This window comes from Aythya ferina (genome assembly GCF_964211825.1).
Source record: "Aythya ferina genome assembly, chromosome: W".
NCBI lineage: Eukaryota > Metazoa > Chordata > Aves > Anseriformes > Anatidae > Aythya > Aythya ferina.
This window is the reverse complement of record NC_140313.1, coordinates 8,724,382-8,796,470: the sequence shown is the minus strand read 5'-3', so window position 1 is coordinate 8,796,470 and position 72,089 is coordinate 8,724,382. Positions and strand designations below refer to the sequence as shown.

Sequence of the window (72,089 nt, the reverse complement as noted above, 5' to 3'; positions counted from 1 at the left end):
CACTATCCGCCCCTGTTAAGTTTGCTATAAAAGTCAGGCTGTGATAAATTAGTAGGGGTTTGTTCATTGTCCTTGAGAAATTTAAAGAATCTACTAAGGAGATAAGGTTTCACAACTCACGGCATTGTGACATGGGGACAAATGGGGAAGGGGGGTTGGGTAAACATCCTTGTTACATCCTGTTTTGCCGCTTCACTTCCCCCACCTGAACACAAGCACAACGCGTGATCACCGGAGGAAGAATAACGACCCCCAACAACAGACTGCGCAGCCTCAGAACAAGTCAACAAGTCGCCAAGTCTCGACAAGTCGACAAGTCTCGACAAGCCAGAACTTGAATGCTATAAAACAGCGACACTGGAAAGGGAAGTTGCGTGTCGTGGTGGAGCGGAGACTCCCCAGCCGCCCAGCGCTGTTTTGCTTGTGCCTGCTTACTTAATTGATTAATTAATAAAACACTTTTGATAGACCAGAAAATTTGCGTGGTCTCACTTATAACAAGGCTATTCGGGTAATAAGAGGGAGCATGATCTGACCATACTAGTGTCTGTCGTGCTTTCGGCCGTTCTTCCTGCAACATACGGTGCCCGAACAGGCTGAGACCCGAACAGGCTGAGACCCAGACACGCTGAGAGACGCTGAGAGACGCTGAGAGACTTCAGAGACCCGGAGAGCCCTGTGAGACGCATAGAGACACAGAGACTTCAGAGACACGGAGAGCCCTGAGAGACGCTTTAGAGACACGGACAGCCCTGAGAGATATGGAGAGACCTGACAGAAGCCGAAACACCCGAGAGACGCTGAGAAACTCCAAGCACCGACCCGGACATAGATGATCGCGGTGAGACGCGGGAACAAAGGAATCGCGGTAAGACGCGGAGATTGATTGATAGAGATCGCGGTGAGACGCGGAAATTAATTGATTGATAAAGATCGCGGTGAGACGATGAGATTAATTGATTGATAAAGAGATCGCCGTGAGACGCAGGAACAAAGGAATCGCGGTGGGACGTGGAAAAGTGACGTAATCGCGGTGAAACGCGGGACATCCGGGATCGAGTTGCTACGGGAGACCACAGGCGTCAGTGAACAACGGCAGACGACCACCACCGTGTGGCGAGTTGGCATATAGCAGAGGGGTGGAGATCACGACCCTGCAGCCCATCTGACATAACCATGGAGGAAGCGGCTGTGCAGCTTCTCTCTAGCATTCTCTCTAAGAGAGGCGTATCTTGCAGTGCAAAAAAGATCAAATCCTTGGTACACTGGGCCCAGAAGGAGGGTTTTCTAAAGGAAATCCTTCTAATTTTTAGCCCAGATGAGTGGTGGCTCGTAGGAGATCATTTACGGGATACAACCATCACAAGTGGAAAGTTCGATAAAGATTTATGTACAACCTGGCTTGCAGTGCTTAATGCGCTGTGTGGTATAAAAACCGAATGGCAGCCAGCTATGGCAGCGGCGCAAGCTTTCTCAGTACTGTCTGGTACTGACAGACCGTCGAGTATGAAACCTGAGACCTCAGGAATGTGGCTGACATGATCTTTATCATCGGTTCCTGCACCCACCCCAGTTCAGGGTATGACCTCTCCAATAAATCAATCAGCGGCAGAAATAACTGAGGGACTATCGGAGCAGAGTGCTGATGGGGAGTGGGGGCTGCCCTCCCCACCCCCCACGCCAGAAAATCTTGATAAAGCTGTGCTGCCAGCATCTGTGCCACTGCCAGGCAGCAATAAATCCACTCGGGATGCTTTGCCAATGAGAGGTGCAGCAGCAGCTTGCGAAAATCAACCTTCACTGAAGGAGCTGATGGGTACACTGCAAAGAAAACAAGACCTGATTAACAGACTGGAGACTCGGCTAGCAAAACAGAAACAGCTGAGGACTGAGGAACTCAAAATTGTTCAAGAGGAAGCTGCCAAGATCAAAGAGTGGGTAACGTTTAAGCTGAGAGAGCTTGAACTAGAAAACTACCACCTGAAAAACTGTAATCAGAGACTGACGGAGCTCCAGGATACATTGCAAGGTATGACCAGCATTTCTCCCTTTAAATCTCTTTGGAGCTGTAATTCTCTGAAGTCCACAGCAACACAGACTTCTTTACCTGAGAAGATAGAACAGAAATCTATACTTCTTGCATCTGGTTTCAGGCAGCTATGTCAAACAAGACCTACTAAACATGTCTTCTCTACAACAAGCATCATCCTTGCCAATGACACCTTCACTGAGGATGGAGAGGACAAATCTCTGCTTTCTCAGAACACACTGAAGCTCATGTCTGACCCATCAAGCTGGAATCTCTCTGCAGAAAAAGATATTTTCAACCATAAGCTCTGAACACAGGTTAGGGTGCTCTGATCCTGTGTCTCTGGACCCTCCAGCTGAGCCCACAAAAATCCTTGAGGCTTTGACTTTCCGGTCTTCACTAGAGGGAAACCATTGCACTGTGAGAACCTTGCAACAAGTGTCTTTGGACGGAGCCGGCTCCTCTGAGGATCTGAGTGCCAGGTTCCGTTCCCACCACCTGGATTCCACTTCCTCAGGAAAAATAATGAGCATGCTTGAGGGCACCCTCCAGACTGCTGGGCCACCCCTGGCCGTGTCATCGTCGGCTGTTACAGCAGGTTCCATCTCTCCAAGGAGGGACAGGTGCTCCAACGTCATGCGTGATGCTTTCATAGAAGGGCATAGGCATGCTACATCCTTGGCCTGCCCTATTATTATCGACCCTGTGCAAGGCACCGGGTTGTGGCAGCCACATGACTGCAAGCTTCTACAACAAGATCAAAAAATCATTTTGGACTATGGATTACAATCCCAGGCAGCTCGACAGATAATTCAATGGATTTTTCAGGCAAAACCAATGTGTCCACTTGACTGTCGAAACTTGGCGTGCTTATTGTTAACTCCTTCCCCATTGTTATTGTTTGAAAGGGAATGGTTGCAGTTACCACAGGGGGAAGCGGGTCAACTGCGTCAACCGGGGGACGCTCTGTATAGGATTACTGCAGAGATGTTAATGGGAACGGGTCCTTCTCTCAATACCCAGATTCAGTTGCAGTTTCCTGCAATTATTCACCAAACAGCTGCACAGCTCACACTGAGGGCTCTTCTTAGTCTCCCAGGGGAAAAGAAAGCACCTCCATTCACATCTGATGAACAGGCCCCTGGGGAACCATATGCTAAATTTATCGGTCAGTCCAGGCAACCAGATGTGGTGGTGCAGGACTGTCAGAGAATTGCTTTTACGATACCCTCCATTAACAAACAGGCCCCGGCAAGGCACTATGAATGGCTAGTGCTTCTACAGGGGATGAGGAATTCCCCTACATTATGTCAACTGTATGTGGCCTGGGCACTACAACCAATTCGGACAGCGTGGTGTGATGTAATTATTTACCATTATATGGATAACATTCGGTTTGGAAGGCCAGAATGCTTCCAGGATTCAGATTTAAAGTTTATTTGGGATACTTTGGAAGCAAAAGGGTTGAAGATAGCCCCAGAGAAGGTTCAACAGAAACAGCCATGGCTATACTTGGGATGGAAAATATCAGACTCTACTATTTGTCCCCAGATAGGTGATATAACTATGCTGTTACATAATTTGATAAATGTACAAATGTTCCTGGATAATATTCAGTGGGGTTGCCACATTGTACGGATTACTAATGACGACTTAGCTATATTACTACCTTTATTGCGGTGCAGGAGTGCAGAGCTGCAGATTACACTACCAAATGACCACCGGCAGGCTCTTTCACAAATAGCTTCTAAGGTTGCAGCCGGCACTGCTTGCAGACGTATAGCAGACGTTGCACTCTCTTTCCTAATTAGCAATCATGTGTCTCATCCATTTGCGGTGATTGGTCAGTGGCAAAAAGAAAAGGGGGAGAGTAAGGGGCAACAAAGACAGAAACAGTATCAGGAGGATGCCACTGACACTAACAGCACGGGTAATAGGAATAGTATAAGTGACACATTGATGGCAAGGGTGGAATGCTAGGGCAGCATTTTCGAGTTCTGGAATGGATTTTCCTACTGATTCAGCCAAAAACAAGTGTTCCATATGTAATTAATGGCTTAGTCTTCAAAATAGGACTATAATCAAAGTTTACAATTTATTAAAGGAATAGAGGTAAGCAAACAGCGCTGGGTGCGTCAGGAGTCTCTGCTCCACCAAGACGCACACCAGTTACATCAGGCAGCTGATTTTTATGCTCCTAGGCTGATACATATTCATTACTACTTCTAAAAAAAACAGGGTTATTATAATTAGTTTCCAGAATCCAAACCCTCCTACTGGAGCATGCGTATCAGTCTCCAGTGGTCCCTCTGGGGGTCTCTGGTGCTGAAGGCTCATAGTCTTCCTCCCTCTTGTCCTTCTCCTTTGTCCAACTTGGCTGTATGTCAGAGACTTGTGCAACATCCCCTGCAAGCTTTGTCTTTTAGTTGTTCTTCAGCTCTCCCCATCTCCTTAATCTCCTGGCCAGATATCAGAGACTTGCATAGTGTCCCATGCAATAGTCATAATAGTTAGCAGTTATTCTGAAACCCCCAGATATCAGAGACTTCAAGGAAAAACCTACAATGACATTTCCCTTCAAGCTCTCTATTGACACGAATTGCTAAAACATTCCTTTGCAAGATACAAGAACTATATACATTAACCACTCTGTTTTTCTTAGACTTGTGGTTATACAAGGGTATGTAAGACAGAAGGTCACATTCATCATACCATGTGGCCCTAGCATTGTTCCATACTGACACGAATCAGATGAACATATCTCACAATCCCCCATCTCCTTTTTCATGGCATTGATTCGTGTTTTCCTTTCTAATCAAGTTAATACTTGCCGAATTAATACTGCCGTTAAAGATAACAAAAAACGTTTCTATAAATACATCAACACAAAAAGGAGGACTAAGGAGAATCTCCATCCTTTACTGGATGCGGGGGGAAACTTAGTTACAAGAGATGAGGAAAAGGCGGAGGTGCTCAATGCCTTCTTTGCCTCAGTCTTTAGCGGCAATACCGGATGTTCTCTGGATACCCAGTACCCTGAGCTGGTGGAAGGGGATGGGGAGCAGGATGTGGCCCTCATTATCCATGAAGAACTGGTTGGTGACCTACTACGGCACTTAGATGTGCACAAGTCGATGGGGCCAGATGGGATCCACCCAAGGGTACTGAGGGAACTGGCAGAGGAGCTGGCCAAGCCGCTGTCCATCATTTATCAACAGTCCTGGCTATCGGGGGAGGTCCCAATCGACTGGCGGCTAGCAAACGTGACGCCCATCTACAAGAAGGGCCGGAGGGCAGACCCAGGAAACTACAGGCCTGTCAGTTTGACCTCAGTGCCAGGAAAGCTCATGGAGCAGATCCTCCTGAGAGTCATCATGCAGCACTTGAAGGGGAAGCAGGCGATCAGGCCCAGTCAGCATGGCTTTATGAAAGGCAGGTCATGCCTGACGAACCTGATCTCCTTCTATGACAGAGTGACGCGCTGGGTGGATGAGGGAAAGGCTGTGGATGTGGTCTACCTTGACTTCAGCAAGGCTTTTGACACCGTCTCCCACAGCATTCTCCTCAAAAAACTGGCTGCTCTTGGCTTGGACTGGCGCACGCTTCGTTGGGTTAGAAACTGGCTGGATAGCCGGGCCCAAAGAGTCGTGGTGAATGGAGCCAAGTCCAGTTGGAGGCCAGTCACTAGTGGCGTCCCCCAGGGCTCGGTGCTGGGGCCGGTCCTCTTTAATATCTTCATCGATGATCTGGACGAGGGCATCGAGTGCACCCTCAGTAAGTTCGCAGATGACACCAAGTTAGGTGCGTGTGTCGATCTGCTTGAGGGTAGGAAAGCTCTGCAGGAGGATCTGGATAGGCTGCACCGATGGGCTGAGGTCAACTGCATGAAGTTTAACAAGGCCAAGTGCCGGGTCCTGCACCTGGGGCGCAATAACCCCAAGCAGAGCTACAGGCTGGGAGAGGAATGGTTGGAAAGCTGCCAGGCAGAGAAGGACCTGGGAGTGATGGTGGACAGTCGGCTGAATATGAGCCAGCAGTGTGCTCAGGTGGCCAAGAAGGCCAACGGCATCCTGGCTTGTATTAGGAACAGCGTGACCAGCAGGGCTAGGGAGGTGATCGTCCCCCTGTACTCAGCTCTGGTGAGGCCGCACCTCGAGTACTGTGTTCAGTTTTGGGCCCCTCGCTACAAGAAGGACATCGAGGTGCTTGAGCGGGTGCAGAGAAGGGCGACGAAGCTGGTGAGGGGCCTGGAGAACAAGTCCTACGAGGAGCGGCTGAGGGAGCTGGGCTTGTTCAGCCTGGAGAAGAGGAGGCTCAGGGGTGACCTTATTGCTCTTTACAGATACCTTAAAGGAGGCTGTAGAGAGGTGGGGGTTGGCCTGTTCTCCCACGTGCCTGGTGACAGGACGAGGGGGAATGGGCTTAAGTTGAGCCAGGGGAGTTTTAGGCTAGATGTTAGGAAGAACTTCTTTACAGAAAGGGTTGTGAGGCATTGGAACAGGCTGCCCAGGGAAGTGGTGGAGTCACCATCCCTGGAAGTCTTCAAAAGACGCTTAGATGTAGAGCTTAGGGATATGGTTTAGTGGAGGGCTGTTAGCGTTAGGTTGGAGGTTGGACTCGATGACCTTGAGGTCTCTTCCAACCTAGAAAATTCTGTGATTCTGTGATTCTGTGATTCTGTGATTCTGTGAATTGATGCCAACTGATACCAATTCTGGATCTTTACTTGTCTTTATTATCATCAGAGAATGGGTTTTCTCTTTCCCTGGTTCTGGGTCAACAGGTATCGCAGATATTTGCATTCCTTGTATAACCGAGTGTATTAGTCTGGTAATATTAAACATGGAATTATTAACAATCCTACACATATCCCCAGTACAACCATCCTTATTTTAGCAAACCAATCACCACCCATAAAGCCCCCTTCCATAATCCTCTTAGATCGATTCCATTCCAAATTTGAACTGGGACATGTGCAATTTTCTTCATTTCCTTTACAAGTTCATTTACAGCTTTTCTTTCTGTTGTGGTTTAACCCAGCAGGCAGCTAAACAACACACGGCTGCTCGCTCACCTCCCCCCCTCCTTCTCTGGGATGGGAGAGAGAAATGGGAAAGTGAAGCCTGTGAGTTGAGATAAAAACAAGAAAATAATAACAATAATAATAATAACAATAATGATGATAATAGTACTAAGAATAATAATGTGTACGAAACAAGTGATGCACAATGCAATTGCTCACCACCCGCTGTCCGATGCCCAGCCTAACCCCGAGCAGTCCGGCCCTCCTCCCAGCCTGCCTGCTGGCAGGACAGTGAGAAGCTGAAACATCCTTGGCTTGGTGTAAGCACTGCTCTGTAACAATTAAAACATCAGCATGTTATTAGCATTCTTCTCATCCTAAACCAGAACATAACATTCTATCAGCTACTAGGAAGAAACACCCTTTTTATCAATCTTTAAACAGCAATTACTAAAGTTAAATTTTCCACAGACTTCTCCTTCTTGTAAATACAAGAAGTCCACAGACTTCTCCTTCTTTGTAAATAATCCAAAGCTAAGCGATTTTGATACAAAGCAGTCCTCATCTTAGTATTTTGCTTTGCAATTAATCCAAGTGCATCTCCGGTTTTATTTACAACTATTTCTATTACAGCTTGTAACCTAATTATTCTATTAAGCATATATATTGGGGTTCTATAGCCCCAGGATCCGTCTTCTGCCCACGTAGCTGGATCATAATAGGCAAACGCCTTCAGTCAAGGGGTTGGGCCCGCTTTCAGGGTGGATTCAGGCTTGTGTTACCGTTCAGCCTGTCAGGGTGATCCAGCTCCTGAAAACTAATCATAATTTTATATAGGTTTAAAAAAAAAAAAGAAGTTCTTATGTTATTTTCTTGGGACAACCTGACCTTAGTGTGGGAGAAGTCCGGTCGAGGCCCTCTCACTCGGCAGTCAATACCCGTAGGGGTTGCCTCCCTCAGTAGACCATACACACCGCAGTGGAGAGTCCTGCCCCGGTCTTGCCTTCTCCCTTTCTTCCCTTCAGGTTTGTCCCCTTCTTCTGGCATCCTTAATTTATGCAGAGCCTTATTGCCAGAACATTAGTTCTTTTTTAGCTTTAATTTCAGTTCCCCAGGAGTGGACTCAACCCTCCAAGTTTTGGTATTTATTGGTCCTTTTACCCTGGATGCATGGGTCCAACCCCTTTCTGCTGTTCTCACAGCTGTTTCAGTAGTAAGTAAAACAAGGTACGGTCCCTCCCATCGGGGGTTCAATGATTCTTCCCTCCAGGTTTTTATTAAGACCTTGTCTCCTGGTTCTATCTTATGAATAGCAAATCCTAAAGGTGGTGTTTGAGCCATCACTCCAATTTCTCTTAGCTCTTGTAATCTCCTTCCAATAGTAATTATATATTTCTGGATGCTACGACCCTCAACTACATTGTTGCCTAGAGGCATCCCTTGAGAATAAAGGGACAACTACTGAATGAATGGGGCGACTACTTAGAGGATCAGGGGCGCAGGTTGTGTTTGCCTCTGTCCTTCCGATAGGGGGGATCGAAGCTGAAAGGCGTGCTGTTCACATAAACTCGTGGCTTCGAGACTGGTGTGACCGGCAGAATTTTGGGTTCTTTGATCACGGGAAGGTCTATGCTACACCGGGCCTGATGGCACCGGATGGGATGCGCCTCTCTCGGAGAGGGGTAAGGATCTTTGGTCAGGAGTTGGCAGGGCTGATAGATAGGGCTTTAAACTAGAGTCGAAGGGGGAAGGGGCTAAAACCAGGCACGCCGGTGAAGACCTAAGGGATGGTACGCTAGAATCAGAGGGGCTGTGTGCCAGTGAGGTCTTTCGGTCAGATCCACAAGGTGCTGAGTGTAAGGAGATGCACCTGAAGTGCTTCTACATGAACGCACGCAGTATGAGGAATAAAATGGATGAGCTAGAAGTCCTGGCCCAGTCCCGCAACTACGACATCATCGGCATAAGCGAAACCTGGTGGGATGAGTCCTGTGACTGGGGTGTTGCGATAGATGGTTACAGGCTCTTCAGGAGGGACAGGCAGGGTAGGCGAGGTGGTGGGGTGGCGATGTATGTGAAGCAGGGGCTGGACTGTGTGGAACTTCAGGTCGGCAATGGCAAAGTTGAGAACCTCTGGGTAAGGATCAAGGGACGAACAAATAAAGGGGATGTCGTTGTGGGAGTCTATTACAGACCGCCTGGCCAGGACGATAGCGCCGATAAATTATTCTTTACAGAACTAAGAGAGGCCTCGAGATTAACTCCCCTTGTCCTTATGGGGGACTTCAACTTGCCAGACGTTAACTGGGAGTGCCACACGGCTGACACGAGCAAGTCCAGGAGGTTCATGAAGCACCTAGATGATAACTTCTTGGTGCAGGTGCTAACGGAGCCAACTAGGAAAGGTGCCCTCCTAGACCTGTTGCTAGAAAACAGAGAGGGTCTGGTGGGAGATGTGGTGATTGGTGGCCGCCTCGGTCATAGCGACCATGAAGTGGTTGAGTTCAAAATTTACGGTGACAGAAGGAAAAGTGCCACCAAAACCTCATCCCTAGATATGGGGAAAGCGGACTTCAGGCTGCTCAGGGAACTAGTCAGCAAGGTCCCCTGGGAAACTGCTCTTGAAGGCCTCGATGTCCACCAGTGCTGGTCATTCTTTAAGCGATGCCTCCTAGAAGCACAAGATCAGGCAATTCCTAAATATCGCAAGTCAGGCAGGCGGGGCAGGAGGCCGGCGTGGCTGACCAGGAACATTCTAATGGAGATTAGGCGGAAACAGAGAGTGTTTCGCTACTGGAAGGAGGGCCAGGTGTCATGGAAAGAATACAGGGATGCTGTTCGTGTTTGTAGGAAGAAAGTTCGTGTGGCCAAAGCACACCTAGAGTTGAAGCTGGCTGTGTCTGTGAGAGAAAATAAAAAGGTTTTTTTTAGATATGTGAATGGAAAAAGGAGAACTAAAGAATACATAGGGCCGCTCCTTGATAGGGAAGGTCTCCTCACAGACAATGACATAGGCAAAGCAGAGACGCTTAACGCCTTCTTTGCCTCTGTCTTCAATGCCCATGATGGGCTTCGGGACCCAGGGTGCCCTGAGCTGGAGGACCGGGACGGTGGGGATGACAAACTCCCAACCGACCCTGAACGTGTGCGGGATTTGCTACTCCACCTGGATCCCTACAAGTCCATGGGTCCGGATGGGATTCATCCCCGGGTGCTGAAAGAGCTGGCGGACGTCATCGCGGAACCTCTCTCAATTATTTTTCAACGATCCTGGGAATTTGGAGAGGTCCCGGTAGACTGGAAGCTGGCAAATGTTGTGCCGATTTTCAAGAAGGGTCAGAAAGAAGACCCTAGCAATTACAGGCCTGTCAGTCTCACGTCAGTGCCTGGTAAAATCATGGAGAAGATGGTTCTCGAAATTATTGAGGCGCACCTGGGGGACAAAGCAGTCATTGGTCCCAGCCAGCATGGGTTTGTGAAGGGTAGGTCTAACTAACTGATTTCCTAACTGCCTAACTAACCTGATTTCCTTTTATGATAAGATCACCCGTATGGTGGACCAAGGGAAACCAGCTGATGTGATTTTTTTGGACTTCAGCAAGGCTTTTGACACGGTTTCCCATAGGATCCTACTGGACAAAATGTCCACCATACAGCTAAATAAAAACATCATACGATGGGTGAGCAATTGGCTAACGGGCAGGGCCCAAAGGGTTATGGTAAATGGGGCTGCGTCAGGCTGGCGGGCGGTCACCAGTGGGGTCCCTCAAGGCTCCATTTTAGGGCCGGTACTTTTCAATATTTTTATAAACGATCTGGATGTAGGAATAGAAGGTATTTTGAGCAAGTTTGCTGATGACACCAAACTTGGAGGAGTTGTGGACTCAAATGAGGGTGGAAAGGCCTTGCAGAGGGATCTGGATAGGTTGGAGAGCTGGGCGATCACCAACCGCATGAAGTTCAATAAGAGCAAGTGCCGGGTCCTGCACCTGGGACAGGGAAACCCTGGCTGCACGTACAGACTGGGCGATGAGACGCTGGAGAGCAGCCTAGAAGAGAGGGATCTGGGGGTCGTGGTAGACAGCAAGTTGAATATGAGCCAGCAGTGTGCCCTGGCAGCCAGGAGGGCCAACCGTGTCCTGGGGTGCATCAAGCACGGCATCGCTAGTAGGTCAAGGGAGGTGATTGTCCCGCTCTACTCTGCGCTGGTGCGGCCTCACCTCGAGTACTGTGTGCAGTTCTGGGCACCACAGTATAAAAAGGACATGAAACTGTTGGAGAGTGTCCAGAGGAGGGCTACGAAGATGGTGAAAGGCCTGGAGGGGAAGACGTACGAAGAACGGCTGAGGTCACTGGGCCTGTTCAGCCTAGAGAAGAGGAGGCTGAGGGGAGACCTCATCACAGTCTACAACTTCCTCGTAAGGGGGTGTCGAGAGGCAGGAGACCTTTTCTCCATTAACACCAGTGACAGGACCCGTGGGAACAGGGTTAAGCTGAGGCAGGGGAAATTTAGGCTTGACGTCAGGAGGGGGTTCTTCACAGAGAGGGTGATTGCACACTGGAACAGGCTCCCCAGGGAAGTGGTCACTGCACCGAGCCTGTCTGAATTTAAGAAGAGATTGGACTGTGCACTTAGTCACATGGTCTGAACTTTTGGGTAGACCTGTGCGGTGTCAAGAGTTGGACTTGATGATCCTTAAGGGTCCCTTCCAACTCAGGATATTCTATGATTCTATGATTCTATGATTCTAATAAGGCATACCATATAACATTTCATATGGCGATAATCCAGTCTCGCTGTGTGGTTTAGTTCTTATGTTTAGAAGTGCCAATGGTAAGCATTTCGTTCAGGGCATTTGTGTCTCGATCATTAATTGAGCCAATTGTTGTTTTATTGTTTGATTCAATCTTTCTACTTTCCCTGAGCTTTGTGGGTGCCACGGAGTATGGTATTCCCACTGAATACCCAATGATTGACAGAATACTTTTATTATTTTAGAAGTAAGGTGTGTGTCCTGAGCAGAGTCAATATACTGGATTATCCCATATCTAGGTATCAGGTGTTCTAATAGAATTTTTACCACCATTTGTGCCGTAGCTCGTGCTATGGGATAAGCTTCTACCCATTGTGTTAAATGATCTACTTTTACCAATAGATATTTTATCCTCTCTACTTTGGGCAATTCAGTGAAACCAACTTGTACTTTCTCAAAAGGCCTATAAGCTGTTTTGTTTTTCCCTCCCATGGCTGCTTGTCGAAACACTTTCTTATTTATCTTCTGACAAGTTAAGCAACTGTTATGTAATTTGCTTTGCTATTTCAAAAAAAAAAAAAAGGCAACCAAACTGTTGTAGTAAATGATCACTTAACACCTTTGTACCCCAATGTGTTTGTGCATGCAAACGTCCCAATATTTGCTTTGCATAAGCTTTTGGCCATATCTCTCGCCTGTCTGGCAGTGTCCATTTTCCTTGTTCTAATTTAGCCCCTATTTTCTCCAGTTTCGTTTGTTTGTTTTGTTTTGTTTTCCATTGCATTTCATAGTCGGTCTCTTAGAAATGGCTCAGTATTCAAATTAGGATTAAATAAAAAAATAGGATTTATTAAAAGAATAGAGGTAAGCGAACAGCGCTGGGTGCACCGGGAGTCTCTGCTCCACCAGGATGCACACCAGTTACATCAAGCAGCTGATTTTTATTCTCCTAGACTAATACATATTAATTACTACTTCTAAAAAAAACAGGTTATTATAATTAGCTTCCAGGGTCCAGTCCCTCCTACTGGAGCATGCGCATCAGTCTCCTCTGGGGGTCTCTAGGGGTCTTTCATGCTGAAGGCTCGGAGTCTTCCTCTCCAAGTTTTTTTCTCGTCCTTCCCCTTTGTACTCCTTTGGCACCGTACCAAGTTTATAGAACATCTCCTGCAGGTCTTGTCTCCCAGTTGTCCTTCAGCTTCTTTTTTCTTCTTCTTAATCTCTTGGCCACCTGGCCAGATACCAGAGGCCTGCATAGTATCCCATAACAGTCACTAGTTGTTATCAGTTGTTCTGAAACCCCCAGACATCAAAGACTTCATACAAACACAAATAGCTTTCTTATTGACACTTCACCAGTAATTAAAACATTCTTCACCAGCCATTCACAGGGACAGTCACACCTATAGCAGTGTTAAATTAATCTCGGAGAAGACAAAAAAAAAGGCTGTAACTGTTAGAAATAGAAGTCTGGAATAACAAAAGCAAACAGGTTCATAAATTTGAGGAGTATTTTCTGAAGACTTGATAAATTGACTAGAATGAGGGGGAGACTGGGACACACTGCATCTGTGGTTCAAGAATTAAATTGCCAGTGCAGGGCCCAGAGGCAGACTGGACTGTTCTTTATGGACACGAATTGTTAAAATATTCCTAACAGGTCCAAAAACTCCATAAGGGTTTCTTTTGGATTTTGTTGGAACAGATTCTCCATTCCCAATTTAACCAGATTTTGGTATTTACCGTTCATTATTTCCGGGGTGGCTATAGTCTCAGTGGGGGGTCGGTCAGGGGAATGAAATCGTTAACAGTTCCCTGAGCGGTCCCATCAGCAATCTGAGCTCACTCATAAACTCAGGTTGTTTTAAGAGTTAGCTGCTCTTCTTTTCCATGACAACTCTCTCGGACCCATCATGGTCCCTCTGCCCCAAAGGGCTCACACCCATGATTTTGAAATCTCAGGCTGGGGTTGAGGCAGAACTATTAACATTCCTACATCCTCTTTCCCTGCTCATTCAACTTCAAACAGCTCTGTTAAATACTACATGCCACACCTTTAACACCGTCCACAACTCTTTTAACACTTCCTTTTATCTTTCTCCAGCCTGTACTTTTCTCATGCCAACACCAAAGGCTCAGTCAAGGGCCAATTAATTCCACTCCTTTTCTCTCTAAGATGCTGAAACAACGTATCAGTATACTACACTTCATCCTATTTTCCTTCTCTCCTCAAAAACATTAGTTGCAAGATAGTGTTACAGTCGACTGATCCATAAAGTGGCCATTTAGCTTATGTAGTGGCCACCACTGATTGCAATACTTAGTGGAAGTCCTCTTCCTTTCTGCGCTCCAAGTTCTAACAATATCCTTCGAATGTGCCAATATGCACCCAAGGAGGCTTTCTTTAAAACGTCTTTGTTTTGGATATTACTCATTTCTTTGATTTTCCATTCCCTTTTATTTATTTATTACTATTCCTTATTAGTTACCGCCCTTTGTTTCAATTTCCACGCAAACCTTTTTACTGAGGGTTTTTACTATCTTTTCCTAATTTTCTTCCCAAATGTCCCAGTTCTCTGGGATTAAACGCTTCTTCCCGCATACAAACTTTACTATTTCAAATTATTAACGAGCCCTGTTTCAATCATAAATCCACGGAACTTCAGGAAAACAGCTGAAGCACTCAGCCTTCAGTCTTCTAGACGAACATGACCACCTTTTCCACAAAAATTTACATTTCAACAGGACCGAATTTCAAGCCGAATGCCGATTTTTCTCATGCACTTTGTTAGTAAGCCCATACAAAACAAGGAATCACTCCTGTGTATCCGTCAATATGGGGGCTTTAAAAAGGTATTGAGGCCTAAATAAATTCGCTCTCCCCCTTCTTACCAAATTCCCAGGGCTCAAGCTCAAACCACCACAGAAATGACTCTCTCCGTTCTACCACTTTGATAATCAGTCAGCCCCCTCCACCTCTCCAATAATTGGGAAACTGACCAAACACCACAGCAAATACACCAACACTTCTGAACTGTTAGTTACTTAGATGATGCTCCCGCCTTTTTCTTGTCACACTCAAAGCATTTAAGAGAAAAAAAAAAATAGGATCACAACATACACTGCCAGGCCCATATATTAGGCACCACCAATCAAAACTTGAATAAAGCAGCACTTCTTTTCGGTCTGTCACGCACTTCGTTCGTCTCCGGACGCTCCCCTCGCGGAGAACACGGAACCGCGGATCGGAACTCCGCATTCGCTTCGCAGCGACGCTGCGTCTCACTCACACAGCACAATCGCGCAATCACACAGAGAGGCCTCTAGCACATCTCATTCATACCACAAGAATATAATTTAGAATGATAACCAACCAAACAAGTATCGTCTCTGACTGTGTTCTTCATGGTGTGACTCCACTTTGTTTCAAACCCTTACACTTACACAAATGCTTTCAACACAAAATACCTGGACATTTAAGAATAAGACATACAATTATTAACACTCCAGTTAGCATCCCTCCAGCAGCTGAAAACATACCGTTTGTCCGCAGCTTCAGGAGATATTTGTCTGCTCCTGCGGTGAGCAGCTGAGTCCCCTCTGAGCAAAACACTCAGGGTGCACCTAGGGGCGTCCGCTCCGCAGCCGATTCTGCAGCCGAGCAGAGTGTCTCCTGCCTGGCTCACCAAAATGACTCACAGAAAGCTGACTCCACAGTCAGGAAGATTGTAAAGTAGGTATGTTTACTCAGCGCTGGGTGGCACCACTCAGCGGTGGGGGGGGTAGTCCCACCAAAGTCGTGGCAACTTCCTTTGGTTATATCTAGTAAAGAGTTACATATACATGAAGTTTCCCAACACTCCTATACATATGCATAACCTGTCCCTTTGTGAACAGTCCTCCTTATCTCAGACCTGTTATAAACGAAGTCTCAACTCTGAATTTAGTAACATAAAAGAATATTTATAAAAGGCAAGTAAACAGCGCTGGGCACGCGGGGAGTCTATGCTCTACCGACACGCACACGCAACTGTCGAACTTTCCAAATATATATAGGACATTGCTGTTACATATTTACAAGAAAACCCGAGTACGCCTATACATATGTATATCCTATCCCCGCTTCATATTATAATTCTCTTTGTAGTGGTCGTTGTGGGTGAAAGGCTCACGGTTTCCCCATCACCATTAGCAACCTTTTGTTCCAGACTGCAGGAGCGGCTTTGACTGTTTTGCTTCTTCTGCGCATACTCTGCCCACCACAAGGTTCCCGAAAGCAACAAAACGTGATTGCTTTTCCCGTGTTTCGTTAACACTTGAAACCACACTAAACAATAAATGTTAACAGTTCTAACCAGCAACCCCCCTCCCGCAACTTCCGTGCCTTAACAGAGGGGAAAACAAGCAATCCCAGATGGCAGGGCGTCGCCTCAATCACCCTACTTTATTTCCTCTAAACTCTTTACATTCCTGATGACTTCATCTTTAAGAGTTTGATGTTATCACCAACCACGAGGCTTTCCGACCCCCATTGCCACATTACCAAATCTCCCCCTTCTTTATTAATATCAACCATTTTTCTGACACGAATTACCACTCCATATATAACAATCCCTCCTCTTCTTCTGAATGTCATTAATTCGTGTCTTGCCTTCGAATTTGTCCAAGGCCAATTGAACCATAAAAGAATGCTTTCACAATATTCTCTGTAAGTTTTATAAACAAGTTTTTAGCAATGGTTGGAATCCCATATTTAGCTCGTGTTTCAATTTCATGATTCCGCAAGGTGTATAATAATTGTACTTTTCCCAATCAACCCTCCTTCATTATTAACTCTTACCTCTATCCACCATTGATAGGGGACCTCTTTTGGCTCATAACTGGTTATCTTATTGTTTTCATTACATCGAGCATACTCTGGTTTCCATAGCATAGGTTTAATAGGCATAGTAGTGTTTGTTCCTGAATTCTTCCCCTCCAGGTGTTAACAATACATTCACTACAATTCTGAGACCAATAGCATGTAATTAGGAGAGGTCCGGTAAAGGCCATGTTACCCAGCAGTTATTACCCTAAGGGGTTGCAGCCCTTGGTAAACCTTCTTGAGCCACAGTACTGGTCCCTTCTGCAGTCTTGCCCTCTCCCTGATGCTTCTTAGGAAATGGTTCAGACTTACACACCCGATGGTTCTTCTATTTGCGTTCAACTTTTCCACAAGTTAGTGGGGGCTCGATTCAAAGCAGATAACCAATCATCTAGGTAAATTTTCCCACCTATTATTAAATTTTCAGGTAATTCAAGATGTTGCAGGTATCTCTACTGGAGGTGGCACTCTCCCTATGGGATTTTGGGGTCCCCAAATCCTTCTATTAGGGCCTTTATATGAGTTTCCAATGACTGCTAATATTCTAATCAATACAAGATTTAATATACATACAATTAGCATCCAAAGGGTAGGTATGCCCTGATATACTTCAAGTTCTTTTAAGCTTAACTTTCAGATCTCCAGGAGTAGACTCAACCTTCCAGGTTCCTGTTACGGGTCCCTTTACTCGTGATGCATGTGTCCACCCCTTTTCCACCGTTCTTATAGCCGTCTCTGTAGTAAGCAAGACAAGATAAGGACCTTCCCAATGTGGAGACAACGATTCTTCTTTCCAAGTTTTTATCAACACTTTATCTCCAGGCTGTATTTTATGAATTGTGAACCCCAAGGGCACATTTTGAGCCAACACCCCCTTCTCCCGAAGTTCGTTCAATTGTTTTCCCAGAGTTATCACATATTTCTGGGTCTCATAGTCTTCTATCAGAGAATGATCTAAGGGCATTCCTTGGGAATATGGCATACCGTAAAGCATCTCATAAGGTGATACTCCAGTCTCCCCATGTGGCATGGTTCTTATGTTTAGCAATGCCAATGGTAAGCATTTTACCCATGATAATTGAGTCTCAATCATCAATTTGGCCAATTGGTGTTTAATTGTCTGATTAATTCTCTCGACTCGTCCAGAACTTTGAGGATGCCATGGCATATGATATTCCCATTTAATGCCCAGGGCCACAGTCCTTTAAAACCTTTGAAGTAAAGTGTGTCCCCTGATCGGAATCAATGCTCCCGATTAAACCAAAGCAAGGAATAACATTCTCCAACAGGTTTTTAGCTACCACTGCAGTGGTGGCTTGTGCTGCAGGATAAGCCTCTACCCAATGTGTTAGTTGATCCACGATTACCAACAGATATTTATATCGTCCTACCTTTGGTAGTTCAGTAAAGTCCACCTGTATTCTCTCAAATGGTTGATATGCAATTCTTCTTCCTCCAGCAGGTGCTTGCCTAATCACCTTCTTATTTACTTTTTGACACGTTAAGCATCCTTGGACGGTTTGTTTGGCTATCTCATATATTCCTACACACCCATAAAATTTTAGAAATTGATCACTCAGTGCTTTTGTTCCCCAGTGGGTTTGTAGGTGTAGCCATAAAAGTAGATGCCTAGTTTGTTCCTTTGGCAGTATTGCTCTTCCATCAGGCAGAATCCATTTTCCTTCTTTCAGTTCTGCTCCTATGGTCTTTATAATTCTTATTTCTGCTTCTGTATACTTTTTCTCTTGTGTCCCTTTTCCGTTATCTGTTTCTTGTAGGGTTAGGACTATACATCATGCTTCCTAAGAGCTGCTTCCCTAGCTTCTCTATCAGCTAGGTTATTCCTTCTTATGTGGAAGCCAGTTCCCTTTTGATGTCCTCTGACATGTACCACAGCAATCTCCCTAGGTCCTCTCAATGCCTGCAATATTTGAGTAACTAAAGTTTGGTGAATCAGCCCTTTTCCCTGGGTGCCTATGAGTCCCCTTTCTTCCCAAATTTTCCCAAATGTGTGGACTATTCCATAAGCATATTTAGAGTCTGTATAAATAGTGCCACTTTTTCCTTTCAATAGTTCTAGGGCTCGTAATAATGCATAAAGTTCACATGCTTGAGCGGACCAGGCAGCACTGAGTGGTCCCGATTCTATTAGGACCATATCCCCATTTACAATGGCATATCCTCATCTTCTTTTTCCATCTACTACTTTGGATGACCCATCAATAAATAATTTTTCCCCTGTTTCTAATTCTGTCTCCTCGAGATCGGGTCGGATTTTGGTTTGTAATTCAATCATTTCCACGCAGTTATGTTGTCTTTCTGTTAGGGGTTCCCCATATAGAAATTGTACAGGACTCTGTGCAGCAGTTACTTTTAGTTCTAAATCAGGGGAGTCGATCAGGATGGCCTCATACTTCAGCATCCTACTATCAGTTAACCATTTTTCAGCCTTTTGCTGGAGTACTCCCCTAACATTATGTGGAATATATATCTTCAGAGGTGCCCTAAAAGTGACTTTTCTAGCTTCCTCAATCAGTAAGGCAGTAGCCACAATTGCCTGTAAGCACACTGGCCACCCCCTACTCACAGGGTCTAATAGTTTGGAACAATATCCCACAGGTTTCTTGATTCCTGCCCATTCTTGAGTTAGTACTCCATATGCAGTTTGGTTAGAAACATTTACAAATAAATAAAGGGTCTTTCTAAATCTGGGAGGCTCAGCACTGGAGCTTCTATTAACGTTTTCTTGATCAACCTCAACTTTTCCTCATCTTCCTTGTTCCACTTAATTTTTTCTCCAGTCATTTTTTCATATAAAAACTTTGCCTTTTCACTAAACCCTTCAATCCAGGGCCTACAATATCCCAAGAGGCCGAGCAGTTGCCTCACTTCCTTCTTCATTTTGGGTGATGACAGGGCTAAAATCCTAGATACCCTGTCAGGATCCAATTTTTTCTTTCCTTGGCTAAGCCAATGTCCTAAGTACCTTACTTCCTTTTCCACAAATTGTAATTTAGATTTTGAGACCTTCAACCCTTTTTTCCCTAAGAAATTAAGTAATTTAATAGTGGTTCTCCGTGTCTGTTTTTCAGTCTCCCCAGCTATTAATAGGTCATCCACATATTGCAACAATTTTACTTCCCCCTTTACCTCAAAAAGTTGTAATAATTTTTCTAAGGTTTGGCCAAATAAATTTGGGGATTCAGTAAATCCCTGAGGAAGTACAGTCCATCTAAGCTGTTGTCGCCTTCCTGTTTTAGGGTCTTCCCATTCAAAGGCGAAGTAATTCCGCGACCCTTCACTTAATGGGCAGGCCCAGAAAGCATCCTTCAAATCTATTACACTATACCATTTATGCTGAGGTGTTAGGTGGTTTAATAAAGTATATGGCTTCGCCACCACTGGGAATTTGGTTATGGTTCGCTGATTCACAGCCCTAAGATCCTGAACCAACCTATATGATCCATCAGCCTTTTTTACTGGCAAAATGGGGGTATTATGTGGGGACATACACGGTTCCAGCATCCCCTTTTGGAGCAACCTTTCTATAACTGGTTTGAGTCCTCTTTTCCCCTCCAATGGGATAGGATATTGCCTAATCCTTATTGGCTGTTGTGGATCCACTATTTATACTACCAAGGGTTCCATATCTAATTTTCCTGAATCTCCCTCTTGATACCATACTTGTTGGTCTATTTCTCCCTCATCTTCTTGGGTTAGGGTATATAGCTGAATTTTTAATTCTCCCCCCTGGCTCTTGATTTCCAACCTTAATCTTATTATTAAGTCCCTTCCTAATAGATTGTGCTCAGCCTCAGGCACCAGCAATAGGTCATTAAGACATAGTTTCTTTTCTGATTCTATTTCTATATTTTCCAATATAGGAACCTTAAAGGGCTCACCTTTTGCTCCTACTACCATGGTATTCCTCTTTCCTTCCTTAACCCCTTTTGGTAATTTTCTAATAGTTGATTTCTCCGCTCCAGTATCTACCAAAAAATACACCTCTTCCCTCTGGGGACCTATTAATAATTTTATCAAGGGCTCATTCGATGTTCGTGTCCCCAAAAGATATAGCCCCTGACACCCCTAGTCTTCCTTAAACATTTCTTCACCCTGTTTCTTTTTTCTACAGTTCCTTTGAAGATGCCCCTTTTTGCCACAATAGTAACAGATAGGGATTCTATCTTGTTGTCCTTTCCATTTATCCATGGGTTCTCTTTCACCCTGTTTTTTTCCTGATCCTTTCCTGCTTTCCTGTCCACTTGGTTTTTGACTTTCCCTTATTGCTGCCATAAAAACATTTGCTTTTGCCTTCTGTTTTTCCCCATCTCTCCTCACATAGACCTTTTGTGCTTCCCTCAATAATTCTTCTAATCCTTTTTCATGCCAATCATCAAGTTTCTCCGATTTCTTTTGGATGTCTTCCCAGGATTTTGCTACAAACTGGGTTCTCAACAGTGCCCCTCCTGCAGGGGAATCAGGATCTATACCCGAGTACATCTGAAGGCTTTTTCTCAGCCTGTCTAACCATTCAGTTGGAGATTCGTCTCTGCACTGACACTCGTTAAAAGCTTTATTTATATTTTGTCCCCTTGGAACCGATTCCTTTATCCCTTGTATCATTATGGTCCTAAGATCCCTCATATTTTGCCTCCCCTGAGCAGCCTGATGATCCCAGTTAGGGTTGGTATTTGGCCATTTCACATCCCTTGGAGGACCTCCCTGATTTTGTCTTTCCCACAGTCTCATTCCTGCTTGCCTGATCATTCCTCTTTCTTCTATAGTGAAGAGGATTCCTAATATGGACTGCATTTCTTCCCAGGTATACGTGTTCGGACCTAGGAACTGGCCCAACCTTTCGGCAACTCCTAAAGGGTCATCTAAAAGGTTTCCTATTTCTTAAATCTGACGTGTTCAAAGGGACCACTACAAACCCTATTCCCCCCTGGTTCCCCCCAAGGGGTACCTCCCTCAAAGGGTAAAGGCCTCCTAAATTGTCAGTCAGGCCTCGTGTTTCACTTTCCTCCCTTTCTATGGCCCTTATCTTACTTCTAGTCCTTTGTGAAGGAGGAGAGGGATAGAGAACAGGGGCCGTGGGCAATCGACTTTCAAAATGTGGCGGTTCTGGTTGCCGTGAATAGGGAGGGGGTATATTATCCTGAGGTTCCCATTCTTCCTTTCCCCTGTCAGTTCTTGTATTTAAAGCGAATATTTGTTTTGGGGGAAATGCGTTTGAGGCTCCTACCCATAGAGCCGCATAACCGCTTTCTTCTTGGTTAAAAGGCTCCTTAGAGTTAACATAGTGGTTTAATGCCTGACATACCCAATCCTCAAAGGATCCAAAAACTGGCCAAAAAACATGTGGCCTTAAAGGTTCCTTTGGCCATTTTATCATACAAAATTGAGCCATTTTTTCTTTATTTTTTTCCTTTCCTCGATTCCCAAACATCCTAATATTTTAACATTATCCCTAATGGGCTTTCTGGTGGAATGTCTGGGCTCTCTGAGTCTCCCAGGTCAGAGAATCTACTTTCCCCCAGACCCATCCTGGAACCTTCAAATAAGTTCCGAATCCCTGGAACCCTTAAAGAGGTTCCAAATCCCTGGAATCCTCTAAGAGGTTCCGAATCCCTGGCCGAATCCCTGGAAGCTTAAAATAAGTTCCGAATCCCTGGAAACCTTAAAGAGGTTCCGAATCCCTGGCTGTGTTTGTGTAGAGGTGTCTTGCAAGTGGTTAACCCACCCACAAATTCCTAGACCAATCGCTTCGGTCCTTCACTGGCCGAGTCCCTCGCGGGAGATCGGAACCGCGGTTAGAAGACCTCCGCACTCGCTTCGGAACTACGTTCTGTCTCAGTCACACCCTTACACACAGTCACACAGCCGAATCCCACCCAACCGAATGGTATACTCACAAATCGGGTCTTTGCGCGCAAGATTATGGGTCACTGACGGAAAGCTCTTTTTTTTTTTTTTTTTTTCTTGCCTCTTATGTTCGAAATCTTGTTGAACTCTAGCGCCGCTATCAGCAATGGCCACTACGTGGGGCGCCTCCCTTTACCGGTCGCAGATCCAAAGTCCAAGAAGATCACGTCGGGGTCACCAATTTGTTATAAATGAAGTCTCAACTCTGAATAACATAAAAGAATATTTATACATAAATAACATAAATGAATATTTATAAAAGGCAAGTAAACAGCGCTGGGCACGCGGGGAGTCTATGCTCTACCGACACGCACACGCAACTGTCGAACTTTCCAAATATATATAGGACATTGCTGTTACATATTTACAAGAAAACCCGAGTACGCCTATACATATGTATATCCTATCCCCGCTTCATATTATAATTCTCTTTGTAGTGGTCATTGTGGGTGAAAGGCTCACGGTTTCCCCATCACCATATATAACAGACCCCTTGATTAGTCCGAACCATGATGTTGTTTTGATCTGGTTCTCGGGGTATGAGAGGCTCCTGTTATCTGGAGGTCTAAGCGCAGCACAGGCACAGTACATCACAATTGTAGCACATATTCATTCTTAATCAACTGCTCTCTAATTTCTAATTCCAATGTTTCAGCTGCAGCATACTTGCTCTCTTCCGGATCCACGGGTATTCTACTATTAACATTAATGTTCAAAGCCTGACAGACCCCGTCCTCCGTGGACCCAAATATCAACCAAAATACATGGGGTCTTAGGGGTTCTTTTGGTCATTCTATCATATAATACTGGACCATTTTTAATTTACTCTTTCAGTTTCTGGGGCCCCTATTGTTCCAATTTCTAATCATTATTCCTAATTGACTTTCTGGTAATTTGCTCCCTTTCTTCTGGTCCTTGGTCTTCAGTTCTGTCTGACCCATCTAGGAATTTTACCATGGCAATTCCCACAGCCCTTGGTTACCTTAGTAAGAGTGTCTTGCAGGGGGTTTAGGACCTATCACCCACCCACGAATCCTATAGGAATCACTTCCTTCACTGGCCAAGTCCCTCACAGGAGATTGGAACCATGGTTAGAAGACCTCCACACTCACTTCGGAAGTCTCAGTTACACTCTTACACACACAGGCAACCAGATCCCACCCAACCGAACGGTATACTCCTTAAACACTTACGACTCCATGGTCTTCGTTCAGATCTTCGTGCGCAGAATTATGGGCAAAATACAGTGCTGCAGCCGGCAAGGGAGCTCATAACAAAATCAAATTCTTTGCTTACCTTTATTCAGGTTCAAGATGGCATTAGCCCCGACCTGACTCGAACAGGAGCCACCAAATGGTGGGGCGCCTCTCCTAGATCAAATCAGAATTCAGGAACCAAAGCCATCCCAGACGAGCCCCCATTTGTAATAAATGGTTCAGTCTTCAAAACAGGACTATAATCAAAGTTTACAATTTATTAAAGGAATAGAGGTAAGCAAACAGCGCTGGGTGTGTCAGGAGTCTCTGCTCCACCAAGACACACACCAGTTACATCAAGCAGCTGATTTTTATGTTCCTAGGCTGATACATATTCATTACTACTTCTAAAAAAAACAGGGTTATTATAATTAGTTTCCAGAATCCAAACCCTCCTACTGGAGCATGCGTATCAGTCTCCAGTGGTCCCTCTGGGGGTCTCTGGTGCTGAAGGCTCATAGTCTTCCTCCCTCTTGTCCTTCTCCTTTGTCCAACTTGGCTGTATGTCAGAGACTTGTGCAACATCCCCTGCAAGCTTTGTCTTTTAGTTGTTCTTCAGCTCTCCCCGTCTCCTTAATCTCCTGGCCAGATATCAGAGACTTGCATAGTGTCCCATGCAATAGTCATAATAGTTAGCAGTTATTCTGAAACCCCCAGATATCAGAGACTTCAAGGAAAAACCTACAATGACATTTCCCTTCAAGCTCTCTATTGACACGAATTGCTAAAACATTCCTTTGCAAGATACAAGAACTATATACATTAACCACTCTGTTTTTCTTAGACTTGTGGTTATACAAGGGTATGTAAGACAGAAGGTCACATTCATCCTACCATGTGGCCCTAGCATTGTTCCATACTGACATGAATCAGATGAACATATCTCACACATATTCTCCCACAGGCCAAGTGATGGTTGAACGATCACACCAGGTTTTAAAGGAACAATTAGTGAGATTAAAAGAGGTCAAGAACATCGATGGGCGATTGTCCACGGCATTGGTTGTCTTGAATCACTTATGTTTGACTAGTGACCGAGAAGAGCCTCCTGCGAGTATTCATTTTCAAACAATAAATAGAGAAGCACCAAATGTGTTACCACAAATAAGAATGAATTACCGAGATCCTGCTACAGGAAATTGGAAAGGGCCATACGGGTACAGAAATACAAATAACACCTGTGGTTACAATGACACTGCTAGGCAGGGTTTAGGGGCTTATAGCATGGAGACAAGGGGTAACAACTACAGCGTTTGGAACAATCGTACAGCTATGGCCTTACCTCCTGATGTTTTTCTGATTTGCAGGGATAGGGCCTGGCAAGGTATCCCTGTAAATGCTATTGGAGGTCCATGTTACTTAGATAAACTCACTATATCTGCTCCTAGCTTGTCACAGTTGTGTGAGATCACCAGACATAAATGGGCATTGCTCGCACCGGACTGCAATGATAATGTTGAATTGCTTCGTGTTGCAGCTAGAGTGGCATTGGCAATTTTCATGCCAGGAGTGGCGTCTGTGGCCGCACTTAACAACTTAGAAAAATTGGCATGCTGGGCCGAGAAGCAAGCCCATGCCACGACAGAGATACTTGAGGAGATGTTACCAGATACTTGAGGAGATGTCTGCAACATGCGCTCTTACAGGATCGAGCTGCTATTGACTTCTTGCTCTTGGCTCAAGGGCATGGGTGTGAGGACTTTGAGGGAATGTGCTGTTTAAACCCTTTTGATCATAGTGAGTCAATTCACAAATCCATTACTTTCCTGAAAGAGCACATGAGAAAGATTCAATATGATATCAATCCTTTCAATCAGTGGCTCCCTGATTTGTTTGAAATGATGCATAGATGGTTACTGGGATTAATCAAAGAGGGATTAAGGATTCTGTTTGTTGTGGTGTTAATCATCATTGCGTGTTGTATTGTAATAAATGTGGTTAAAGGTTACTTGCAAAACTGTTACATCAGGCTTGGTTTGCTCAAAAAGAAAAAGGGGGAATTGTTGAGGTATTTTTGAAACAGCAAAGATCCCATGGCTTGCTGCAGCTGAGCAAACCAAGCTACCAGGATGACTATGAGAAGTTCCCATGGCAGTGTTCCCACATCGCCTGATTGAGGAATTTAAAAAATATTGTTGCCAGCAGCTGGCTTCAAGGACAAGGTCTACGTGACTGCTAATCACAAGGAGGTTGTTTTCTTGTAGTTGTTTGTCTGAGTGCTTTTGACCAATAATCTTGTGAGACACTATCCGCCCCTGTTAAGTTTGCTGTAAAAGTCAGGCTATTCGGGTAATAAGAGGGAGCATGATCTGACCATACTAGTGTCTGTCGTGCTTTCGGCTGTTCTTCCTGCAACACCTCCCCTTTTCGCATGTGTACTAGAGTCCTTGGGTGGTCATCAGGCGTATTCTGGTGGTGTTTTGATGAAGGCCAGAAGTCTTCCTTGCTGCTAAACTTCTGACCCTTTATTTCTTTGACAGACTTCAGCAGTCCAAGCCAGTTCTTGCTGCTTCTATTATCTATGTGCATACAGTCTTTTACTCCCTTATCTTTAGTGTCATCCTGTCCTTGTGGTTAACATACAGATGTGTTAGCTAAGACCTGCAAAATCAACATCCTTTATCTTGTTCCCTGTCTCAATAGGTATCCAAGATCCCTATATGGGGAAGGCTTATATAGCATGGGAATTTTGTGGGAGACTTATGCCTTATCTGGAATGTCATTTGGATGCTAGGGTACACAACCTTTGGTGTTTGGAAAGGCATCATTTATTTATACAATAAAACAAATTAATCTAGCCCATTGAGTAAGAGTACATTTTAATATTGTAACTTAAATCTAGATATCAATATGAATGATCTGTCTGTCAGCTAGATGTCTGAATTTCCATTATAGTGAATAGACATGAGACTTATTTAGTCACAGACTAAGCCAAACTTTTTTTGTCATTTGAGATACCATAGGATAATGCAGCTGGCATCTAGTTACCGCTCTAGAAATACATGAAAATGTGTGGATCCTGTCATATCTGCCAGCTCCATTCAGAAGTCTCAAATCTGACAATCATTTCCTCCCCCTGACTTCACTGAATATATCAACTAAGAGATAAACATAGGTATCTAAGCATCCCCTGAAATGCTCTGGGACACTGTAGATGTTCAGATGAGGCAGATAAACATGACATAGGAGACCCACATCCTTAGTAGCAGTGTGAAGGCTAGTAGGATGTAGTAGACGAAAGACAACTGTATCCTGGGCTGCATCAAAAGAGGTGTGACCAGCAGGTTGAGGGAGGTGATTCTCCCTCTACTCTGCTCTCATGAGATGGTGTGGAATAATTGCCTGAGGTGACTTGGAAATTAATCTGATATTTACATTATAGAGAAAAGGTACAGCACTGAAGAAGCTTTCAGGGTGGAGCGTAGCTGCACTACATAGAAGCTCCCTAGGCCTCCAACCATAGATGTTGACCTCACCAAGGGAACTTGGTGTGCTGATTCTAAGAGGAATGGTATGGAGTGTGGAGCAGAGTGAAGACACCACAGCTAGGCTCTGTGATAAGATGGGAACTTGACTGTTCTTGTGCACACTGGAACCAATAAGCTGCACATTTGCTACCCTGAGCCAACGGCCTGTCATGTTTTTGACAAAATGCTGTACTTTTGGTGAACTTTGCCCATTATAATATCATTATAATACCAAAACACACCTCCACCCCAAAAGCTACCCACCTCCAAGGTGTAACCACACCTCACTGAGCATGCACTTTAAATTTTTTCTAGTCTATAAAAGCAAAGCGAGAAAATTTAACACCAATCATAACAAAGGTATGCATGACTAGAGTCACACTCAAGCTCCACCTAAAAGATAGAAAATGGTATATAAATTAGCTTAAGGGAGAGAGGATGTTAGGGAAGATACCATAATGCAAGGAAAGATCCCTTCTGACTTCTGGGATCAGTCAACGGGCTGAGCCTCTCTTCCCCTGCATTGGGACGCCTTTGGGTAAGATTTGAACAATTGGTTATACCAAGTGCATCCCCAGGAAACTTAGAAATCTCTATAGTGGAGCTTCATATCTTTTAACGTGTTTATAGCCAGGCTGTGTTACTCATACTTTTGATATTTGTATGTGCTTTACAGACAGTGAATTTATCACCTGCAATTCAAAGAACCTGTGTACCTGTTGCTTTAATAAATTGCACTACTCAGTAAATCTAGCTGTGGTATTTCTCATTGAACATGACCAAACTCTTTTAAGTGTGGCTGTGGTAGTTCATGGAATGCAAAGACTGAGGGTATATTATGTTGTTTGTGAATCCGTAATCGTGATATGTACGCTGAACACAGCTTATAATGGCTAATTGGACATCATTCACAATTACTTCAACCTTCAACATAAGCTCTGGATCCCCCAGAACAAGGACATAAGGACATGGAAGTGTGAGGAATGTTTTAACAATTCGTGTCCATAAAGAACAATTTTGTTTGAATCCTGTCTGCCTCTGGGCCCTGCACTGGCAATTTAATTCTTGAACCACAGATGCAGTGTGTCCCAGTCTCCCCCTCATTCTAGTCAATTTATCACGTCTTCAGAAAACACTCCTTAAATTTATGAACCTGTTTGCTTTTGTTATTCCGGACTTCTATTTCTAACACTGCTATAGATGTGTCTGTGAATGGCTGGGGAAGAATGTTTTAATTACTCGTGAAGCTGTTTGTGTTTGATGTCTGGGAGTTTCAGAACAACTGATAACAACTAGTGACTGTTATGGGATACTATGTGGATCTTTGGTATCTGGTTAGGGGGGGCCGAGAGATAAAGAGGAAGGAGAAAGAAGCTGAAGGACGGCTGGGAGACAAGACTTGAAGAGGATGTTCTATAAACTTGGTATGGTGCCCAGTAAGTACAAAGGGGGAGAGGAAGACTATGAGCCTTCAGCATGAAAGACCCCTGGAGACCCCCAGAAGAGACCCCCAGAGGAGACTGCGCATGCTCCAGTAGGAGGGACTGGACCCCGGAAGCTAATTATAATAATCTATTTTTTTAGAAGTAGTAATGAATATGTATTAGTCTAGGAGCATAAAAATCAGCTGCTTGATGTAACTGGTGTGCGTCCTGGTGGAGTGGAGACTCCCGGTGCACCCAGTGCTGTTTGCTTACCTCTATTCCTTTATATTCTTTCAATAAATCCTATTTTTTATTTAATCCTAATTTGAATCCTGAGCCATTTATAACAATTTGGGGGCTCGTCCGGGATGACTATAGTTCCTGAATTCTGATTTAATCTAGGAGAGGCGCCCCACCATTTGGTGGCTCCTGTTTGAGTCAGATCAGGACTAATGCCATCCTGAACCTGAATAAAGGTAAGCAAAGAATTTGATTTTTTTGAGCTCCCTTGCCGGCTGTTTTTTGCCCGTAATTCTGCGTGCGAAGATCCGGATGAAGACGACAGGGTCGTTTGGATACCGTTCGGTTGGATTCCGGTGTCCGGAATCGAACCGGATGAAGACGACAGTCGTTTGTGGATACCGTCTGGTTCGATCCCAGACGAAGACAGCAGAGCTGCTTGTGGATACCGTCCAGTTGGATTCTGGATGAAGACGACTGATTCGTAAGATACCGTCCGGTTGGGTAAAGGTGCGGTTGCCAGTTTTTGTGTGTGAGAGTGTAACTGAGACTTCTAAAGTCAGCGTGGAGGTCTTTTTGTTTTCTCACTGGTTCTAATCTCCTGTCGGGGGGGCTGGTGAATGGAGTGATACGTGGGTGGGTGATAGGTCCTAAACCCCCTGCAAGACACTCTCACTGGGGGCAACCAAGGGCTGTGGGAATTGCCACTAGTAAAATTCCCGGATGGGTCAGATAAAATCGAAGACCAAGGACCAGAAAGGGAGCAAATTACCAGATATATGACCAAAAAGTCCATTATGAATAATGATTAGAAATTGGAACAATAGGGGCCTCAGAAAATTAAAGAGTAAATTGAAAATGATCCAGTATTTTATGATAGAATGACCAAAAGAACCCTTAAGACCCCATGTATTTTGATCCACGGAGGACGGGGTCTGTCAGGCTTTGAACATTAATAATAGAATACCCGTGGATCCGGAAAAGAGCAAGCTGAAACATTGGAATTAGAAATTAGAGAGCAATTGATTAAGAATGAATATGTGCTACATTTGTGCCTGTGCTGCACTTATACCACCAGATAACAGGAGCCTCTCAGACCCCGAGAACCAGATCAAAAACAACCTCATGGTTTAGACTTTAATCAAGGGGTCTGAGATAAGGAGGACTGTTCACAAAGGGACAGGTTAGGAATATGTATAGGAATGTTCATGTATATGTAACTCTTTACTAAAGCAATTTGCCACATTAGGAGTGCATGACTTTGGTGGGACTACCTGCCCCGTGCTGCATGGAACTGAGTAAACATACCTACTTTACAATCTTACTGATTGTGGAGTCAGCTTTCTTTGAGTCATTTTGGTGAGCCAGGCAGGAGACACTCTGCTCGGCTGTGGGATCGGCTGCAGCATGGACACCCCTAGGTGTACCCTGAGTGTTTTGCTCGGAGGGGACTCCACTCTCAGCTGCTCACCGCGGGAGCAAAGATCTCCTGAAACTGCAGACAAACGGTATGTTTTCGGCTGCTGGAGGGATACTAACTGGAGTGTTAATAATTGTATGTGGTTTTATGTATGTATTTTGTGTTGACATTTTGTATATTGTAATATTTGCATATTGTATGTATTTTCTGTTGAAAGTATTTGTGTAAATGTAAGGGTTTGAAACAAAGTGTTACAAGTCACTTCACGAAGAACACAGTCAGAGACAATACTTATTTGGTTGGTTATCATTCTAAATTATATTCCTGTGGTATGAATGAGATGTGCTGGAGGCCTCCGTGTGCGATTGTACTGTGTGAGTGAGAAGCAGCGTTGCTGCAAAGCGAGTGCAGAGTTCCGATCCGTGGTTCTGTACTCTCCGCAAGGGGAGTGGGCAGAGATGAACGAAGTGCTTGACAGACTGAAAAGAAGTACTGTTTTATCCAAGTTTTGAGTGGTGGTGCCTAATATATGGGCCCGGTGTATCTTGTGCATCCTATTTTTGCTCTTAAATGTTTTGACTGTGACAAGAAAAAGGCAGGAGCATGATCTGACTCTACTGGTGCTTTCGGCTGTGCTTCCTGCAACATATGAGGCCCGCACAGGCCGAGACCTGGACTCGCTGAGACCTGAACAGGCCGAGAGACCGGAGCGGCGCCGAGAGACTGGAGCGGCGCTGGGAGACCAGAGAAACTACGGAGGGACTACCGCTGGACGGAGAGAGCCCTGAGAGACGCTGCAGAGCCACGGACGGCTCTGAGAGACACAGAATAGGCCTGACAGAAGCTGCAAAACGCGGGGAAATTGAAGTAATTGCGGAACATCCGAGATCGAGTTGCTACAGGAGATCAGAGGCGTCAGTGGACACCGGCAGTCGACTCTCACCGTGAGGCGAGTCGGCACATAGCAGAGGGGCGGACATCAGGACCCTGCAGCCTGTCTGACATAACCATGGAGGCAGCAGCAGCAGCGGCTGTGCTGCTTCACTCTAGCATTCTTTTTATAAAAGGTTTATCTTGCAATGCAAAAAAGACTATTAGTCCCCAGATCGGTGTTATAACCATTACTAACGACGACTTAGCTCTATTGCAGGGCAGGAGTGCAGAGACACAGATTACACTGCCAAATGACCACCGGCAGGCTCTTTCACAAACCTAAGGTTGCAGCTGGCACTGCCTGCAGCCGTATAGCAGACGTTACACTCTCTTTCCTAACTAGTAATCATGTGTCTTATCCATTTGTGGTGAATGGTCAGTGGCAAAAAGAAAAGGAGGATGCCACTGACACTAACAGCATGGGTAATAGGAGTAGTATAAGTGACACAGGTGACGGTGCGGGGCGCTCTGCCTGCTGCTCGCCTTCGCCTGACTGTGCACTGCTGCCGACGGTGCTAGAGTAAAATGTGAAGACTGCTCAGATGGCAGTGATGAGAGTGCTTGTGTGAAGAAGATGTGTGCTGAATCTGACTTTGTGTGCAACAGTGGTCAGTGTGTGCCAAACAGATGGCAGTGTGATGGGGACCCGGATTGTGAAGATGGGTCTGACGAAATTGCTGAGCTGTGTCATATGAGAACAGTGTTATGGAAATGTGATGGTGAAAAAGACTGTGACAGTGGAGAAGATGAAGAGAATTGTGGCGATGTGACAGAGATCCTTATTGTAAGGATGGAAGTGATGAAATTAACTGCCCTTCCTGGACCTGCAGGCCAGATCAGTTCAGATGTGAAGATGGGAACTGTGTCCATAGGAGTAGGCAGTGCAGTGGTATGAGAGACTGTCTGGATGGCACTGATGAAGCAAACTGTAACAATGTTATTCAGTGCTCTGGACCTGGCAAATTCAAGTGCAGAAGTGGAGAATGCATAGATATCAATAAAGTGTGTAACCAGCAGAGAGACTGCAAGGACTGGGGTGATGAGCCTCTGAAGGAATGCATAAATGAATGTGACTGTCCAGCTGAGTTTGAATTTGTAGACAAGAGAAACTGTGGAGGTATTGATGAATGCCAAAACCCTGGTAGCTGTAGTCAAATCTGTATCAACCTGAAAGGCTATCAGATGAATCCTGCTACAGGAACCTGGAAAGGGCCATACAACAAAGCAAATTAGATAACTGTTATTTAACTTGTCAGAAGATAAAAAAAAAAAAAAAAAAAAAAAAAAGTGTTTCAACAAGCAGCCACGAGAGGAAAGAATCACTGAACCCCCGATGTGAGGGACTATACCTTGTTTCACTGACTACTGAAACAGCTGTGAGAACCGCAGAAAGGGACCCACGCATCCAGAATAAAAGGACCAGTAACTACTGAAACTTGGAGGGTTGAGTCCCGCTCCTGGGAAACTGAAACTCAAGCTAAGGGAGAACTAATATTCTGGCAACGAGGCTCTGCATGAATTAAGGATGCCAAATAAAGGGGACAAGCCTAAAGGGAGAAAAGGGAGAAGGCAAGACCGGGGCAGGACCCTCCACTGCGGTGTGTATGGTCTACCGAGGGAGGCAACCCCTATGGGTATTGACTGCCGAGTGAGAGGGCCTCGACCGGACTTCTCCCACACTAAGGTCAGGTTGTCCCAAGAAAATAACATAAGAACCTTTTTAAACCTATATAAAATTGTGATTCGTTTTACAGGAGCTGGATCACCCTGACAGGCCGAACGGTAACACAAGTCTGAATTGACACTGCAAGCGGGCCTAACTCCTTGACTGAAGGCGTTTGCCTATTATGATCCAGCTACGTGGGCAGAAGACAGATCCTGGGACTATAGGACCCCAGTATATATACTTAATAGAATAATTAGGTTATTAGCTGTAATAGAAATAGTTATAAAGATTAGAACTGCTTTGTATCAAAATTGCCTAGCTTTGGATTATTTACTAGCACAAGAAGGAGACATCTGTGGAAAATTTAGCTTTAGTAATTGCTGTTTAAAGATTGATAAAAAGGGTGTTTCTTCCTAGTAGCTGATAGAATGTTATGTTCTGGTATTAGGATGAGAAGAATGTTAATAATATGCTGATGTTTTAATTGTTTTTAATTGTTACAGAGCAGTGCTTACACCAAGCCAAGGACCAAGCCAAATTCAGCTTCTCACTGTCCTGCCAGCAGGCAGGCTGGGAGGAGGGCCGGACTGCTTGGAGTTAGGTTGGGCATCGGACAGCAGGTGGTGAGCATTGTGCATCACTTGTTTCGTACACATTATTACTAGTAGTACTATTATCATCATTATTGTTATTATTATTGTTATTATTTTATTGTTTTTATCTCGACTCACAGGCTTCACTTTCCCATTTCTCTCTCCCATCCCAGAGAAGGAGGGGGGAGGTGAGCGAGCAAACACAAACCTGGAAGGATATGGAATGGGATTTATTTTCATGGCTGCCTGGTGGACCATGGGTTAAAAGAGTGTTATTTTTATTGTTATGTGGTGTAATGATGTTATTGTTTATACCTTGTATGATACCTTGTCTTACATTATTAATACACCGGGTGATAAATAGTACATTGGTAATAACTTCATTAAAAAAGGAAGGGAATATGTCAATTATGATGCTTAAGAATTGGACCCTCCAAGAAAAAAACTGATGAAATCCAATTATTAATAACAGAAGAGACACGAATTGGGGATGTTAAAAAGAAGATAAGGGATTGTGAGGAATGTTTTAACAATTCGTGTCCATAAAGAACAATTTTGTTTGAATCCTGTCTGCCTCTGGGCCCTGCACTGGCAATTTAATTCTTGAACCACAGATGCAGTGTGTCCCAGTCTCCCCCTCATTCTAGTCAATTTATCACGTCTTCAGAAAACACTCCTTAAATTTATGAACCTGTTTGCTTTTGTTATTCCGGACTTCTATTTCTAACACTGCTATAGATGTGTCTGTGAATGGCTGGGGAAGAATGTTTTAATTACTCGTGAAGCTGTTTGTGTTTGATGTCTGGGAGTTTCAGAACAACTGATAACAACTAGTGACTGTTATGGGATACTATGTGGATCTTTGGTATCTGGTTAGGGGGGGCCGAGAGATAAAGAGGAAGGAGAAAGAAGCTGAAGGACGGCTGGGAGACAAGACTTGAAGAGGACGTTCTATAAACTTGGTATGGTGCCCAGTAAGTACAAAGGGGGAGAGGAAGACTATGAGCCTTCAGCATGAAAGACCCCTGGAGACCCCCAGAAGAGACCCCCAGAGGAGACTGCGCATGCTCCAGTAGGAGGGACTGGACCCCGGAAGCTAATTATAATAATCTATTTTTTTAGAAGTAGTAATGAATATGTATTAGTCTGGGAGCATAAAAATCAGCTGCTTGATGTAACTGGTGTGCGTCCTGGTGGAGCGGAGACTCCCAGTGCACCCAGCTCTGTTTGCTTACCTCTATTCCTTTATATTCTTTCAATAAATCCTATTTTTTATTTAATCCTAATTTGAATCCTGAGCCATTTATAACAGAAGTATTAGAACAAGTCCAGAGGAGGGCCACAAAGAGGGGCTGGAACACCTCTCCTAGGAAGGTAGGCTGAGGGAGTTGGGGTTGTTCAGCCTGGAGAAGGCTCTGGGAAGACCTTAGAGGGGCCTTCCAGTACCTAAAAGGGGCCCTACAGGAAATCTGGGGAGGGATACGGCAAGGAGCAATGGTTTTAAACTAAAAAAGGGTAGGTTAAGATTAGATATTATAAATAAATTCTTTACTGTGAGGGTGGTAAGGCACTGGAACAGGTTGCCCAGAGAAGTTGAAGATGCCCCATCCCTGGAAGTGTTCAAGGTCAGGCTGGACGGGACTTTTATCAAACTGATCTAGTGGGAGGTGTTTCTGCCCATGGCAGGGGGGTTGGAATTAGATGATCTTTAAGGTCCCTTCCAATCCAAACCTTTCTGTGATTCTATGACTCCTTGGGCAGCTGAGCTTGCACTGGATTGGACTTATGGTTCACCAATGATGCTAAAAACTTTTCTGATGTTGACTGTGGATAAACCAAAGTGCCTATCTCCTGTGACTCACTAACAACTGCTCCATGTCAGTTGAAACTGCTTGCCTTTTGCTTGCTTTTTATTCTTTAAAATGTGTGGCTCCCATGCTTTCAAATAGCATTTTAGAGCTTAATTAGGTGAGGCTTTGCAAGAAACTTCAATCGGAGACATACACAACCTAGAAATGTAGTAGCTTTTGTTTGATGTGTGAGTTAGCATTATTTACATAAGCACTAGAGTGGTTGGTATCAGGTCAAACAATAAGTAAGGCAAGGTGGATGCATTATCCTAGGTGCTCAGTTCTCTGTCTGTAGTAATTTTGGTGTATTTACAAGCTGTTTACAGTCTCTGTCAGATAAATCTAATACTCAGTGATATTAAATACTTTAAATACAAAATTATGAGATTTGAAGGTTTTTGTTCTACAGACATTCCCCCCCCCCCCAAATGGGTACAAAGGAATGCATAATCACTTTCATTCCAACATTAAACAATTGGCGGGATACTCAAGTGCAGAAGGCAAAAATGAACTGTTTGAGCATATGTATAAAGCTTTTGTGTAGTCTGCAGCGATTGGGCACATCCTCAGAATATTTAACCTGCTGCTTTTTTCTTTACCTGTTCTGTGTGATTTGAGTAATTCCACCACTCTTCAACCTTACTGTGCTTGTAAATTTGTTTTATACAAAGTATTAGTCAGTCATGTAGAGATACTCGCTTCAGATCTTGAGTTCCCAAGTAGTCAAATGCCCTATTTTTCTTTAGAAGCATTTAATACACTATAGAAGTACAAATTGGGATCATAGCCTTTGATTTCCAGTGAATCTGACAAATACAGGGTTCTCTCAGTTTCATTCATTTCATTGAACTTAAAATTGATTTCCCTAAACCTTAAAACTACAATGAACAATGAAACTTCCAGATGTAAAAAATCTCTTCCAAAAATTTAATCTAGTAGATGAATGCTACTGCTGGGGATATAGCAACAAATAACTGAGCATGGACAGAGTAATTCCAATCACATAATTTAAAACCAAATTACAATACTGATATAATACTGAGCCAGAAGGACATATGGTTCTCTCCCTGATAGAACAATAGAGACAAAGCTGAAATGTTTTATGAACAGATAGGCCAAACCTTGACTATGTTTATTCAGATAGAAGGAAGTTTAGAAACTTTGTATGTCTGGTGCTACCTTACTCACAAATTAGTCTATTAAATTTCCTTGGTCTCACTGGGAGAAGGCTCAAATTGTACAAGAAATTGTAACATATTTAGGTTTTGAAATTTTAAAGGGACAGAGACAGATAAGTAATAACAGGAAAGAAGCTATTTGCCAACTTTCAGAAACTTGGAATATTCATTTATGGCTTTCTTGGGAATGGTGGGATGGTGCTGCATATAGATTCCTAATGATGGATTGATGGTGAAACCTTTATATGAATTACTGAAGTTATCCAAAGGCCCCCTTCAGTGGACCAGTGAAAGTTGAAATGTATATATTCAGCTTAAAAAAAAGTTTGATGAAAGCCCTGGATTTAGAGCTGCCTAATTTAGAAAAGCCTTTTGAACTGTTCACCTGTGAAAGGCAGGCTGTAGCCCTTGGTGTCCTGACCCAACACTTGGGGGAATATAAGCGAGCAGTGGCATACCTTTCCAAGCAATTGGATCCAGTAAGTCAACAACAGCCTGGATGCTTGAGAGCGGTGGCTGCTACAGTATTGTTAATACAAGAGGCCCAGAAGCTCACCATGGGACAGAAAATAACTGTTTATGTTCCAGACATGGTAACTACAGTGTTGGATCAGAAGGGGGAACATTGTCTCTTCCCTAGCAGAATGCTAAAGTATCAGATGGCACTGATAGAACCAGATGATGTGACCCTCAAGACTAGAGCTGTGGTCAACCTTGCCATGTTTCTCTCAACTTGATATGCAAAAAGTAAACCTGAGCTTGATTGCTTCAAATGTGTAAACATCTGGACATCAAAATATGCCTTTGGAGTAATGCATGCACATGGAGCCATTTGGAAAGAGAGGGGACTACTGTCTGCACAAGGGATAGAGATAAAGCATAAGGAAGAAATTCTGAGTTTACTTGAGAGTATACAAATCCCTTTTGCTATTGCTATTACGCATTGTAAAGCTCACCAATCAGGGTGAACCACCCCAGAAAGAGGAAATAAACTAGCTGATTTAGCTGCAAAACGGTCTACAGAAAAAGGCATGGAAAAAGAAGTACTAGCTATAGTGCCAGAGAAAAGTTTCTCTCCAGAAAAACCCTATTTATGATAAGCAAGATTTAAGATTAACTGAAACTTTAAAAGTGGAAAACTGAAGGGATGCAAGACATGGACTCCTGATGGCTCTTGAACAGGAGACGTTTATTACCCTTTTTCACTACTACGTATACTTTCCCTGTAGCCCCAAGCAATGTCCACTCGCCCGAATCTGTCATACAATTGGTTAGAGACCCTCAGACACATGCCTTGAGCCAGCCAGCAACTGGCCACTGCCCAAAGCTCATCTTTAACACTGTAGCCAATTTACTTTATCTCAACCTTGCTCAAGTTTTTGTTTCTACCACTTGTTTCCTCATTATCTCTAATTCAGGGACGTGTGAAACAGCATGAAGCCACCTGCGAATTCCTTTCCTACAGAAAACTGGCAGAATGGATGGGCAGTTGCACCCTCAGGTCTAGTAGTGGTATCCTATTCCCTTATGAATAGTCTAGTGAAAGAAGGACATAATGCTGTGCACTGGGAAACAGAAAATTTGCTAAAGCATTTACAGAAGTTATTTATTAGCAGGAATATTGCAAAGACTATTAGGCCAGTCACAGAGAGGTGTGAAATATGTTGTAGGAATTATCCAAAACCACAGAATAATATTCAATTTGGAAAAACTACTGAGGGGCAGGCATCTGGAGAGTATTGGCAAATAGACTTTACCGAAATGCCAGGAAAAGGGGGGGGCTAAAGTATTCGTTGGACACATACACAGGTTGGCCTGAGGCTTTTCCATGTCATACTGAGAGAGGGAGTTAGGAGAATCTTATCAAGTAGTGATAGAGCGCTGAGAGCATTAAATTAGGATGCTACTTAGTGTCTTTGCTAACTATGGTGCATTGTGCAAATTAACTAAAGCAAGAAGCCTTGGGCCCCTTACCAAGGTCAGTCTCCTAATAAGAATGTGAGCCTATCTTAAGAAACTGGTAGAAACTGGTCCTGCAGATGGACAAGAGCCAAGGAGCAACTGAGTCTGCGCAAAGACAAGAGGTCAACTAGCAGTGAGGAGGAAGAATCATCAATCTTCATCCCCATGACCCCCGAAGACCACCACCAGAATACACTGTGCAAGCGCAGATGGGAGGAATTTATGGAAATGACTCCTTGGAGCTAATTTTAATATGAAGCAGGGACATGTTATGAATAGGTGTATTGGGAAACTTCATGCATACATGTATGTAACTCTTTACTGCATAAAAACAAGGCAAGTTGCCGCGTCAGGTGCCCACAACTTTAGTGGGACTACCCCCCATGCTTCCCAGCGCTGAATAAACATACCTACTTTACAATCTTACTGACTGTGGAGTCCGTTTTCCGCAAGTCACTACCAATAGGGCAAAAGTAGTAAAAGCTTTGTTAAAAGAGGTAATCCCGAGATTTGGAATACCTTTGGTGTTATAAATGAAGATACAACTCAATCTGAATTTAGTAATATTTATAAAAGGCAAGTAAACGGTGCTGGGTGTGCGGGGAGTCTATGCACTACCAACAAGCACACACTAACATCGAACTTTCTAAATATACAGAACATTGTTTTTACGTATTCATAAGAAACCCGAGTATGCCTATACCTATGTACAATCAGAAAAGGTACCAATTGAAACATAAACATGGCAAAGTTTTCTGAATTCTGGCAAGCGTTTAACAAACAATCCTTTAAGTCTATTACTATTAATATCCATGACTGGGGGAGCATAGTTGGAGTTGGTAATCCTGGTTGAAGTGCTCCCATGTCTTCCATGACTTCATTAATTTTTCTCAGATCATATAACAGTCTCCATTTTCCATTCCTTTTCTTGATTACAAACACCAAAGAATTCCAGGGCTAGTCGTGGGAATGATATGTCTCGCTTTAAGTTGTTAAGCAACTTGGCCTTCAGGCCTTATGTATCCTATTCTTCCCAGATCAAAGGGAAACATATCCATCTCCTTTTCAAGGCCAATAGGGCCTGGATTAAAAGGCACGTTCAGGTCACCAGGGGGTATAACAGCAAAGGCCTGTGATGGCAGTAGCGGCAGGGGGACCAGTGATGTAGCAGAAGAATCAGTGGACGACATATATCACATTTGGGAATGTCATCAGACAGAGGTCCACAATTAACAGCCAAGATAGTTACTGAGATAATCAGACTATTAGGTATTAGTTGGGATCTGCATACCCCCCCCTCCCCGCCAGGCCCCAGTCTTGTGTCAGAGTAGAAAGAATGAATCAGTCTTTCAAGAGTCATGTGATATATGGAGTAGTAATTCGTGTCAAGAAGATGGTTGATATGAATAAAGAAGGGGGAGATGTGGGAGCATGGCCATGGGGGTCAGCAAGCCCCATGGTTGATGAAAACATCAGACTCTTAAAGATGAGGCCATCAGGAATGTAAGAGTTTAGAGGGAACAAAGAAGGGTGATTCAGGAGAAGCCATGCAATCTCGGGTTTTCAATGGAAGTTGCTGGGTGTTTGCTATTGCCGGGCAAAGTTGTTTGACAAATGAAAAGTTGTTTTTGAAAAGGACTGCTGTGGTGTGAAGGGTGTAAGAGGGGAAGCTGTCCTCAAGATAAAAAGGCAACATGATGAAGTTATGTCATCAATAAAGAAGTAGAAAGAAGGAATGAAAAGGAACAGGCTAGCAGAATGGACACCAGGACAGGAACAGGCACATTGATCACCTCCTGAAGATAGGTTCAGCCAAACTCAGCAAAACACTCAAAGAAGCTCATATAGAAAGTCGCTGGAAATAGGTGTATCATGTGGGAATAGAAATGTTGTTTTTGCAGAGTTACATTGTTTAGAGGGAAGGAACGTGGTACTAAGATATGCTTACAATGATAAGAAAGCTTAACAGGCGACCTTGTAAAATGTAGACAACCAGAATCCTTAGAGCAATTAGACGGAAATCACTGTGTAAGAAAAATTACCACCTCAAAGAGTATAAAAGTCAAAAGAAATTTGAAATTTAACAGGCTGGCAACTGAAAGCCATCTATTGTCTGTGAAGCACCAGATAGATTGTGAACCTGGATTACCCAGTCAATGGGGAAACAGGGGAGGGTCCTGTTCCTCAAAAAAAAAAAAAAAAAAAAAAAAAAAAAAGTATATAAACTGTGTTATGGAACTAGTAGACGCACTCTCCTGCTTGTGGAGCGAATATTGAGAATATTGAGAAAATATTGAGAATTTTGCCTTTCATGATACTGTCAGTACTAACACTAACTGTGTGTCCTCTTAGGAGAACTCCTCCCTGCTCCTTACCAACAGAGAGGTTAGGAGTTTTAAGGAGATGAAGTCTTTAACTGAGGACCCCAACAGCCTAGCTGAACTATTAAACCAGGTCCTAGGACCTAACTTATACTCTTGGGTGGGGGGAATTATGTCTATAAGTATCTTTACAAAGAAAGAGATGGGAATGATCAGGAGGAGAGCTGCTATACAAGAATGGCAAAGAGGCCTGAAGGCGAGTGTCAGAAAGGGAGATGGCAGGGAAAGGCAGAGAGCGAAACTAATGGTATTGACAGTGCAGCGGGTAGTGAGGCAGAGGGTTGGAGAAAGAGGAAGAAAATCTTCAGGGGGAGTCAGGGCCAGGATGGAAAGGAGAGGAAGAGATGAAGGAATGGCAGGCAAAGAAGGCTGCCTGTGTTGCAGCCTGAATCTTAGCAGGGACAGGCTTTGATAAGATGTTTCAAGTGTGGCCAGGCTAGCCACTTCAAATAGGAATATCCAGAGTGAAAGAAGGAAGAGAGAAGGAAAATGGGATGAAATACGGTATAGAGCATCCTGGAGGGAGAAAGGTATGGAATTAAGTTGGCCCTTGACTGAGACTATGGTGAAAGTACAGGCTGGAAAAAGATAAGAAGAAGTGTTGGGAAACTGACCAAACACCACAGCAAATACACCAAGGCTTCTAAACTGTTAGTTACTTAGATAATGCTCCCGCCTTTTTTCTTGTCACACTCAAAGCATTTAAGAGCAAAAATAGGATCACAAGATACACTGCCAGGCCCACATATTGGGCACCACCAATCAACACTTGGATAAAACAGCACTTCTTTTCAGTCTGTCACGCACTTCGTTTGTCTCCGGCCGCTCCCCTCACGGAGAACACGGAACCGCGGATCGGAACTCCGCACTCGCTTCGCAGCGACGCTGCGTCTCACTCCCACAGCACAATCATGCAATCACACAGAGAGGCCTCTAGCACATCTCATTCATACCACAAGAATATAATTTAGAATGATAACCAACCAAACAAGTATTGCCTCTGACTGTGTTCTTCGTGGAGTGACTCATTCCACTTGGTTTCAAACCCTTACACAAACGCTTTCAACACAAAATACCTGCACGTTTAAGAATAAGACATACAATTATTAACACTCCAGTTAGTATCCCTCCAGCAGCTGAAAACATACCGCTTGTCCGCAGCTTCAGGAGGCCTTTGTCTGCTCCTGCGGTGAGCGGCCGAGAGCGGAGTCCCCTCCGAGCAAAACACTCAGGCTGCACCTAGGGGCGTCCGCTAATCATTATTCCTAATGGACTTTCTGGTGGTATGTCTGGTAATTTGCTCCCTTTCTTCTGGTCCTTGGTCTTCAGTTCTGTCTGACCCATCTAGGAATTTTACCATGGCAATTCCCACAGCCCTTGGTTACCTTAGTAAGAGTGTCTTGCAGGGGGTTCAGGACCTATCACCCACCCACAAATCCTATAGGAATCGCTTCGGTCCTTCACCGGCCAAGTCCCTCGCGGGAGACTGGAGCCGCGGTTAGAAGACCTCCACACTCGCTTCGGAACTAAGTTCCGTCTCAGTCACACTCTTACACACGCAGGCAACCGAATCCCACCCAACCAAACGGTATACGCCTTAAATGCTTACGACTCCGTCGTCTTCGTTCGGATCTTCGCGCGCAGAATTACGGGCAAAATACAGTGCTGCAGCCGGCAAGGGAGCTCGTAACAAAATCAAATTCTTTGCTTACCTTTATTCAGGTTCAAGATGCCATTAGTCCCGACCTGACTCAAACAGGAGCCACCAAATGGTGAGGCGCCTCTCCTATATCAAATCAGAATTCAGGAACCAAAGCCATCCCGGACGAGCCCCCAACTGCTATAAATGACTGAGTCCCAAATAGGGTTACAATCGAAGTTTACAATTTATTAAAGGAATAGAGGTAAGCAAACAGTGCTGGGTGCGCTGGGAGTCTCTGCTCCACCAAGACACACACCAGTTACATCAGGCGGCTGGTTTTTATGCTCCTAGGCTAATACATATTCATCACCACTTTTGGAAAACGCAGGGTTATTATAATCAGTTTCCCAGGACCCGAACCATCCCACGGAGGCATACGTATCAGTCTCCGGTGGTCCCTCTGGGGGTCGCTCGTACTGAAGGCTCGTAGTCTTCCCTCCCAGGCTTTGTCCTTTGGTCATTCTTCAGCTTCCCCCCTCCCTCCTTATTTAGTAGTCTCTGGGCCAGATGTCAGAAAGTTGTGTTTCGTGCAGTAGTCAGCAATTATCTCAAAAAACTCCCCCCTATTCTCTTATCTCCCAGATGCGAGTCTCAAGGTTTACCTTTCCAACCCTCTATCAACATGAACTGCTAGACCATTCTTTGGCAAGATACAAGAACTATATACGCTAACCACTCTGATTCTCTTGTGCATGTGGTTATTTATACAAGGGGATGTAAGACAGAAGGTCACATTTCATTATGAGGCCCTAGCATTCTTCCATATTGACACGAATCAGATGAACATATTTCACATGTGCGGCCATGTTCATCAGATGAACATATTTCACATTTCACTTAACACCTAAATGTCCTAAGGAGTCTGGTTGTCTGCATTTTACAAGGTCGCCTGCTAAGCTTTCTTATCACTGTAAGCGTATCTCAGTACCACGTTGTTCCTTCCCTCTAAACAACGGAACTCTGCAAAAACAACATTTCTATTCCCACAATTCCCCCCTTTTCTTCTTTATAAACCGTTGATTTTTGAAAAACCTTTCTCTAAGGTGTAATTTGGTAGATTTCGTCTTCTCCTTCGCTTTCTTTGCTTTCCATCTCCTCATTATCACCTTATCTGAGTAAGGTGGTGGCTCCATGGTCATTTGTTTCAATAGTGCGGTTTCAGTTAACCACTGTACTAGTCCTCTTACACGGGGGATAATGCAGCAACCAATGGCTGTCAAAACTCCTACAACTACGATCAAGGATGTAAATATGCCTACTTTTTCTGCCAATTCACTGGCAAGGGTGGTAAGCCCTTGCAATGCTCTAGTTACTGAGCCATCTGGGGCAGTATTGCTGGGTGTAAGAGTGCAACAATGGTTGCTCAGTATCACACACACACACCCCACCTCCTTCCTCCGCGAGCATCATACCTAATGATGTTCTGTTTTCCCAAGCCATTTTGCTGGTGCCATCTAGTTGTTCGGCAATTCCTCTCATCGCATCCCTTGTATAATTTATGACTCTCCGCTGATTAGAATAAATATAATTAATCCAATCCACATTCTTATCGATCGTTACCCACCAGAACAGTGACTCAAACACTACAGCAATTTGATTCCTGGCTTTCTGTTCACCGGAAATTCCTCTAGGCACCCCAATAGAGTCTACGTATACTCTGTCATCGAATGATACTCCTAAGCTTCTTTAACTTCTTCTGGGTATTTGTGATGTTTCTCTTTCAAATGCCAGGGTGAAGGGTATAGCTAAACGAACAAGCGCACAAGTGCCTCCCCAGTTATATGGTAGGGTGGACCGTAAGATCTTCCCTCCACCGTACCACCAGAGATCTGCCCTGGGTGGGGATCTCAAGTCTTGAGCAGTTTCCCATCAAGTCCTTGGTAGCACAAGGCAAATTCTCCCAGATGCTGGGTAGCACTCACACCCTGCCGTGAGAGGCAAGCTGTATGGTTACCTATAGCTGTAGAGAATGCAGGGGGAACCGCGATGTTGCTATCACACAAGGAACAGCAAAGAGAGACTTACAGGCCTCATTTCCCCAGGCAGTCTTTTCTTGGTACAATGTAATCATACATTGCATCCCCTGGGAATCCTTGGTCACACTTAAAACATCTTATCAAAGCCTGTCCCTGCTAGGATTCAGGCCACAACACAGGCAGCCTTCTTTGCCTGCCATTCCTTCATCTCTCTTCCTCTCCTTTCCATCCTGGCCCTGACTCCCCCTGAAGATTTTCTTCCTCTTTCTCCAACCCTCTGCCTCACTACCCGCTGCACTGTCAATACCATTAGTTTCGCTCTCTGCTTTTCCTTCTCATCTCCCCTCCGGAAACACACACCTCCAGGGCCTCCCGCAGGAGGGCCCCCCAGTGACTGTTCACTACATCCCCCCACCTTCTGGAGCATTTTCTGCATATCTTGCCAGGCTTTAATCACACAATGAACTTTCAAGAGCCCTTGGGATACCGGGTCCTCGGGACTCATCCCCGAGTACTTTCTCATTCTGACCCCAAGTCTCTCATATGATTTCTGTGTTGCACACTATCCTTACTCCAGCCAGGATTGGCAAGTGGGTATTTCTGCTCTGCCGGTAGTACCCCTGGTCCCGGAGGATGAGCTCTTTCCCATTCTTGTATAGCAGCTCTCCTCCTGATCATTCCCATCTCTTTCCCTGTAAACAACATACTTATAGGCATAATTCCCTCCCCCAAGAGTATAAGTCAGGTCCTAGGAACTGGTCTATTTGTTCAGCTAGGCTGTTGGGGTCCTCGAATAAAGACTTCCTCTCCTTCTTAAAAGTCCTAACCTCTCTGCTGCTAAGGAGGGGGGGTAGTTCACCTAAGAGGATACACTGTTAGTGTTAGTACTGTTAGTGCCAGGGAAGGCAAAATTCTCAATATATCTTCTACCTTGTTCTAATTCTTGACAGAGCCTAGAGTACGATCCTTCTTTAGGGACAGTGTTAACTACAGTCCCTGTCTCCCTTCCTGGAGTGACTGCTGCTGCCACGGGTACAATATTAGGATTATAGGGAGCATAACTTGGCTCCTTCTCCGAAAAAGGAAGCTTATTGTTTACACATAAACGTAAAGCCTGAATTTTCATCAGACCCGTATTTTGGCCAAAATACTGCTGTTTCCTTAATTGGTTCTTTTGTCCAGACTGATACACAGTATTTAATTTTTTTTCTCCCCTTCTACAATCTCCTCTAATTTTGGGATTACGTTTCCAATTTCTTATCATTCTTCAGGAAGAACTGTTGGTAGGCACTCCCCCAGGGATATTTCCCATTTTTCCTAGCCCTTGTCAGTGTGCTGCTACAGAAATTTCCCTCCTGCAGGGTACCTCACACTAACGTTCCGATTCTGGAAAATGGGGGTGTACTGCCAAGCACTTCCCTGCGCAAGGGCTTACCGTACACCAAATTTCCCGAGACTCTTCCTTTCTCTCCCTTATCTCACGCTTCGTCCGTCTCCGGCCGCGCCCCTCACGGAGCCACGGAACCGCGGATCAGGACTCCACACTCGCTTCGTACAAAAGTACGTCTCAATCACACATCACGCAGAGTCTCACCCGACCCCCAAGGCAATACTTAACATTTCTTACCTTGGTCTGTGCACAGAGTTACCGGATCAATTAGCAAACCCGGAGTGCCTACCTTCTTCTCTTTCCCAGTACTTCACGGATCCCGCCTCTTTAATCAGTCTCGGGCCCTCTGTCAGCTCTCCGCAGAACCGCCACCGTCGATGCACAGGACCGTTGAAATCAGCGGGGCATGCTTTCCTCCTGCTGCGGCGGTGGGGCTCCCCGGTAGGTGACTGGATCCCGGACGAGCCCCCAAATTGCGAGAAACACTCCGTAGCCAATAACTTAGGCTCAGGCGAGGATCTCAGTGAAGTAGTAATTTACTCGCGATTGATTGCAATGGCGGGCGCCCCACAAGCAGGAGAGCGCACCTACTAGTTCCAAAACACAGTTTATATGCTTTTTGATGACAGGACCCTCCCCTGTTTCCCCACTGAGGGGGTAATCCAGGGACCTTAAAGATCACCTAATTCCAACCCCCCCCCCCCACCCTGGGCAGGGACACCTTCCACTAGACCAGGTTGCTCAAAGCCCCATCCAACCTGGCCTTAAACACGTCCAGGGACAGGGCATCCACCACTTCTCTGGGCAACCCGTTCCAGTGCCTCACCCCCCTCTCAGGAAAGAATCGCTTCCAACTATCCAACCTAAGTCTACCCTCTCTGACTTCAAAACCATTACTCCTGGCCCTATCGCTCCTCTCCCTGGCAAAGAGTCCCTCCCCAGCTTTCCTGTAGGGCCCCCCCCCCCTTTAGGTACTGGAAGGCCCCTCCAAGGTCTCCCCGGCGCCTTCTCTTCTCCAGGCCGAACCACCCCAACTCCCTCAGCCTGCCTTCCTAGGAGAGGTGCCCCAGCCCCCGGTCATCTTCGTGGCCCTCCTCTGGACGCCTTCTAGTACGTCCACGTCCTTCTTGTGCTGGGGACCCCAGAGCTGAACACAGTACTTACTCTAGGTGGGGCCTCACAAGAGCACAGCAGCAGAGAGGGAGAATCACCTCCCTCCACCTGCCGGCCACCCTCCTTTTGATGCGGCCCAGGATACGGTTGGCTTTCCGGGCTGCAAGCGCACGTTGCATTGCCGGCTCCGGTTGACGAGCTTCTCATCAACCAACGCCCCCAGGCCCTTCTCCTCAGAGCTGCTCTCAATTCTCATTCTCCGCCCAGCCTGGATTTGTGCTTAGGATTGCCCCGGACCAGATGTGGGACCTCACGCTCGTAGCCCCAAGCGTTATTTATGACCCTATCAGCTCCACCCCAAACGCGCTGGTGGCTTTTGGGCGCTGCTCCCTGCAGGCAAATCCCCGCTTTTGCCAGGGCAGGCCTTACCTTTTCAGAACTTGCTCCACAACCTTCCCTGAGAGCCCCACTTCAACTGCTGGTGTTTCCGAGGGGGAAAGCTGCACCTCCCGTGCAGGGGGTGGCGGGAAGGAATACAAAGCCTGCGCTCAGCCCTGACACATCACAACTGGGTTTCTGCTCAGCTGGGGAGGAAGCTTCTGGAAAACTAGGCAGCGCCCCCCGAGGCTGCCCAAGCGTGGTCCGCGGTGCCCTGCAGCCGCACGGAGAGCGGAGCTCAAACTGGCCCGACACGGCGGCAGGGACGCGGCCGTCCCCACACGTGCAGTTCCTGCCTGAGGAGGCCACAGCGCTTCTGCCTCTCTGACAGGCTTGGAGGGTAATGACATCAGAATACGCTCGCTTTAGTTTGAGCTTCCAGGCGGGCGCTACTGCCATCGGGATGGCCCACGGGGACGGGACTGGGGGCAGGCAACCACAGGCAGCTTTAACATCTCAGTCCTCCCCGTCGGCCATCTCCCAGCTACCACGTGGGCCAATCAATGTGACCAGACACCAATTCACCCAAGGCAACAAAAATATTTACAAAGCTACATCTCTCTTCATAACTGTTTGTTGTTTACGGCTGAAACCAGTCCTGGGATAGGATATGCTACCTGGACCGAGCAAAGCCTTTGATGTGGTCCCTCACCACATTCTTCTCTCTAAATTTCACAGGTAGGGCTTTGAAGGATGGACTGTTGGGTGGATAAAGAATTGGTTGGCTGGTCGCGGCCAAAGGGTTGTGGCCAACGGCTCTATGTCTGGGCGCAGGCCGGTCACAAGTGGCGTCCCTCAGGGGTCGGGCTCGGGACCGGTGCTCTTCAACACCCTTAGCAATGGCATAGACGACGGAATCGCGCAAGTTTGCAGATGACACCAAGCTGAGCGGTGCAGTCGATACAATAGAGGGAAGGGATGCCATAAGTGCAAGGCGTTGACCTTGGGCTGGGGCAATCCTAGGTATCTCTATAGGCTGGGAGAAGAAGAACTTCAGAGCAGCCCCGCGGAGAAGGACTTGGGGGTCCTGATGGACGAGAAGCTGGACGTGAGCCAGCAGCGCACGCTTGCAGCCCAGAAGGCCAACTAAGTCCTGGGCTGCATTAAAAAAGGGGTGACCAGCAGGGAGAGGGAGGAGATTCTCCCCCTCTACCCTGCTCTTGGGAGACCCCACCCGGAATACTGCGTGCAGGCCTGGGGCCCCCAGCACAAGAAGGATGTGGAGCTCTTGGAAAGGTCAGTCTCACCTCTGTCCCTGAAAAAGCTGTTGGAACAGCTTGTTCCAGATGCCATCTCCAAGCCACTGGAAGAGAAGAAAGTTATGAGGAGTAGTCAGCATGGATTCACCAAGGGGAAATCGTGCTCGACCAACCTTGTAGCCTTCTATGATGGCATCACCAGCTGGGTTGATGGAGGGAGAGCAGTGGACGCCATCTACCTTGACTTTAGCAAGGCTTTTGACACTGTCTCCCACGACATCCTGCTAGCAAAGCTGAGAAGGCGTGGGATAGACAAGTGGACGGTAAGGTGGGTTGAGAACTGGCTGACTGGCCGAGCTCAGAGGGTGGCGATCGGTGGCGCAGAGTCCGGCTGGAGATCTGTGACTAGCGGTGTTCCCCAGGGGTCGGTGCTGGGTCCGGTCTTGTTCAACATCTTCATCGACGACCTTGATGAGGGAATAGTGTCCACCCTCCGCAAGTACGCCGATGATACAAAGCTGGGAGGAGTGGCCGACACGCCAGAAGGCTGTGCTGCCATTCAGCGAGACCTGGGCGGGAAGAAACCAAATGAAGTTTAACAAGAGCAAGTGTAGAGTCCTGCACCTGGGAAGGAACAACCGCATGTATCAGTACAGGCTGGGGGATGACCTGCTGGAGAGGAGCTCTGCGGAGAAGGACCTGCGGGTCCTGGTGGACGACAGGTTGACCACGAGCCAGCAGTGCGCCCTGGTGGCCAAGAAGGCCAATGGGATCCTGGCGTGCATTAAAAGGAGCGTGGCCAGCAGGTCAAGGGAGGTGATCCCCCCCCTCTACTCTGCCCTGGGCAGGCCTCACCTGGAGTACTGTGTCCACTTCTGGGCTCCCCGGTACAAAAAAAGACAAGGATCTCCTGGAAAGAGTCCAGCGGAGGGCAACAAAGATGATACGGGGCCTGGAGCATCTTCCCTATGAGCAAAGACTGAGAGACCTGGGTCTGTTCAGCCTGGAGAAGAGAAGACTGAGAGGGGATCTTATCAATGTTTACAAATATCTTCTGCGTGGGAGACAGTGGGATTTCGCCACCCTCTGTGCAGTGGTTAGTGGGGATAGGACAAGGGGCAACGGCCTGTACTGGGTCTGGCTGGGACGTTAACTTTCCCTGCAGCAGCCCATACAGTGCTGTGCTCTGCACTTGTAGCTAGAACAGCAGTGGTATCACACCAGTGTTGCGTCTACTGCCGAGCAGCGCTGGCACAGCATCAGGACTCTCTCTAACCCTCCTAGGGGGTGGGCAAAAAAGCAAGAAGACAAACATCACCAGGGCAGCTGACTTCAACCAACCAAAGGGATATTCCATACCGTATGATGTCACACTCAGCAATAAAAGGTGGAAACAGGAAGAAGAGGGGAAGGCTGGGCTCTCGTTGTGAAAACGTCGGTCTTCCTCCCAAACACCGGCTACGCACGTTGAGGCCCTGCTTCAAGGACGTGGTCAAGCATCGCTCATTTGTGGGAAGTAGAGAGTAATTTCTTTCCTCTGCACTACTTCCACGTAGCCTTTATTTGTTTTGGTTTTTTCCTTTTTTCCCTTTCCCCCTTTCTTTTCCCCTTTAGTTACATTGTTTAATTAATAATAATAATCATTATTATCAAGGAAGGATCATATAGGACAAGGGGGAATGGTTTTAAACTAAGACAGGGGAGATTTAGGTTAGATATTAGGAGAAAGTTTTTCACTCAGAGGGTGGTGAGGCACTGGAACGGGTTGCCCAGGGAGGTCGTGGATGCCCCATCCCTGGGGTCGTTCAAGGCCAGGCTGGATGCAGCTCTGGGCAGCCTGTTCTAGTGGTTGGCTAACGAATCAAGTTTCTTTATGAGGAACGGAGTCACAAAAATCATTTCATTTAGCAAGTTTCAAACACTAAGAGTATTTAATAGCATTTTAACGTTCCCACGCTCCAGTAAGCCTTGAATGTAATCGCGATTAAACAAGGAGCAGAGCGAAGCCAGAGGTCTAACAAAGCACGAGAGGTGATCGCATTTAAAAGCCTTATGGTGCCTTTAGCTAATCCTTCTTCTAGTTACTGAACAACGGACTTCGTTTAGGGGAAAAAAAAAAAAAAAAAAGACACTAAAAATAAACACAAAAAAAAAATAAAGAGAACGGCAGCCGAGTCTCGAACTTATCAGAAGCCGACTCAAGCATCCCAGAGCCTTCTACATCCTGTGGGAGGAATTCCTTCTCAAAGTTGCGAAACCCACGAGGAGGACCGAAAAGAAAGCGGTAGCAAAACTCCTAGGGTAGTCAAGAACAGGCTGACAAGCACCTGTCAGAAATTACACCCGGTAGAGTTTATTCTGCCTCCTCCTCGGGACAGGGGCAGACAACAGACAATGCCTGGAAGCTTTCTTCCAACCTTATTCTTCTCTGGTTCTACATCTGCCAGTCCTCAACTCGGCTATTTCGCAATAAAAGGGCACGCTTTTATTCGGGAGCAGGGGGAAGATAGCAAGGCCTCAAACACACAGCACATCCTAGATCGTCTTAGGAAGACAGAGACCCACAGGACCGCCGAGCGCTTCTAGCTTCGCGTTCCAAATGAATGGGCAAACCACCACCTACACGACACTGTCAACGGACCAAAACATTCTGCGCACGTGCGCTCCAGGGAGACGCCGTTTTAACTTGCGGAACTATTTCCATCGGTAAGACACGCAAGACAGAGGTGATATCCCCATGCTCCATCTTTATTGTGCAAATGCTGCTCAAAAGCTCTTTATTACCCTCCACAGACAGCCGTCCAAAAAAAATAATAAATCAAACCTCAACAGGGGCTAGACTGATGGGCAACATATGAAACCTATTCGGCGGCGACCCGTACGCGTGCAGTGACGCCTGCGGTGCAAAAACCTTAGCCGGGAGGCCGGCCCAACTGACCGCCACCCAGAATACATAGATGTACACGATAGTCTGAAGGGCCCGAGGGTGGGCATTCACAGCCATCCGGAATCCATTGGTCAGGTCCAGGTTAACAGCACACTTCTTGCCAACAACCACGAAACGCCCAAGAAGCTGGAAAAAGGAAATAACGTCACCTAACGTGCTGTGCCACGACGCACAGAATGAACGCGAGCGGAGAACCACCCACAGAACACGGTTAGCTAATCCTTCACAATTCAACCGCCGCTCTTTGAATTACCCTCTAGACAGTAACAGACTACAAAACAGTCACAGAAGCTGAATTTGTCTTGGGGCTTAAAGCCCCCGTCATAGCTTCGGGCAACGTAAGCCACTCTGGCGGAAAATAAAAGCTTCACGGTGCCTTTTCTCTTGCGTGGGCTCACAGAGCCTTGGAACTTGACTTGCATAGCTAACAGCGAAACAAACACCCAAGCGCCGCTCAACCAGCTTTCCCTTTCCTCGCCTCTGACCTGCCCAAACCCCAAGCCCTCTTCTGCATAGTCAAGGCACCACCCCCGCTGTCCGGAAACCGTGAAAACGGGCATCAGACCGCACGCCGGAACAACGCTGCTTTTTGCACTGCAAGCGCGTAGCTGGAGACGAGCATCGCTTTATATCACTGCTCTCAGTCAAAAAGCTCAACTCCATTACAAGCTAGAGGCGAAAGACTACAGCATCGGACAACCCCAAATAGCCTACTGTGCGCCCCTCTGCAACAGCCAGAGGAAAAGAGGGGACGGGAAAGAGTCTAGGAAGTTACAAACCTGTTACAGGTACAGCCAGCCTAGCAAACAGAAAGCTCCCACAGTACTCACGGGTCCACCAGAATCGTCTGCTTCACATAACCGGACAACTGCCTTCTCAGGAAGGACTAGGAAAAAACACTGGAGCCTGAGGCGAACTATCACGGAACGCAAGGCACTGGAGGAAGAGTAAACAGTTAAAACGTAGTCGGCTTCAGAGAAAGGCAACAGCTTAAGCAAATCACTATGCCCCACTGAACTCGTCCTACCGAAGCAGATTATCAGGCACCCCAAACGCGCACGACAAAACAGCGATTCTTCTTAAGCGAGCTTTGAATAGGCAAAGTTCTCTACCTTCTACGCACAAGACACACAAGCGGCAAACAATGGCTAACTGTCCTTCGGTTATGTCCAAATATTGCCTCGGCCAGAGGCAGGAAGGCATCTTCAAAGAACCTGGAGTAATCCGGCTGAGGCCGTATTAACTCTCCGTCCTCGAGAACGCCACGTACTCAGGGGAAGGAACGTTCCAAATTAGCCCGTTACGGCCGGACCGACGTCAGACACCTCCAGACCGAGGCCAAGGCATCACCTTCGAAACACGAATACCACCGACCTGTAGGAAACCATCAACTCGCAACTACTTGCGAGGGAACTCCCCAAATCACCAGCAGACAGAAACTGCATACGGCGCCAGAAGCAGGATCCAGCGCGCAAGGTGACGGGGGCAGCGAGACAGCCGAGTACTTCAGGTTAGCGACTTCCGCTATTTTTATTTGTTTTAGATGCGACTGAAACACTGTCGATAAGACTCGATTCCACAGATGCTTTGTACTTCTTACTCACCATCGCCTTTCACTGCACGACAATCGAGAATTATAAGCCTTCCTCACGCTCCTCCCTATAACATCGCTCAACCGTAAAACAGGCCTTCGGTACAGCGAGCTAAGCAAATTCAAGACCATTCGCTAGAGCCAACTACGCTCCAAAAGCGGTTCTAAGCCCCCGCCCCCTCCCCCCACCTCAAGTTGAGACCAAGCGAGAAACTGCAACTAATTCGTCCTCCAGGAAACGCGTCGCACTAAGAGCGGTCAGAGTAGGTTGTCTGCTCTCAAGTCACTCATCAGACTCAAGTTAACGGCCTGGTTCTCCAATCAAGCACAGCGTTCAGGTTACATACGTTGCTGCAGCCAGTACGGCCGAGTCAAAACAGACGCGCGTGCGCACACACACACACACACGCACGCACACTCCTCGCGCAGCCTTCACCACGAAGGAGACAGGAAACGCGCCCTTTCGTAAAGGCGGGGCGCTACCGCAAGCACGGTTTCCGGAGAGCAGTTGAACGCTTCCAATACTCCAAACGGGCGGCAGCTGCAACATTACCGAGACCTATTAAGAAAGCGCTGTTCCAAGCAACGCGTCAACGCTTTGAGCAACCCGATCTAGTGAAACACGTCCCTGACCGCGGCAGGCGGGTTGGGCTAGATGATCTTTAAGGGTGCCTTCCAAGCCAAACCATTCTACGAGTCAGCACGCAGAGCGGGCAACGCAGCCCCTTTCACTAAGGGCCTGTTTTCCACGCTGCAGATAAACCCTGCCGTCAGAAGCAGAGGAAATCCCTAACTGTCCTATCTTTAGCATTTCAAACTTAAAAACAGCAACAACGGTTATGCTGGACACTAACTTAGAGTTAACACCTTGCAGATAACATCTGCAATTTTTTCATAACTCTCAGCAGCTGCTCACTTAGTTCCTAGCACGTTGCGGCGCACCAGCATCAGTGAACCTTGCCAGCGTGCTCTTATCACGGTCCACCTCCAGCACGGAAATGAGAGCTGGGAAGCTCTCGCAGCCTGCGGGATTGACTGGTTTCTAGGTGTTTAAGAAAGCTAGGAAAAGCTGCAATTCTTCCCTTTCACAAGCCACTTTGGAGAGAGCGCGCGCTCGTGTGCGCGGTGGGGGTGGTGCCATAACCAAAGCCTAGCACAGCCGAGCCGGGGCGTCTCTAGAACGCTATCACGAGGCGCATCAAGACCTGCATTTCTGCTACGCAGAAACGACTGATTACGGTCACTACTGCGATGCTCACTGCCTATATGCATACAGTCCGAACCCCCAAGGAGACCGACTGCGCCGGCGACCCAGTACGCGCCGTGGCACCCCGGGGGCAGGCACCGAAGAAGCGCGGCGTTTTAGAGGCGCTGCAGTAGAGAGCGCCACGAGCCGGAGAGACCCCGACCGACCGACCGACCGTCCGTCCGTCCCTCCCTCCCGCAGCAAGGCCACCACCCGCCCTGCCGCACTCCCGGGACCCGCGACGGGCCCTCGTTTCAGAGGGCCTGCGAGCGGCCGAGGGAAAGGAAAGGAAGGAAAGACTCGCACAACAACGCCGCGGCTACCTCCTCGTCCACGACCGCTCATCCTCACGGAGAACGTTGGCGGGGACCTCCTTGCCCTTGCAGGCGACCGCTCCGAAAGCTCCGAAAGCAGCGGCAGCGCCGCCACCGGGCCAGGCGGCCTGCGCCCTAACAATCCCGTCGGCCATGACGGCGCCCGCTCGGTACAACGCCCCCTCGCTTCCCGCACTCGGCCCGGCCCTCCGCGGCGCTCATTGGGCCGACAGATCGCCGCCGACCGCCCCCGCGCCTCGATTGGCTGCCTCGCCTGCCCTCTTCCCTTGTCCCCGCCCTCTCGGCGGCTCCGCTCCCGTCGACCCGGTGCTTATCGGCGCTCAGGGAGGTCGCGTGCCCTCGGGGCGCGGAGGGAGCCGACCGGGAGGGAGGAAGTGGGCGCCCGAAAACGGGCTGGGCGGCTCCGCGGAGGGAATCTGGGCCCTGCACGGCTGGGAAACGAGCTCCACAGAACAGGCGCTCCGCTCATAGAATCATAGCGTGGCTTGGGTTGGAAGGGAGGGCGAGAAACACTCCGTAGCCGATAGCTTAGGCTCAGGCGAGGATCTCAGTGAAGTAGTAATTTACTCGCGATTGATTGCAATGGCGGGCGCCCCACAAGCAGGAGAGCGCGCCTACTAGTTCCAAAACACAGTTTATGTGCTTTTTGATGACAGGACCCTCCCCCGTTTCCCCACTGAGGGGGTAATCCAGGTTCACAATCTATCTGATGTGGTAATGTTTCTTCACTTATCTGACTTGACACCGCCATTTTCACCTAATTGTCCTAAGGAGTCTGGTTGTCTGCATTTTACGAGGTCGCCTGCTAAGCTTTCTTATCACTGCAAGCATATCTCAGTACCACGTTCCTTCCCTCTAAACAGCGGAACTCTGCAAAAACAACGTTTCTATTCCCACAACAGGTACCGCAGGTATTTGCATTCCTTGTATAACCGAGTGTATTGGGCTGGTAAAACATGGAATTATTTAAATCCTCCACATATCCCCCCAGTACAACCATCCCAATTTTAGTAAGCCAATCAACACCCATAAAGCGCGCCCCCCCCCCCCCCCCCCCCCGATAATCCTCCTAGATCGATTCCATAGCGAGTTTGAACTGGGGCATGTGCAATTTTCTTCGTTTCTTTTACAAGTTCATTTACAGCTTTTCCTTCTGTTGTGGTTTAAGCCGGCCGGCAGCTAAACACCACACAGCCGTTCGCTCACCCTCTCCCCTCCCTCTCTGGGATGGGGAGAGAAACGGGGAAACGGGAAAGCGAAGCCCGTGAGTTGAGATAAAGACAGATAAATAATAATAATAACAATAAAGACAATCATTATGATAATAGTATTACTAATAATAACGTGTATGAAACAAGTGATGCACAATGCAATTGCTCACCACCCGCTGTCCGATGCCCAGCCTAACCCTGAGCAGTCCGGCCCTCCTCCCAGCTCTTGCTACACCCCCAGCCTGCTCGCTGGCAGGACAGAGTGAGAAGCTGAAACGTCCTTGGCTTGGTGTAAGCACTACTCTGCAACAATTAAAACATCAGCATGTTATCAGCACTCTTCTCATCCTAAGCCAAAACATAGCATTCTACCAGCTACTAGGAAGAAACACCTTCATCACCAATCTATAAAACAGCAATTACTAAGGTTAAATTTTCCACAGACTTCTCCTTCTTGTGCAAATAATCCAAAGCTAAGCGATTTTGATACAAAGCAGTCCTCATCTTAGTATTTTGCTTTGCAATTAATCCAAGTGCATCTCCGGTTTTATTTACTGTTATAAATTAGACCACACAATTTACTGGTCTATTGAAATTATTTTATTAATCAAGTAAGCAGACACAAGCAAAACAGCGCTGGGCGGCTGGGGAGTCTCTGCTCCGCAACAGCACGCAACTTCCCTTTCCAGTGTTGCTGTTTTATAGCAGTTGAATTCCGGCTTATCAGGACTTGTTGAACTGGCTGAGGCTGCGCAGTCTATTGTTGAGAGGGGAGGTCGTTATTCCTCTGCTTCGTGTTCAGGTGGGGGTAGTGAAGCGGCAAAAAGGATGTCTTGTGGTAAGGAATTTCACAGAGTCTGGTTTAACTCAAGGATGTTCACCCAACACCCCCTCCTGCTTCCTCCCTTATCAAGGCCATTAAATTTTACAACCTTTTCTCCCCAGCAGATTCTCCAAATTCCTCAAAGACAATGAACAAACCCCCACTAATTTATCACAATCCCCCCTTTTTCTTTTTCTAACGTATTTTGTTCATTGAATTTTTGCAATATTTGCTTGCTGAGCATCAAAGTTTCTGCGTCGTCCTTCTCCTGCTCAAGAGATTCATACTTAGCACGCACGAGCATAAGATGAGCTGCCTCTAATCGGCTTTTCACAACTGTGATTGCTCGATTGAATATACATGGTCCAAAAGTCAGTGCTAATGTAAGTAACAACAAGAGCCCCGCTATGGTTGATAGCAGGGTAGTAAGCCAAGGTGAGTAATTAAACCAGGATTCATACCAATTATGACGAGCCTCATTTTCCCTTTTGCGTTTTTCTAATCCTTCTCGCAATTTAGTCATTGTATCTCTTACCACCCCAGTATGATCTGCATATACACAACATTCTTCACGTAGGGCTGCACACAGTCCTCCTTGTTGTAAGAAAATCAAATCCAACCCTCTACGGTTTTGGAGTACCACTTCGGATAATGACCTAACCGATTTTTCCAGAGCTGTTATTGACTGCTCTATACGGGCCAGACCCTCATCTACGGCAATGCGTAGAGAAGTAAATTCCTGGCTTTGTTTTATCAGGGAAGCAATTCCAGTTCCTGCACCTGCAGCCCTGAGAGCCATTAAAGTGGCTAAGGTGACGGCCGTAATAGGCTCCCTCTTTACCAGATGGTATTCAGCCACTGTGTGATGGGTATACATATACTCTTCAGTGTGGTATAGAATCCTTGGTATAATGACCACCTGTACACAAAAATCATGAGATGTGCTAAACAATTTTAAAGATATGCAAGGAGTGACTCCTAACGATGAACATACCCACCTAGTGTTATTTGCAGGAATTAACCATTTGTGTGTTTGGTCCATTTTTTCAGTGACATGGCACAGATCATTTTTATCTCTTGGAACTGTGCCGATACATCTACCTTTTCCCGTAACTTGAGTCAAAGTTATCCCGATTTCCTGACCCCAACTGCATTTGGAAGGATTTAACTCATTTGAATATTCAGACCTCCCCATATCTCCTATAGCTTCATAATATGGGGGCTTAACACTTACACATAGCCAGCACCCTTCAGTTATCTCAGGATTAGTTTGATTTAGTACCTGGAAACTAGCATTTATAACTTTCCACATACTACTCTCAGGTACGACCCCCTTTTTTTTTTTTTTTCACAATGTTTGGAAGCAGTGTGGGAAAGGATAACTCTGTCGACTTACTAGAAAACACTGTAGTAGGTTGGGCAGTCCCAGGTATATTTACAGTCTGGACAACCAAACCTTCCCCTAGTAACTCTTTATTAGGCCCGACTACCTTGGAAGTCTCGGGTTTTCCCTTCTTTATTAGTATGAGTCCTCCCCTATCTGTTCCGTGTTCGTAAAATCTGACATTTTTCCTAGTACCCAGCTAGTATCGTCCGAGTTTGTTAGATTTATATATAGAACCTTGCAAATTTCTTTATTTCCGTGGAAGGTTCCTGTATACCCTATACCATGCCCTCACCACCTGCAACGGGGATCCAATTGTCGGTTACAACCTTGCAGCCCATATCCCACTTGTAAGAATTTATCCCGACCAGCCCCGAGTGTCCAGTCTGTAGCAATGGTTTCACACCCCCGGTATGCACAATAATACACGTTCAGGCATTTACAGTACCCCCTTCCCAGGTTAGAACTTGGGCAGAAATAAAATCCCATACATTCCCAGCATCGGGGCCTCGAGATCAGCTGACATAGTGTAGAAGTAAAGCTTGGCCCCCCCCCCCGATGTTATCTGGGTTGCAATAACCTGTTGATCTTCGAATCGACTTAAAGTCCATTTAAAAGGTTGGTGGGGGTGGTGTTGAGTTGCTACGCAGGATGAAATCACTGCGAGAACCCCCAAATACCGATAGGAATGGCTGAGGCCCATGTCTTTCCCCACTTATTCACTCCTCTGCCTCACTCGTCAGTTGGGTTGCAGCCAACTACGAGGTTTTAGTTCTTCTCGGCAGCAGTAGTGTTCTTCAGGGGAGAGCCTCTACCTTAACCCACGGTACCTATCGAGTTCGTCGCAATGTGAGCTTCAGGTCTTTGTTTCCTGGAGCGATCTCCCACTTCTTGTCACAGATGGGTCCTTTAACACGGCTGGCATGCGTCCATCCTTTCTCCGCAGTCCGGACGGCTGTTTCTGTAGTAAGCAAAACAACATAGGGGCCTTCCCCATCGTGGTGTTAAAAAAAGTCTCTTTCCAAGTCTTAATTAGAATTGAGGGTGATCAAGTGGCAATTCCAAGTCATAGGGCATACCATATAGCATTTCAAAAGGAGAAATTCCTACATCAGTTCTGGACTGCGTCCATATGTTTAACAGTGCAAGGGGTAAGCATTTTACCCAAGAAGCCTTAGTTTCCAGCATAAGTTTTGTTAGTTGTTTCTTAATTTCACCATTCATTCGCTCTACCTTTCCAGAAGAGGAGGGGTGCCAGGGGCTGTGAAAATCCCACTCAATCTCTAAGGCCTGCTTTTATCCTTGCAGTAAAGCTTTACACCCATTCAGTCACGTGGTCAATTAGGACAAACAAGTAACTCAGTAAAGTCTACCTGTATATTTTGGAAAGGTCAAAGCCCTGGCTCCCGTCCCCCTCAAGATAGGTTACAGAAGACCTTTTTATTTACCTTTTGACACATAGTACATCCTCTGCATGCGTGCTTCCCTAAAGTATATATTCCTACGCAGACATGCTTTCTTAGAACAACATCACACATTGCTTGCACCTCCCAGTGACTCTTCTGATGTAAAACATCAGAAGGATTATAATCAAAGTTTACAATTTATTAAAAGAATAGAGGTAAAGCAAACAGCACTGGGTGCGCCGGGAGTCTCCGCTCCACCTAGTCGCACACCCGTTACATCAAGATGCTGATTTTTTATGCTCCTAGACTAATACATATTCATTACTATTTCTAAAAAAAAAAAACACAACGGAGTTATTATAATTAGTTCCGGAATCTGAACCCTCCTACTGGAGCATGCGTATCAGTCTCTGGTGGTCCCTCTGGGGGTCTTCCATGATGAAGGCTCATAGTCTTCCCCTCCGGCTTTTTTTTTCTTGTCCTTCTTCTTTGTACTCCTTGGCTGCATGTCAAAAGCTTGCACAGCGTTCCCTGCGAGCTTTGTCTTTTAGCCGTCCTTCAGCTTTTCCCTTCTCCTTAATCTCCTGGCCAGATATCAGGGGCTTGCATAGTGTCCCGTTCAGAAGCCAGAACAGTTAGCAGTTGTTAGCACTTGTTCTGAAACCCCCAGGTATCAGAGACTTCAAGGAAAGAACATACGAATACATTTTCCTTCAAGCTCTCTATTGACACGCATTGTTAAAACATTCCTCACAATCCCTTATCTTCTTTTTAATATCCTCAATTCGTGTCTCTTTTTCAACTTTTGTCATTAATAACTGGATTTCATCAGTCCGTTCTCGGAAGGTCCAATTCTTAAGCAGCATAATTGACATATCCCCTTCCTTTTTTAATGAAGTCATTACAAATGTACTATTTATCATCCGGCGCATCAATAATGTAAAGCAAGGTATCATACAAGGTATGAATAATAACATCATTACAGCACATAAAAATAAAAATAACATCCTTTTAACCCATGGTCCACCAGGCAGCCATGAAGTTTAGTTTAGTTTCATTTAGTTTTCCACACCCCACCCCCCCCTTCTGCTAGTAAATAGCAGAACAACATTCTATGTTGAAAAATAGCATTCCTCATCTGGGTGGACTGGTCAGCTAAAAGATCCAAAGCTGTCGCTGTTTGATTGGTTATTATTTCGAGGACAGCTTGCAACCTAATTATTCGATTCAAATTATAAATAGGTTCTCGGGCTCCAGATATTACCTCATTCGGGTTCCAGGTAGCTGGTCCATAATACTGTATGATTCTTTCAGGGGGCCATTCATTTTCTCTCCATTTTTGAGCACTACCTCCGGCTAAGGAAGCATCAATAGATCGTTTTTCTCTATTCAGATCATCATATAATTTTATTCCTAAGTGATTTCCTTGTATTTGTGACAATAAAAAGGACAAGGGCCTTATGTACCCCACATAGCATATTCCTGACCAGTCCTTTGGTAGCCTTTTATAGGCCTGTTTGCCACACACCCAATAATGTCCCTTTAGAGCCCACGTCCCATTTGGAAAAGGACCGTCCCATTCTCTTTTATTCCTTGGGGCGTGAAAATACAAAGTGTTTCCATTACCAAGCGGTCCTGTTACAATGTTTGCCCCATTAGTACTCATATATATATACACCTCCAAGCTCCCGCACTAGATTCCCACTCACAATGACGACTAAGTTCTCCTTCACGACTTGTCATATTACGAGCTGACCAGAAATGTTTAAAGAACACTTGTGTCCCATGCTCTTTTTGCCACCTCCAGCGGTAGACTCTTACCACATGCTGCTCCCTAGTGGTGTTATCACGCTGACAACTCAGGATTTGAACGTCGAATTGTCCCTTTGATTGTGCTCTTGCCATGGCTTCACATCCAGGTCCAAAAACTTTCTTATATGAGCATTTCAGCCAAGTCCCGTTTTTCAGCTGGACATGCCTAGCATTCCATTTTCCTTTACTTGCTGTACAGTTTATAGGTCCACATTCAGGATCAGTACATTCATACCCAGGAGATAGAGCCCATTTACAAACGCTTTTTCCCACCTTTACTGTTCCTGTTCTGTTTAAACAGTATATACCTTTCTCTGACGAGTGCAATTGCCACGGGCCTTCTTCCTCTTTCCAGAATTGTGTACCATTATGAACTTCACTCAAATTACTAACCCACCGCTTAGGTTCAACCGGGCCAGCTACCCAGGGCCAACTTTCAGCTCCCCCTGGTCCCCCACAAACCCAGCAATTGCTAAGGTTAAAAGCCTTGGCCACTTCCTCCCCCAGAATGAAAAAGTTATTCCCATGGCTTAATTGCCCTTGTAAAAATAGTACCAGGAAGTATAACATCTTTCTGCGCCGTCCAGGGGGTATCGTGGGGATGTGAGAAACGCCTTCAATCAAGGGGTTGGGCCCACTTCCAGGATCTATTTGAGCTTGGGTTACTGTTCAGCCTTTGAGGGTGATCCAGCTCCTGGGAAACTAATTACAATAGGTTAAAAAAAAATCTTATTTATTATATACATATATCTTTGCTTGCTTGTTTGTTTTTTTTTCCTGGGACAACCTGGCTTTAGTGCGGGAGAAGTCCAGTCGAGGCCCTCTCACTCGGCAGTCAATACCCGTAGGGGTTGCCTCCCTCGGTAGACCATACACACCGCAGTGGAGAGTCCTGCCCCGGTCTTGCCTTCTCCCTTTCTTCCCTTCAGGCTCGTCCCCTTCTTCTGGCATCCTTAATTTATGCAGAGCCTTATTGCCAGAACATTAGTTCTTCTTTAGCTTTAATTTCAGTTCCCCAGGAGCGGACTCAACCCTCCAAGTTTCGGTATTTATTGGTCCTTTTACCCTGGATGCATGGGTCCAACCCCTTTCTGCTGTTCTCACAGCTGTTTCAGTAGTAAGTAAAACAAGGTACGGTCCCTCCCATCGGGGGTTCAATGATTCTTCCCTCCAGGTTTTTATTAAGACCTTGTCTCCTGGTTCTATCTTATGAATAGCAAATCCTAAAGGTGGTGTTTGAGCCATCACTCCAATTTCTCTTAGCTCTTGTAATCTCCTTCCAATAGTAATTATATATTTCCGGATGCTACGACCCTCAACTACATTGTTGCCTAGAGGCATCCCTTGAGAATAAGGCATACCATATAACATTTCATATGGCGATAATCCAGTCTCACTGTGTGGTTTAGTTCTTATGTTTAGAAGTGCCAATGGTAAGCATTTCATCCAGGGCATTTGTGTCTCGATCATTGATTTAGCCAATTGTTGTTTTATTGTTTGATTCAATCTTTCTACTTTCCCTGAGCTTTGTGGGTGCCACGGAGTATGATATTCACAGAATCACAGAATTTCTAGGTTGGAAGAGACCTCAAGATCATCGCATCCAACCTCTGACCTAACACTAACAGTCCCCTCTAAACCATATCCCTAAGCTCTACATCTAAACGTCTTTTAAAGACTTCCAGGGATGGTGACTCCACCACTTCCCTGGGCAGCCTGTTCCAATGTCTAACAAACCTTTCGGTAAAGAAGTTCTTCCTAACATCCAACCTAAAACTCCCCTGGCGCAACTTTAGCCCGTTCCCCCTCGTCCTGTCACCAGGCACATGGGAGAACAGACCAACCCCCACCTCGCTACAGCCTCCCTTGAGGTACCTATAGAGAGCGATAAGGTCGCCCCTGAGCCTCCTCTTCTCCAGGCCGAACAAGCCCAGCTCCCTCAGCCGCTCCTCGTAGGACTTGTTCTCCAGACCCCTCACCAGCTTCGTCGCCCTTCTCTGGACTCGCTCAAGCGCCTCGATGTCCTTCTTGTAGCGAGGGGCCCAAAACTGAACACAGTACTCGAGGTGTGGCCTCACCAGAGCCGAGTACAGGGGGACGATCACTTCCCTAGCCCTGCTGGCCACACTGCTTCTTATACAAGCCAGGATGCCGTTGGCCTTCTTGGCCACCTGAGCACACTGCTGGCTCATATTCAGCCGACTATCAACCAATACTCCCAGGTCCTTCTCCGCCTGGCAGCTTTCCAACCATTCCTCTCCCAGCCTGTAGCTCTGCTTGGGGTTATTGCGCCCCAGGTGCAGGACCCGGCACTTGGCCTTGTTGAACTTCATGCAGTTGACCTCAGCCCATCGGTCCAGCCTATCCAGATCCTCCTGCAGAGCCTTCCTACCCTCGAGCAGATCGACACACGCGCCTAGCTTGGTGTCATCTGCGAACTTACTGAGGGTACACTCAATGCCCTCATCCAGATCATCGATGAAGATATTAAAGAGGACTGGCCCCAGCACCGAGCCCTGGGGAACACCACTAGTAACCGGCCTCCAACTGGATTTGACTCCATTTACCACGACTCTTTGGGCCCGGCTATCCAGCCAGTTTCTAACCCAACGAAGCGTGCGCCAGTCCAAGCCAAGAGCAGCCAGTTTCTCGAGGAGAATGCTGTGGGAAACGGTGTCAAAAGCCTTGCTGAAGTCAAGGTAGACCACATGCACAGCCTTTCCCTCATCCACCAAGCGCGTCACTTTGTCATAGAAGGAGATCAGGCTCGTCAAGCAGGACCTGCCTTTCATAAACCCATGCTGACTGGGCCTGATCGCCTGCTTGCCCTGCAAGTGCCGCGTGATGACTCTCAAGATAATCTGCTCCATGAGCTTCCCTGGCACTGAGGTCAAACTGACAGGCCTATAGTTGCCCGGGTCTGCCCTACGGCCCTTCTTGTAGATGGGCGTCACATTTCCTAGCCGCCAGTCAACTGGGACCTCCCCCAATAGCCAGGACTGTTGATAAATGATGGTAAGCGCCTTGGCCAGCTCCAATGCCAGTTCTCTCAGTACCCTCGGGTGGATCCCATCCGGCCACATCGACTTGCGCGCATCCAAGTGCCGTACCAGGTCACCAACCATTTCTTCGTGGATAGTGAGGGCCACATTCAGCCCCCCATCCCCTTCTGCCAGCTCAGGGTACTGGGTATCCAGAGAACAACCGGTATTGCCGCTAAAGACTGAGGCAAAGAAGGCATAAGCACCTCCACCTTTTCCTCATCTTTTGTAACAAGGTTTCCCCCCCGCATCCAGTAAAGGATGGAGATTCTCCTTAGAATTTTCCCACTGAATACCCAATTAGATTACCACACCAGAGGAAATAATCTAGCAGATAAAGAATACCACTTAGAATATTCCAATACCACTTAGAATATTCCCACTGAATACCTAATGATTGACATAATAATCTTATTATTTTAGAAGTAAAGTGTGTGCCCTGATCAGAACCAATGTACTGTATTATCCCATATCTAGGTATCAGGTGTTCTAATAAAATTTTTGCCACCATTTGTGCCGTAGCTCGTGCTACGGGATAAGCTTCTACCCATTGCATTAAATGATCTACTATTACCAATACATACTTTATCCTCCCTACCTTGGGCAATTCAGTGAAATCAACTTGTACTCTCTCGGAAGGCCCATAAGCTGTTTTTCTCCCTCCCGTGGCTGCTTGTCAAAACACTTTCTTATTTATCTTCTGACAAGTTAAGCAACGTGGTGTAATTGGCTTTGCTATTTAAAAAAAAAAACAAAAACAAAAAAAAAACAAAAAAACAAAAAAACAAAAAACAACAATGCAACCAAATTGTTTTAGTAAATGGTCACTTAACACCTGTGTACCCCAATGTGTTTGTGCATGCAAACGTCCCAATATTTGCTTATCGGTTAGAAGACCTCCGCGCTCGCTTCGGAACTACGTTCCGTCTCAGTCACACTCTTACACACACGCAGGCAACCGAATCCCACCCAACTGAACGGTATACGCCTTAAACACTTACGACTCTGTCGTCTTCGTCCAGATCTTCGCACGCAGAATTACGGGCAAAAACAATGCTGCAGCCGGCAAGGGAGCTCATAACAAAAACAAAATCTTTGCTTACCTTTATTCAGGTTCAAATGGCATTGGTTCCGGACAGGAGCCACCAAATGGTGGGGCGCCTCTCCTAGATTAAAATCCAGGAACCAAAACCATCCCGGACGAGCCCCCAAGTTGTTATAAATAGCTCAGTCCCAAAAGAGGACTATAATCAAAGTTTACAATTTATTAAAAGAATAGAGGTAAGCAAACAGCGCTGGGTGCGCCAGGAGTCTCCGCTCCACCTAGTCGCACACCCGTTACATCAAGATGCTGATTTTTTATGCTCCTAGACTAATACATATTCATTACTATTTCTAAAAAAAAAAAAAAAAAAAAAAAAAAAACACAACAGAGTTATTATAATTAGTTCCGGAATCTGAACCCTCCTACTGGAGCATGCGTATCAGTCTCTGGTGGTCCCTCTGGAGGTCTTCCATGATGAAGCCTCATAGTCTTCCCCTCCGGCTTTTTTTTTCTTGTCCTTCTTCTTTGTACTCCTTGGCTGCATGTCAAAAGCTTGCACAGCGTTCCCTGCGAGCTTTGTCTTTTAGCCGTCCTTCAGCTTTTCCCTTCTCCTTAATCTCCTGGCCAGATATCAGGGGCTTGCATAGTGTCCCGTTCAGAAGCCAGAACAGTTAGCAGTTGTTCTGAAACCCCCAGGTATCAGAGACTTCAAGGAAAGAACATACGAATACATTTTCCTTCAAGCTCTCCATTGACACGAATGGTTAAAACATTCCTCACAGATCATAATAGGCAAGACGCCTTCAATCAAGGGGTTGGGCCCGCTTTCAGGGTCGATTGGGGCTTGTGTTACCATTCAGTTCAGCCTGTCGGCGTGATCCAGCTCCTGGAAAACAAATCACAATTTTATATGGGTTTAAAAAAAAGGTTCTTATGTTATTTTCTCGGGACAACCTAACCTTAGCGTGGGAGAAGTCCGGTCGAGGCCCTCTCACTCGGCAGTCAATACCCATAGGGGTTGCCTCCCTCGGTAGACCATGCACACCGCAGTCGAGGGTCCTGCCCCGGTCTTGCCTTCTCCCTTTCCTCCCTTTAGGCTTGTCCCCCTTATTTGGCGTCCTTAATTCATGCAGAGCGTCACTGCCAGAACATTAGTTCTTCTTTAGCTTTAGTTTCAGTTCCCCAGGAGCGGACTCAACCCTCCAAGTTTCGGTAGTTACTGGTCCTTTTATTCTGGATGTGCGGGTCCAACCCCTTTCTGCTGTTCTCACAGCTGTTTCAGTAGTAAGTAAAACAAGGTACGGTGTTGTCGACGGAAGGAAGACACAGACACTCAATATGAGTGAACAATGAACTTCAACTTTCATTGATAGCTCAGTCGCCTTTTATCTAGTTTGAACATAATCAACTCATACATATTGCAAAAACTAAGCTCAGGATTGGCTAACATTTCCCACTCTTTTCAGTTAGTTCCTCCTTCTTTTAGCCACCGTCCTGCCTTAGGGACTTTCCCCATCGCTCAAGGGCATCGTGTCCTTGATCCTGATTGGCTCTCAGCCAGCTGCGTATGTGCCAGACTCATGTGAGTTGAGTACGGTACTTTACTAGCCCATTGCCTCCTAACTGCCCAACATCCACATGTCCTATTTTACTTAACCATTCCTCCACAGTACGGTCCCTCCCATCGGGGGTTCAATGATTCTTCCCTCCAGGTTTTTATTAAGACCTTGTCTCCTGGTTCTATCTTATGAATAGCAAATCCTAAAGGTGGTGTTTGAGCCATCACTCCAATTTCTCTTAGCTCTTGTAATCTCCTTCCAATAGTAATTATATATTTCCGGATGCTACGACCCTCAACTACATTGTTGCCTAGAGGCATCCCTTGAGAATAAGGCATACCATATAACATTTCATATGGCGATAATCCAGTCTCACTGTGTGGTTTAGTTCTTATGTTTAGAAGTGCCAATGGTAAGCATTTCATCCAGGGCATTTGTGTCTCGATCATTGATTTAGCCAATTGTTGTTTTATTGTTTGATTCAATTCAATTCAATGATTTCTACTTTCCCTGAGCTTTGTGGGTGCCACGGAGTATGGTATTCCCACTGAATACCCAATGATTGACAGAATACTTTTATTATTTTAGAAGTAAGGTGTGTGTCCTGAGCAGAGTCAATGTACTGGATTATCCCATATTTAGGTATCAGGTGTTCTAATAGAATTTTTACCACCATTTGTGCCGTAGCTCATGCTACGGGATAAGCTTCTACCCATTGCGTTAAATGATCTACTATTACCAATAGATACTTTATCCTCCCTACCTTGGGCAATTCAGTGAAATCAACTTGTACTCTCTCGGAAGGCCCATAAGCTGTTTTTCTCCCTCCCGTGGCTGCTTGTCGAAACACTTTCTTATTTATCTTCTGATAAGGTAAGCAACGTGGTGTAATTGGCTTTGCTATTTCAAAAAAAAAAACAAAAAAAAAAAACATGTAACCAAACTGTTTTAGCAAATGATCAGTTAACACCTTTGTACCCCAATGTGTTTGTGCATGCAAACGTCCCAATATTTGCTTCGCGTAAGCTTTTGGCAGTATCTCTCGCCTGTCTGGCAGCGTCCATTTTCCTTGTTCCAACTTAGCCCCTATTTTCTCCAGTTTCGTTTGTTTGTTTTGTTTTCCATTGCATTTCAAAGTTGGTCCAAAAGTTCCATAGGGGTTTCTTTTGGACCTTGTTGGAACTGATTCTCCATTCCCAATTTAACCAGATTTTGGTATTTACCGTTCATTATTTCCGGGGTGGCTATAGTCTCAGTGGGGGGTCGGTCAGGGGAATGCAATTGTCAACAGTTCCCTGAGCGGTCCCATCGGCAATCTGAGCTCACTCATAAACTCAGGTTGTTTTAAGAGTTAGCTGCCCTTCTGTTTCCATGACAACTCTCTCGGACCCATCATGGTCCCTCTGCCCCAAAGGGCTCACACCGGTGATTTTGAGATCACAGCCTCCTGTTGAGGCAGAACTATTAACATTCCTACATCCTCTTTCCCTGCTCATTCAACTTCAAACAGCTCTGTTAAATACTACATGCCACACCTTTAACACCGTCCACAACTCTTTTAACACTTCCTTTTATCTTTCTCCAGCCTGTACTTTTCTCATGCCAACACCAAAGGCTCAGTCAAGGGCCAATTAATTCCACTCCTTTTCTCTCTAAGATGCTGAAACAACGTATCAGTATACTACACTTCATCCTATTTTCCTTCTCTCCTCAAAAACATTAGTTGCAAGATAGTGTTACAGTCGACTGATCCATAAAGTGGCCATTTAGCTTATGTAGTGGCCACCACTGATTGCAATACTTAGTGGAAGTCCTCTTCCTTTCTGCGCTCCAAGTTCTAACAATATCCTTCGAATGTGCCAATATGCACCCAAGGAGGCTTTCTTTAAAACGTCTTTGTTTTGGATATTACTCATTTCTTTGATTTTCCATTCCCTTTTATTTATTTATTACTGTTCCTTATTAGTTGCCGCCCTTTGTTTCAATTTCCACGCAAACCTTTTTACTATCTTTTCCTAATCTTCTTCCCAAATGTCCCAGTTCTCTGGGATTAAATGCTTCTTCCCGCATACAAACTTTACTATTTCAGATTATTAAGGAGCCCCGTTCCAATCATAAATCCACGGAACTTCAGGAAAAGAGCTGAAGCACTCAGCCTTCCGTCTTCTAGACGAACATGACCACCTTTTCCACAAAATTTACATTTCAACAGGACCGAATTTCAAGCCGAATGCCGATTTTTCTCATGCACTTTCTTAGTAAGCCCATACAAAACAAGGGATCACTCCTGTGTATCCGTCAATATGGGGGCTTTAAAAAGGTATTGAGGCCTAAATAAATTCGCTCTCCCCCTTCTTACCGGATTCCCAGGGCTCAAACCCGAACCACCAAAGAAATGACTCTCTCCGTTCTACCGCTTCGATAATCAGTCAGCCCCCTCCCCCTCTCCAGTACTTGGGAAACTGACCAAACACCACAGCAAATACACCAAGGCTTCTAAACTGTTAGTTACTTAGATAATGCTCCCGCCTTTTTTCTTGTCACACTCAAAGCATTTAAGAGCAAAAATAGGATCACAAGATACACTGCCAGGCCCACATATTGGGCACCACCAATCAACACTTGGATAAAACAGCACTTCTTTTCAGTCTGTCACGCACTTCGTTCGTCTCCGGCCGCTCCCCTCACGGAGAACACGGAACCGCGGATCGGAACTCCGCACTCGCTTCGCAGCGACGCTGCGTCTCACTCCCACAGCACAATCATGCAATCACACAGAGAGGCCTCTAGCACATCTCATTCATACCACAAGAATATAATTTAGAATGATAACCAACCAAACAAGTATTGCCTCTGACTGTGTTCTTCGTGGAGTGACTCATTCCACTTGGTTTCAAACCCTTACACAAACGCTTTCAACACAAAATACCTGCACGTTTAAGAATAAGACATACAATTATTAACACTCCAGTTAGTATCCCTCCAGCAGCTGAAAACATACCGCTTGTCCGCAGCTTCAGGAGGCCTTTGTCTGCTCCTGCGGTGAGCGGCCGAGAGCGGAGTCCCCTCCGAGCAAAACACTCAGGCTGCACCTAGGGGCGTCCGCTAATCATTATTCCTAATGGACTTTCTGGTGGTATGTCTGGTAATTTGCTCCCTTTCTTCTGGTCCTTGGTCTTCAGTTCTGTCTGACCCATCTAGGAATTTTACCATGGCAATTCCCACAGCCCTTGGTTACCTTAGTAAGAGTGTCTTGCAGGGGGTTCAGGACCTATCACCCACCCACAAATCCTATAGGAATCGCTTCGGTCCTTCACCGGCCAAGTCCCTCGCGGGAGACTGGAGCCGCGGTTAGAAGACCTCCACACTCGCTTCGGAACTAAGTTCCGTCTCAGTCACACTCTTACACACGCAGGCAACCGAATCCCACCCAACCAAACGGTATACGCCTTAAATGCTTACGACTCCATCGTCTTCGTTCGGATCTTCGCGCGCAGAATTACGGGCAAAATACAGTGCTGCAGCCGGCAAGGGAGCTCGTAACAAAATCAAATTCTTTGCTTACCTTTATTCAGGTTCAAGATGCCATTAGTCCCGACCTGACCCGAACAGGAGCCACCAAATGGTGAGGCGCCTCTCCTAGATCAAATCAGAATTCAGGAACCAAAGCCATCCCGGACGAGCCCCCAACTGTTATAAATGACAATTCCCCCCTTTTCTTCTTTATAAACCGTTGATTTTTGAAAAACCTTTCTCTAAGGTGTAATTTGGTAGATTTCGTCTTCTCCTTCGCTTTCTTTGCTTTCCATCTCCTCATTATCACCTTATCTGAGTAAGGTGGTGGCTCCATGGTCATTTGTTTCAATAGTGCGGTTTCAGTTAACCACTGTACTAGTCCTCTTACACGGGGGATAATGCAGCAACCAATGGCTGTCAAAACTCCTACAACTACGATCAAGGATGTAAATATGCCTACTTTTTCTGCCAATTCACTGGCAAGGGTGGTAAGCCCTTGCAATGCTCTAGTTACTGAGCCATCTGGGGCAGTATTGCTGGGTGTAAGAGTGCAACAATGGTTGCTCAGTATCACACACACACACCCCACCTCCTTCCTCCGCGAGCATCATACCTAATGATGTTCTGTTTTCCCAAGCCATTTTGCTGGTGCCATCTAGTTGTTCGGCAATTCCTCTCATCGCATCCCTTGTATAATTTATGACTCTCCGCTGATTAGAATAAATATAATTAATCCAATCCACATTCTTATCGATCGTTACCCACCAGAACAGTGACTCAAACCCTGCAGCAATTTGATTCCTGGCTTTCTGTTCATCGGAAACTCCTCTAGGCACCCCAATAGAATCTACGTATACTCTGTCATCGAATGATACTCCTAAGCTTCTTTAACTTCTTCTGGGTATTTGTGATGTTTCTCTTTCAAATGCCAGGGTGAAGGGTATAGCTAAACGAACAAGCGCACAAGTGCCTCCCCAGTTATATGGTAGGGTGGACCGTAAGATCTTCCCTCCACCGTACCACCAGAGATCTGCCCTGGGTGGGGATCTCAAGTCTTGAGCAGTTTCCCATCAAGTCCTTGGTAGCACAAGGCAAATTCTCCCAGATGCTGGGTAGCACTCACACCCTGCCGTGAGAGGCAAGCTGTATGGTTACCTATAGCTGTAGAGAATGCAGGGGGAACCGCGATGTTGCTATCACACAAGGAACAGCAAAGAGAGACTTACAGGCCTCATTTCCCCAGGCAGTCTTTTCTTGGTACAATGTAATCATACATTGCATCCCCTGGGAATCCTTGGTCACACTTAAAACATCTTATCAAAGCCTGTCCCTGCTAGGATTCAGGCCACAACACAGGCAGCCTTCTTTGCCTGCCATTCCTTCATCT

At 45.9% G+C, this 72,089-nt stretch overlaps 1 protein-coding gene and 1 long non-coding RNA gene across 3 annotated transcripts; both read right to left on the bottom strand.

Annotated features, from left to right (window-relative positions):
• Nucleotides 1-51,513: 51,513 nt before the first annotated feature.
• LOC311426338 (adenosine 5'-monophosphoramidase HINT1-like) lies at nt 51,514-55,109 on the bottom strand. Its single transcript, XM_084502787.1, has 3 exons — nt 54,894-55,109; nt 52,564-52,669; nt 51,514-51,859 (listed from the first exon to the last, which is right to left on the bottom strand). The coding sequence occupies exons 1-3, from the start codon at nt 55,037-55,039 to the stop codon at nt 51,605-51,607; spliced, it is 507 nt and encodes a 168-aa protein (XP_084358913.1). The 5' UTR covers nt 55,040-55,109; the 3' UTR covers nt 51,514-51,604.
• A 5,200-nt stretch (nt 55,110-60,309) lies between these two features.
• LOC311426444 lies at nt 60,310-68,086 on the bottom strand. Of its 2 annotated transcripts, none has more exons than XR_014686761.1 (2): nt 67,950-68,086; nt 60,310-62,243 (listed from the first exon to the last, which is right to left on the bottom strand). It is a non-coding gene; the product is annotated as an uncharacterized lncRNA (long non-coding RNA). The 2 variants fall into 2 exon arrangements; XR_014686762.1 differs by lacking the exon at nt 60,310-62,243 and adding an exon at nt 65,376-66,513.
• Nucleotides 68,087-72,089: the final 4,003 nt, after the last annotated feature.

Bases quoted from the DNA above. Each gene is read 5' to 3' on its own strand.
- LOC311426338 (XM_084502787.1), bottom strand. From the start codon at position 55,039: ATGGCCGACGGGATTGTTAGGGCGCAGGCCGCCTGGCCCGGTGGCGGC. The intron at 52,670-54,893 runs GTAGCCGCGGCG...CTCTTCCTCCAG, and splicing joins GAGCGGTCGTGGACGAGGAG to TGCCTTGCGTTCCGTGATAG. The intron at 51,860-52,563 runs GTGAGTACTGTG...TCCTTTTTCCAG, and splicing joins CAGACGATTCTGGTGGACCC to CTTCTTGGGCGTTTCGTGGT.